Source organism: Miscanthus floridulus, chromosome 5 (assembly GCF_019320115.1).
Source record: "Miscanthus floridulus cultivar M001 chromosome 5, ASM1932011v1, whole genome shotgun sequence".
NCBI lineage: Eukaryota > Viridiplantae > Streptophyta > Magnoliopsida > Poales > Poaceae > Miscanthus > Miscanthus floridulus.
In genome coordinates, this window is record NC_089584.1 from 31,557,845 (window position 1) to 31,629,933 (window position 72,089).

Here is a 72,089-nt window from a genome sequence, read left to right on the forward strand (position 1 = left end):
ACCCATAGCTCGCCCTTCACCTGCTCCGCTATGTTGGTGAATCTCCTGCGATCACGATCAGGGACGTCGGGGGCAGCGACGTAGTGGTCCCACGTGTAGGCCGGCTCCTGTTGTCCGGCGTACACCACCAAGCCAGGGAAGTGTTCCCTGCACAAAAGGCCAAGGATGCCGTTGACCTTGCGGTTGTGATCACCCCCACTGAGCTTAATCCAACTCCTGCACAAGTGATTAATATAAATTATTAGTTTCTTTTATAATTTTCAACATATCAAAATTATTGCGAATATTTAAAGTTACTTACCTGGCCCCTGTCGGTTTAATCAGCGGGCGTCTATGCTCAGGTATCGGACGCCTCGGGAGGGACGAGGGACCTCGCAACCAGATCTTGGACTGGGCATCCCCTGCCTCCTCCCCGTCTCTCCCCCCCTCCTGCTCATGCTCCTGCTCCTACTCCTGCTCCTCCTCCTCCTCCTCCTCACCAGAGGCGTGTGCGGAAGGTACATCCTCCTCCTCAGACGTCGGGGGGTTAGGTTCAGGCGACGGGGTCCTCACCCTACCCTTCCGTCGACCCCTCTGCCTCTGCCTCTGCCTCTGCCTCTGTCTCTGCTCCTGCTCCTGGTCCTGCTCCTCCTCCTCACCCCTGCCTCGAGGCCTACCTCGATGCCTCCCAGAACCTGACCCTGACCCAGAACCTGAACCTAAACCCCTCCCTACAGCGGCGATTCTCTCGCAAATCGCCGCGAGCTTCCTCGTAGCGCCCACCATTGCTCAATTACCTGCAAATAAAAAGAGTAAACCAATCAGCATAGATAAACAAAACATACTTAGAAAGATATGATAAATAATAAATAAATTAGTATGACTCATACATGTATTAGAAATAATCGTCATGATCGGGATTAGCTGGATCATAAGTCTCATCATCACTATCACGCATGTCGATATAATCATGCCCGTGCTCCGAAGGAGGAATGTCGTGATCACTGTCATTGCCTAATTGTAATCGCTGAAGTAGTTCTAAGTCCTTCTCATTCTGAACCTCGTCTCCAGCGTCCTCGTTAGCAACCCCTTCATTGTCTACTTCCATTCCGATCGCTTCGGTTAAATCTATCACAAAACTCCCTTCGAGCCCATCTTCTTGGAAGAACTCTCCGTCATATGTGTTGGGGTCTATATTGTAATCTTCATTGTTTGGTATAGGTAGTTTACCGTGTGGCGATACCTTGTACACAACATCCCAACCCTTAAGACGGTTGTCGGTTTGGCACGGGTATGACAAATAATAAACTTGTGTGGCCTGTTGAGCCACAATATAGACGTCATCTCCTGGTAAGACGGATGATTATCGAATTTCAACTAGCCCAAGATTAGGGGTGCATCTCACGACATCTGGATCAAACCAATGACATTTGAATATGACTGGATTAAGAGGTTTGCAACCATGAAAAGTTAGTTCATATATTTCTTCAATTATTCCGTAGTACTCGACCCCATCAAAGCCTAGCGTAAAAACTCCGGTATTTGTGGTTCTTCGATTGGGCCGACTCTGCTCGTGCCTTGTTGTGTGAAAGCGATATCCATTGACGTCATAACCGGTAAACGACTTGACCTTATAGGAACAACCATCGGCAACCTGTCTCAACTCGACATTCATAGACGCTTCGGTTTGGCCCTACAAGTTCAAGCAGGGTGGTGCGTTTTATTAGTTGCATGTACAAGCAACTTGTAATATCAAACTAAGTACGAGCTAAATTGGACTGTACCTTCTGCTTGAACCAAGAAATGAAATCGGGTTTTCCATTTCCCGCGCCCTCTTTGAGAAGGGTATCACTTTCGTGCGGGGTAGGTTTCCTTGATTTACGCCAGAATTGACGATGAAATTCCCTGTACCAATAAGAAACATGAGAGTTGGACATAGAAAAGCGACTACTTGAGAACAAGTTTGTTGAGAACATACATCATGTATGGCTCCACCTCGGATAGGTTGGTCAACACATACAGCATGATAATGCGCCATTCTTCATGTTTCAAGGTCTTGTGGGTCGCACCACTTGCACTTCCGAGTTGCCCTCGGAAAATGCTAAGGCTCGATTCATCTCCGTCGGCATTGTAACGAGATGCTGGATTATGCACACTAGGAAGGTTGTCGGCATAGTATTTTGTTGTGAAGTTTGACACCTCCTCCAGAATGTATGCCTCTGCAATGGATGCTTCAATTTTGCATTTATTTTTACATTTAGTTCGAAGAACCTTTTGACATCTCTCAATCGAATAGCACCAACGGCCCTGCACAGGCCCCCCCATTCCTGCTTCATACAGGAGGTGTAGAATCATATGCTGCATCGGATTGAAGAAGCCGGGTGGAAAGATCTTCTCCAACTTACAGAGCAACACAGGCGCCATTTTTTCCATTTCTGCAACCACGGTACGAGATAACTCCTTAGCACAAAGCTGGCGAAAGAAATTGCTCAACTCCGCTAGCACCTGCCAGACATGATCAGGGACATAGCCTCGAACCATCACCGGAAGTAGACGCTCAAGCCATATGTAGTAATCATGACTCTTGAGCCCGTTGACTCGCATAGTAGCTAAGTTCACTCCCCTCTTCAGATTCGCTGCATACCCATCAGGGAACATTAACGTTTGGAACCATTCTAGTACCTCCCTCCTTTGGGCCCTCGTCAGGATGAAATCGGCCTTAGGCTTTCTCCACGACTTGCCGGCTCTAGGAGGCGCCATGTCCAACTTTGGTCTGTCGCATAACCTCGCTTGATCCATTCTAGCCTTAACGTTATCCTTTGTCTTATCAGGAATGTCCATGATTGTACCAAAAATTGCCTCAGCGATATTCTTTTCAGTGTGCATTACATCAATGTTATGTGGAAGAAGAAGATCATCAAAATAGGGGAGGTTCCACAAGCATGACTTCCGAGTCCAAGCATGTTGCTCACCATATCCGACAAAACCACCTTCTTGTTTATTGACCTCGAGAGCATCTAACTGAGCACGAACCGCGGCTCCTGTCATCATCTGCGGTGCAGGGTCTATAACTACGACATCTTTCGTAAAGTTCTTGATGTCTAGTCTAAATGGATGGTCAGGAGGGAGGAATTGTCGATGTTTGTCGAATGAAGAATACTTTCCACCCTTCGTCAACCAAATGAACATCAGAGAAGCCTTGCATACTGGGCATGGGAACCTCCCGTGAACACACCAGCAGCAGAAAATCCCATATGCCGGCAAGTCATGCAGGGAGTACTGGTACCAAACATGCATTTTGAAGTTTGTCTTTGTAGCTCGGTCGTATGTCCATACCCCTTCCTCCCAAGCACGTATCAAATCATCAATCAGAGGCTCCATGTACACACTCATATTATTCCCCGGGTGTTCTGGAATTATCAACGATAAGAATATGTTCTGTCGTTGAAAGATGACGCCAGAGGGGAGATTGAGGGGGATAACGAACATGGGCCAATAGGTGTACGGGGCAGCCGCCATTCCGTAAGGATTGAACCCATCTGTTGCCAGCGCAACACGTACATTACGAGCCTCTAAAGCTTTCTCAGGATAAATCTCATCAAACCTTGTCCAGGCTTCACCATCGGATGGGTGTACCATCTTCTCAGGATTGTATCGACGTCCGTTTTTGTGCCATGTCATCTGTTTCGCAGATTCCTCAGTCATGTAAAGCCGTTGGATCCTCGGTATGAAAGGAAGGTACCGTAGGATCTTCACGGGGATTGCGAGCTGCCTCTTCTGACCATCACCAGAGTCTACCTCTAGGAACCTAGACGATTCGCACTTCACACAGTACTTTTCTTCCGCATACTCTTTCCTAAATAAGATGCATCCCTTCGGACAAGCATGTATCTGCTCGTATGGCATCTTAAGTGCACGAAGGAGTTTCTGTGCCTCATACATGCTCTTTGGCAAGATGTGACCATCCGGGAGCAGGCTACCAAAAACTGCCAGCATAATATCAAAGGCGTCTCGACTCAAGGTAAACTGAGACTTCACGGCCATTAGGCGTGCAATGGCATCCAGTTGAGAAACCTTGGTATGCCCGTGAAGGGGTTGCTGTGCCGCAGACAACATGTCATAATATGCCTTTGCGGTAGCCTCTGGCTCCTCCTCCCTACTTGCTTCATCGAAGTGTGCTTCATGGTAGTCATTTAACATGTCTCCCACTCCGGCATCATCATCATATTCCTCGATGCGTTGTCTCAAGACCTCGTCTCTCCAACGATCGGCTTCACCATGGTAGGTCCACCTGGTGTAGTCTGACGTAAATCCATTCTTCACAAGATGTTTGCCCATGTCTAGCTTGGTTTGCCGACGCATGTTTCCACATTTGCTACATGGACACCAAGTCGATCTAGCTCCTTTGACAATTGCAAATGCCCGTTCCAAGAAAGCATCCGTCTTGTCAATCCATTCATTGGTCAACGAATTCTAACTAGAGCGGCCCGTGTACATCCACTCACGGTCATCCATCCTCTAGCATATCAGCGAGTAATATATAAAATCACGTTGCATCTACACGTTCCTATAATGTCTACTAGGTAAAGATAGGTCCTAATCCCACCCGAGGATATGTAGTGGGTTTAGTTTCCAAGCTCTACTCCGATCTAAGATAGAATTTCGGCATCACCTCCCCGCTGTTCTCCAAATACACGTCCCAGAAGGGAGATTGTGTATTTGGAGAACAACAGGGAGGTGCTGCCGAAACTCTATCTCGGATTAGAGTAGACCATGGAAACTAAACCCGCTACACATCCTCGGGCTGTCCAAAAAATGTGGACAATTCGAAACAGATACGGTTATAGATATGCAAAAATTTGCATATTTCCAACCGTATCTCTTTCAAACGGGAGACGCCTAACTAGGTTACGTGATATATGAACTTCAAATGAAAAGAGAGGTGTATGATGCCTCACCTTGCTATCCGGCAAAGTGACGAGTCAAGGACGGTCCTTGTGAGTCTCTCCTGCAACAAAATGAACATATAGTAGTGTCAAGTCGAAATTTTGGCAGCACCTCCCCTGCACGGGGAGGTTTCCAAAACCTGCATCAAATATAACGGCACGATGGCCGACAACCACATCCACACCAACAGAACGGCACGATGGCCGACAACCACATATAGCTCACAAGAAAGCAAATAATTCATGGTTTATCCTTTTCTAATTTCTAAAAAAAAGTCATATCACCTCTATAGACATCCTACTACCTCTCAATCTTCTCTAAAAAAAGTCCATTTCTATCACTTTCTAATTTCTTTTCTAATTTCTAATTCATCCTACCTTTTTATAATTTCTAAAAACGACACTGATAGTGGCCATACTAGGCTACTTTCGAAAGATGTTTCAGGTTTAACCTACAACATTTTAGTGCTCCAACCTACGAAACAGCAAAAGGGCCTAAACAACAATCCTGGACATACAAGACTGCAGTATAACGATATTTCAGGTTTTCCCCACATAATATTGCACAAACCAAATTGCAGGAAAGGTTTAAGGGAAGTGTGTGGAAGTGTATGTGGAAGGGAAGAAGGTGTAGAGAGGATGCATTAGTTTGATGATTTGTTAAAACTGAGGCTGGGAACTTGGCCTCTGATTGAATAAATCTTATATAATTATTATATATATAAGCAAGTTGTTTCTACTTTTAGTAACAAAAACCTAATCTGTGTAGAACTAAAGAAATTTGCTAATACTGAACTCTCGCTGTTTTACAAACACTAGTAGAGAACAGACCTTTGATCCTCGACCAAAATGGGCTCTAGTCCCGGAATTTTTTGCCCCCGGGACTAGAAATACCTTTAGTCCCGGTTGGAGGCTCCAACCAGGACTAAAGGTCCCTGCCCAACGGCTACTGCGCCAGACAGAGGTGGCAGGGACCTTTAGTCCCGGTTGGAGCCACCAACCGGGACTAAAGGTATACTTTTACTCCCGGTTGGTGGCTCCAACCGAGAGTAAAGGTCTACTCCCGGGCCGTGGCTGCGCCCGGGGTTGGAAAGTTACCTTTAGTCCCGGTTGGATCCATCAACCGGGACTAAATGTTCTCCCTTTATAAATCGGCCGTCTCCTCCTTCCTCCCGGCCCCGAGCCCGAGCTCAGCACATTTTGAAGCTCACTGCAGTAGTGTTCTTGCTTCCTCCCTCCCTCCATTGTTCCTCCATCCATTCTTCGATTCCTCCGTCGATTTCTTCGATTTCTCCATCGATTCTTCAGTTGTGTGGTATGCTCCGAAGGTTATGTGGTATGCTCCTATAATACCACGCTTGAAATGTCTGTTCAGAAACAAAGAACATGCAAAATTGTTACGATGGCACAAAGAAGACCGTAAGGTAGACAATATGTTGAGACACCCTGCTGATGGGTCCCAGTGGAGAGCAATCGACAGAGAATTCCCGAAGTTTGCAAATGACGCAAGAAACTTAAGGTTTGCTTTAAGTACAGATGGTATCAATCCTTTTGGAGAGCAGAACAGTAGTCATAGCACTTGGCCTATTACTCTAAGTATCTACAACATTCCTCCTTGGTTATGCATGAAGCGGAAGTTCATTATGATGCCTGTGCTCATCCAAGGCCCGAAGCAACCTGGCAATGACATCGATGTGTACCTGAGACCACTTATTGACGAACTTCTCATTTTGTGGAATAAAGAAGGTGTACGTGTGTGGGATGAGTACAAACAGGAACACTTTGATCTGCGAGCATTGTTGTTCGTAACAATCAATGATTGGCCTGCTCTAAGTAATCTTTCAGGACAGTCAAACAAGGGATATAATGCATGCACACACTGCTTCGGTGATATTAGAGGTGTATTCTTGAAAAAATGTCGAAAGGTCGTGTACCTTGGCCATCGTCGATTTCTTCCTGCAAATCACCCCGTAAGAAAGAAAGGTAAGCATTTTAAAGGGAAGGCAGACCACCTGACCAAGCCTCGCAACCGAACCGGTGAGGATGTACTCGATATGGTCAATGATGTGAAAGTCGTCTTTGGAAAAGGACATGGAAGCCAACCTATTCCAAAAGACGCTAACGGTCACGCACCCATGTGGAAGAAAAAGTCCATATTTTGGGACCTACCCTATTAGCAAGTCCTGGAGGTCCATAGCTCGATCGACGTGATGCACCTGACGAAGAATCTTTGTGTGAACCTGCTAGGCTTTATGGGTGTGTATGGAAAGCCTAAGGACACATTTGAAGCACGACAGGACCTACGTTGTTTGAGAGAAAGAGACAACCTGCATCCAGAGAAGACAGATGATGGACGCCATTACTTACGTCCTGCTAGCTACACTCTAAGCAAAGAGGAGAAGGAAATCATGTTTGAATGCTTAAACAACATCAAGGTACCATCTGGATTCTCCTCGAATATAAAGGGTATTATAAATGTGCCAGAGAAGAAATTCTGTAACTTAAAGTCCCATGACTGTCACGTTCTCATGACGCAATTACTTCCAGTTGCATTAAGAGAAATTCTACCTCCAAATGTACGTCTAGCCACCATAAAGCTATGTGCATTCCTCAATGCAATTTCTCAGAAGGTAATTGATCCAACTGATCTAGCTAAACTACAGAATGATGTGGTTCAATGTCTCGTCAGCTTTGAGTTAGTGTTCCCTCCTTCCTTCTTTGATATTATGACACACCTCCTAGTTCACCTAGTCAAGGAGATTTTCACTCTCGGTCCTGTGTTCCTACACAACATGTTCCCCTTAGAGAGATTCATGGGAGTCCTGAAGAAATATGTTCACAACCGTGCTCGCCCAGAAGGAAGCATCGCCAAGGGCTATGGAACAGAAGAGGTCATTAAGTTCTGTGTTGACTTTATTCCCGACCTTGACTCGATTGGTGTTCCTGAATCGAGACATGAGGGGAGACTAAGCGGAAAGGGGACACTAGGGAGGAAAACATATATTGGTATGGATGATGATTATTTCAATAAAGCGCACTACACAGTTCTACAGAACTCCTCTTTGGTAGATCCGTATATTGAGACACACAAGGATCTCTTACGATCCGAGTTTCCAGGGAAGACTGAAGCTTGGATTACGCATAAGCACATGGAAACTTTCGGCGGTTGGTTGCGAAAAAAATGTCAAGGTGATGAGAGCATCCATGAGCAACTGTATTTATTGGCTATGCAACCATCATGGCATATCGTCACATACAAAGGGTACGAGATAAATGAGAACATATTCTACACAGTAGCCCAAGATAAAAGGAGTACCAACCAAAACAGTGGTGTCCGCATAGATGCCACAGACCCGAATGGGAATAAGCAGACATATTATGGACGCATAGATGAAATATGGGAACTAGAATATGCACCTACTTTGAAGATCCCATTGTTCAAGTGCCAATGGGTCAAGGTGACCGGAGGCGGGGGTAACAGTAGACAATGAGTATGGAATGACAACAGTAGACCTTAGTAATATTGGGTACAAAGACGAACCATTCGTCCTTGCCAAGGATGTGAATCAGGTGTTCTATGTCAATGATATGTCTACCAAACCAAAAAGAGGGAAAAACGATAATGACTCAACCAAAGAGCCAAAGTGCCACATAGTTCTTTCAGGGAAAAGAGTCATCATGGGAATTGAGGACAAGTCGGACATGTCAGAAGAATATGAAAAGGATGACCGAATTCCGCCCTTCAAAGTGAACAAAGACCCTAGCATCTTGGTAAATGATGAGGACACTCCATGGTTACGAAGCGATCATAACCAAGGGACATACGTAAAGAAGAAGTTCACTGCTGTGCCCACTTGATGATATAGTGATTTAATATAGTGTGTGTTTGAGATATTATGTAATAATTGTGAATTCAGATGTTTATTATGTCATGTTTCAAATTAAATCAATGTTTGATTTGGCGGGATTTCTCTCTCAAAAAGGTAAATTAGGATACTGAGTGATGAAAAATTAAAATATTAACGTTAAAATGATGTGAAAACAAATTTCCTGTCCAAAACCAATAATTTTAATAATTTTAATTAAACACTACATTTTTGCATTAACGAAATAATAAATATTAGTTACATTATGTTTTATAATTCTAACAAAAAATAAAAAAAAGTTAGGTTATCGATTTTTCCTATGTGCAATAAACAAAAAGAAAATTCATATTTTTAACAAAATAATTTTATGCCTTTTATTTAATTTACTATGTATTTAATAAAAACTATTGCATTTCTATTGTATTTAACAAGACTATTGCTTAAAACAGGCGGGAAACGAAACTGCAGGCCACCTTTACTCCCGGGTGGGAAGCCCACCCGGGAGTAAAGGTGGGCTGCAGTTTCGTGGCCCGCCAAAAAAAAGCCTTTACTCCCGGTGCATGTTACCAACCGGGAGTAAAGGTAACACGCACCGGGAGTAAAGGCACCTTTACTCCCGGTTGGTAATACGCACCGGGAGTAAAGGGTTTTTACTCCCGGTTGGTGGCTGGCACCGGGAGTAATTCTCTCTGCTATATAACCTCCAGCGCCTGGCGTAGATCGATCCGCTCGTCTTCTTCCTCGTCGAACACCGCCGCCCTCTTCTTCCTCGCGCCGCGTCCGTTCGCCTTCCGTGACACCGGCGCCGCCGTCTTCTTCCTCGTGCGGCCTCCACCGCGCGCGCCCGTGCCCCTCCTCCGCGCTTGCCCGTGGCCCTCCACCGCGCCCTCCTCCGCGCCCGAGGCCCTCCACCGCGCGTTGCCCCACCGCGCCGGCCCGAGGCCCTCCAGTACACTGCCGAGCTTGATCGAGGTGATATATTCGTCGATCTCTTTGTACATTCGTCCAAGCCCTCCACTACCGAGTTATAGATCACGTCGAAAACTACAACTTTGGTGTAAGCCATGTCAACGGTCGAGGTCGATTGAAAATTCCAAATTTTGAATCACAAAATCTAGAAACTAAAAATGAATATTTGGAACTCTAAATGATTTTAAATAAAAACATATCTTAAGGCAAGTTTTGAATATTTGGATATTATATGGATAAATTAGCAAGTTTAATTAGAGTGTCAAAAACTGCATTTTATGGTACACAAATACATTTTAAGATCACTGGGACCTGAACTCATGACAAGTATAATTAAGGACCACCAATGAAATTACTTTAGAAATTAATTAGATCGATGTAAATCCATGGCTTGTATAATAAACACGCTATATATTATTTGGAAACAACGCTACGAACCATCCGCTAATGAACTTTCATTACAAACTCCTCAGGATGGCAACCATTGTCGTTGTCACTAAAGCTGAAAATGATCCAGCCCATCAACCGCCATATATTCATCACTATATGATATGCCATTATTTCAAGATGCAGTTTCAATAGAAGAATTTTTTCTATCTTCATAGATCAATGTTTGTTAACGAAATTTTATCCAAATATATATTCATGTAGGGTCTTTTTTTGAAGGATTTGTTGTAGGATATATAATGGTCAAATAGGAACTCAATTTTGATACCCAGTTTGTAAACTAAGCGTTTTTTAGTTTATCAAAAATATCACATGTGATGATGTTAGCAGTTTTTGTTGGACTTGCATGCATGGCTACAGACAAATGAAGGAAAACTTCAATGTTATAGATTTTCTCATAATGACTTATACTTACATTATTAACATAGAATTTTCTCATATGATGAATGACTACATGGTTCACATGGTACATAGGATCACAACATCACGCACCGACACCGCCCCGGCCCGCCTCACGTCGTCATCGTCGTCAGCACGCTGGCCCGCCTCACGTCATCGTCGTCAGCACACCGGCCACCGCGCCGACACGTATATATACGTCATTTGTATTCATATGTATTTCGTCCATGCGTTTCTATGTATACGGCGGAGCACCGCCGCCCTCGTTCACCCATGTGTACAGACATATATACGGCGGAGTGGAGCACCACCACTCTTGTCACACCGCCCTTTCTCGTGCCCTAATTCGCCCTAGTACCGACGTAGTTCGTCCTAGTGTGGCGAATTGCGTCCGTGATCGAGGGGCAAGATTTAATAATGCATATTGTTTGTAGATTTTACGCATGTAATAAGCAAAGATTTGGCGTACTATATATTGGTTTTGTTTTTTGAAGCTAGATGGCCGACCCGAGAAATATGGATGAGGAGGAGTTGATGATGAATTTGATCAACACTGGCACTCAAGTTGCCGGCGATGATGGTGCTAAAAATAACGTGCAAGAGGATGTAGATGACGGGAGTCAGTACTTAGCTCTTGAACAAAATGAGCAACAACATATTGGCCAAGTATATATTTTTTATTATTAGCTATATATATTATCATATGTCTTATGTGTGCTCATGACATTAAAAATAATGTTTATGTTTTGTAGCCCTCTGGATCGACATCAACAACTACAACGAAGAGTAAAAATGTTCGAGGTCCCAAAAAGCCATTGGAGGGTCGCTTCATCATCTCGGAGTTCAATGTGGATACAGGAGAACCGGGGGGGGCGAATAAAATGAAATTTGTGCACCACTGTGGTTACCTTGTACGGGATCGGCTCCCGATTAGTACCCGTGAATGGAAGAAGAAGACCAATGCTCCTCATATCAGTTTTGTCTCCGATCGTGACAAGGCGTTAATTTGGAATGATGTCTTGGTACATTTCATGCTCCAAACAGATGGTTATGATGATATAATAGATGGTGATGAATTGAAGGAGCGAGTTAGGGATTGGGCAATGAAGAAGATGGCCACCCAGTTTCAGACTTGGAAGAAACACCTATACACGACGTATGTCAAGAAGAACATAGCACCAGATTTTACTGTCCCAGGCCCGATCTCAAAGCAGAGGCCCTATTGGGATGAGTTTGTACAGTACAAGACTTCGGAAGAGGGTGTGAGTCGGGTGATAAAGAACCAACGTAATGCCCAACAGAAGACATACCACCATACCTTGGGATCAGGTGGCTACCCGACTGCCATTAAGAAGTGGAACAAAATGGAAGCAGACCTTCTTGCCAAGGGTATCAGACCAGAATCACTCGAGTGGGGAGAACGTGCAAAGAATTAGTTTTTCGATCATGGGGGAACACTAGACCAGGAGACAGGGAAGTGCGTTTATGGCGCAAGACTGCAAGAAGCAGCAGAAAGATTGTTTTATGCTCAGAGAGCTACTGCTAGTGGTGCGTTCAGGCCCAATAGAGATAAGGATGAGCTGACATATGCCATCGGGACTATTGAACATGGTGGCCGAACTAGAGGCAAAGGAAGTGTCTCGTGGAAGCATGGATTCCCTCAGGACAGACCTTCCTACAGAAGTCGCCAGAGAAAGAAGGAAGAAGAGGCACAGCGGCTCTAGAGGTTGGAGGAAGCGGTGCGTGAAGCACAGGAGCGGGAAAAAAACCTTGAAGCGAGAATGCAGGAGGAAATCAAAAGGCAAGTGCAAATAGCAGTGAGTGCAAGCAAGCAGGCATCAGAGCCAGGAATCAACATTAGCCAATCTGTTCAGTTGAAAAGCAGCTGCACTTCCACGGAGATACCAAATCAAGGGGACATAGGACTACGCTTCCCTGTGGATGACGTCACTGAACCTTGTACATCATGTGAGCTACACATTCCAAAGGAGAATTCCACAATCAAGGTGGCTATCGGTCTTGTTAATCCTATCGACCGAACCAAGACACCAAGGATTCATGGGAATATAATCCAAGAAGGATATGCTACCATCTCGGTAGATAAAGCTGAAAAAGGTTTTAGTGATTTGCCTCTTGACATTCCTGGAGGTGATGGCGAGAAGACTCTAGGAGAAGCGGAGAAGACATTCATTCTATGGCGCAAGCGCTACATCATCATTCCAGGGATGTCGGCTCCACCTCCTCCTGAACTACCTCACCATAGGTACGTGCGGATGAAAACACTACATCATTAATTTGTATTGGCTTAAATAATTAACAATCTGCTCATAATAATATGTCATTCCTTTTTTTGTAGCAGATCCTCCCCCAACCTAAATCCAATTGTTCAATCGCCAGATCATCATAGTGCTCTGTACGATGACATTGTGTTGGAAGACGAGGCTGCATCCACACCCTCTCCAAGGAGGTCTCCAACGCCGCAGCCGCCACCTCCAAGGAGGTCTCCAACGCCGCTGCCAACACCTCCAAGGAGGTCTCCAACGCCTCCCCCGCCCCCGCCTACCAAGAAGCCTAGCAAGAGGCCAGCCCCTCAAACGAAGAACCAGTCCCCGCCTGTAAAGAAAGCCACCGTGAAACCAAGGGCTATTCCCAAAATAATATCTGAAGAGAAGGAAGAAGGAACTGATGCATATAAAAAAGACATGTCTAGATTCTATGACAAACTTAAAATGAATCAAGAAGCAAGGAGAAACCCGGAGAAACTGTACTTCTTCGTAGCTCCGGATATTTTAAGAAAAAAGGTGACTTCTTACCAGCAACAACAGCGGGAATCTCGTAAGCCGTCCAAATCAACGTTATCAGACTATGACCGCACTCTCACCAAGTCAATTGAGGCGGCACAGAAAAAGAAGCGGGCAGGGAAAGGAGTTGCCCAACTCGGACAACAAGCGCACCAATCAATCCCCCCGCTAGTTGTTGGTAATGAATATGGTTCGAATTTAGGATTAATGCATCAGGCAAACATACCTCCGGATGTCGATTTGGATCACCTTGGTGAATTTCTTGATGAGACTGGTCTCGACCTTTACCAGATGTTTGGTGATGGAAACATTGAGAGTGCGGCAGAGGTTGATATTTGGAAGAAAAAATTTGTACTAGGCCAGAGTCTATACAACCCTCAAGCCTTATCTGATCTGGGGACGCAAATGTACCTGCTAAACAAGTGGTACATGCAGGCATCTACCAGTGGAGACTTCTGCGTTGGTGTCAGAATTAGAGACGAACATTGGTTCCGTGGCGATGATGTTATGTATGTTGACTTTGCAGAATTTCATCAACTATGCCACCTGACCTCTCTGGACAAAGTTATCATTAGCTGCTATTGCCTGTAAGTAATAATTCTTTCGATCTATTATTAAACTCATCATATGTGTGTATATGCATATAAATTATCCTAACAAGTACTATATATATGCAGATTTACAATGACAGAGCTCAGAAAGGAAGGCTGCAATGAAATTGGTTTTGTTGATCCCCATATAGTATTCAAAGACCCAATTACTCCAAAGACTAATTGGAAGTCTGAGTCAGAGAGTAACCTCATGAACTTCTTAGTGAACCAACGCCACAAGAAGGATATACTCTTTCCCTATAACTTCAAGTGAGTGTTAATCATGTCGATCATAGCCTTAATGGCTCATATGTTGATTCTAGTTAATTAATGAGTGTTATGCGTTATATCCTATAAACACATGCAGTAATCACTGGATATTGATGGACATCGATCTGGTGAAAAGTCACTTGATAATCTATGACTCGATGAGAAAACCACAACAAGACTACCAAGATATGATAGATATTATCCAGAGGTAATTTCGGGATCTCTAGCAACTATATATACACACAAACATGATGATTAACTATATCTGATGACGTTGCAAATTTTTTATTGGGTAGTGTTTGGAAAACCTTTATTGAGAAGCAACACATGGAAAAATGCAAAGCGCCACTGAATGTAATCTCATTGAAAGTAAGTCCCCTGAATCGCATCATCTTTATTAATTAAACATATAGCTTTCACCGGATCACCAGATTGGATGACAAATCTTTTTCTCGTAAAGTGGTGTCTGAGGCAGGAACAGGGGGAACAACTACTGTGGTTACTATGTTTGCAAGTTTATCAAGGTGCTCTCCCAAAGAACTCCTACAGAGAGACTCAAAGTACGTTAAAAATACACTATATATTCATTTAATTATTATTATTGATTGTGTTACTATGTCTTTATATATATATATGTACATATATTAATTTATTTTCCTTTAATTCAAACCTGTAGACTCGATGGTTGGAGGAAAAGGTCATACGGCAAGACCAAATCAAAGCAATTCAAGAGTCTATAGCCGGATTTTTTAATGAGCAGGTCATCAATTCCAAGGGCGAGTTCTACTTCGACCCAACACTGCCATTGAAGCCAAGCTAGAGGATGAGAAGAAACTTGTTATGTCACAACAACTATAATGCAATCTTTTGTAATATATGCACATGAAATAATATAATGTAAAATACACATATGCATGCATGCATGTAAATATATATATGATGCATGCATGCATATATATATATATATATATATATATATATTTCTATGCTTGAATTGTGTGATTTAATACGTTCATTGTGCTTGAACCAAAACATACTATATGCGCGTATAAATGTATAATTAGCAGCGTACAATACGACTTCGAAAACCTATTTTGAAAAGAAAACAAAAAAATGAAAAGAAAAGAAAAAAGAAAAAAACCTTTAGTCCCGGTTCGTATTACCAACCGGGACTAAAGGTGCCGGCCATCGTGGCATGTCAGGAGGCACCTTTAGTCCCGGTTGGTGTTACCCACCGGGACTAAAGGTCCTCCTTTAGTCCCGGTTCCTGACCCGGGACTAAAGGACCCCCCCCTTTAGTCCCGGATGCTTGCTCCCGGGTGGGGAACCGGGACTAGAGGGGGTTCCCCACCGGGAGTAAAGCTCGGTTCTCTACCAGTGAAACTAGTAAAACCCTTCTGGACTCAGAAAAGGTACACATTCAACCTAATGTCAATATTTTATAAGTTTCTCAGAACTTTAAACAGACAAATCAACTTTTGAGTAAAACTTTCCACTTTTTAACCAGACTTTTGGAGTCAGAAAGGGATACATTCAACTTTATTTAATTTTTTTTATAAGTTTCTCAGAATTTCAAACATTAAGTTAGACAAATCAGACTTTTGACTTTGAATTTTAAGCTTTCCACTTTGTAACCCAACTAGTGAAACTTCTAAGTACTGTACATTATCTCCAGTCATCATTCAAAATTGATGGCCACATAGTCATCATTCAAAATTGATGACCACAGTAGATGTGGTTTAAAATGGATCGGCACAGTAGATGTGAATTGTCTTCTTTCTTTCCTTCCTTTTTTTTTGCTAGTTCTTTCTCACTTAAAAAGCCCCAAACCATAAGAGAAGAAATCTTCACAGTTTTCCATAAGAGGAGAAATCTTCACAGTTTTGTCTGCATTCACGTGTCTATCAGTCTATGTATCAGGTACAGAAAACAAGTGTGTGTTCTTAGAAACAAGAGAAAAAAAATGAAGCATCTCTAAAAGTAAGCCCTTTAACTGGCCAAACAGTGTCCTAGTTCTTTAATCACTTTCACATCAAATATTCAACCCTGGAAAGGGTTCAGCAAACAGAAAGCCAGAAACGGCTGCTCTCACGAGTCTAACCACCAAACAAGAATGCAGTGTAGCTATCGGCCTATCGATCGGCAGAAATTCATGTATTGAAAATCAAGAACCAATCCAGCAGCTAGTGGGGCTCGATGGGTCAGATAACCCATCCCGACAAGGAATTATAGGAATTTCTGGTTGGATTGCTCGAATCTACTGAAAATTCAAGGGCGGAACCGCAGAAGCCTTAGTAGAACAGGGAATATAATTTCAATCCGAGCAAGCAACGTTAGGGCTTCCTTACCAGCAACGACGAGAAGGTGAGGACGAATTCGACTCGATTCTGTTCCGATTCCCGCTCCGCTCGGTGGCCTCGCCGCCGCGGGCGCCGTCGGTGTGGGGGGGTGGCGCCGCCGGGTGGAGCCGCTGCGGGCATGGCGCGCCGGGGCCCGGAGGGCGATGCCTAGGGGCGCGGCCGCGCCGCCGGTGTGGGGGGGGCGGTGGCGCCGCCGGGTGGAGCCGCCGCGGGCGTGGCGCGCCGGGGCTGGGAGGGCGACGCCGAGGACCGGGAGGGCACCGCCGGGGGAGGCGGCGGGCACACCGGCGGGGGCGCCGGCGGGACGGGGTCGGGTGGTCGCGGCGTGTGTCTGTGGCGTGTGTGCGTTGTGTGCGTGTGTGTGGCATGCGGGGTCGCGCCGGGTTAACCGTTAGGGGGTATGCCGAGTGCCCGCGATCTGCCACTCGGCATAGCTCCTTTTTATTCTTTTTATTTTCTCAAAAGGGCTACTCGCGCGGCAGTGGGCCTGCACCAAGACTTTGCCGAGTGTTTTCTATAAGACACTCGGCAAAGAGATACTTTACCGAGTGTTATATAGAAACACTCGGCAAATTACGCTAATATTTTATGCAATAGCTTCTTTTAGTAACTTTTTTCCTATATATTTTGAAAAAAAAACTTGTCAAATTCACTCAAAATGCATATTTGTTTTTTCTACTAATATTATTTCATTATTTCATGCAGTTATAGCTCAAAATTAATTTATATCAACTAAAATTCTATAATTGCAATTAATAAATAAAAAATATCAAACGGATCCGAAAAATTGTCAAAATTTGACATGAACTAATCTATGTTGTGTATTGCCTATACAAAAAAATTTGAACTCAAACCCAATTAACATGTCACTTGGACTCTAAATCTTATCGGATCCTTCTAAGTTCTACGAATTTTCTCCGGAGATGCTTCCGTTTGTAAGCATCATACGTCACAAATTATGCGAAACATTCTCAATTTTTTACCACAGCCTCCACATATGATATCATGACATCTTGACAAATCTCGTGATTTTCAGACTTCGTTTGGTTTTGGTAGAATTTTAAAATCATTCGGACACACGTTCGTGGTCGTGTTTCCTGAACAAAATGTTCGAAATTTCTTTTCATTTCCTGTATGAGACATCAATCCGGATTCAATGACATGAATATGATTTTTCCACTCATTTTATTCTATTATTTCAATCACTTGCAGTTCAAATTTCGTTTAAATCAATAAATTACTCAAAATGAAATTAATTCACTAAATATAGCAAACAGACCAAGAAATAGACCAACTTTTAACATGCAGTACCAAATGTCGTATGTGGGGAGTAGAAAAATTGTGGAGGGCCGAGGAGGGAAAAATTATTTTTCAGTCGCCGAGTGTCTCCATAAACACTCGGCAAACCCATACACTTCGCCGAGTGCCGGAATAAAACACTCGGCAAATCAATACTTCGCCGAGTGTCTCTAACGGACACTCGGCGAAGTACTAACGGCCGGCACGCCGTCCGGTAGAACGGCGCACGCGTGGGTCACGTGTTGGTTAGTGCCGAGTGTCCCCTAGAAGCCGAGTGTTGACACTCGGTAAATGTTAGATATGCCGAGTGTAATAGTATGCCGAGTGTCTTGGAGTAAACACTCGGCAAATGTTCTGTTTACCGAGTGCCCGATATAATGCACTCGGCAAACAGAAAGCACTCGGCATTGTCACCGTTTCCCGTAGTGAACCATGCATTATGCATATGTTCGTTAATGCTGAATGCTGTGGTGGATCGATGAAATGCATAGTGATAGGTGCATGTGTGTACTGTGGTGACTGGTGAGCCAATCGACCTATTCTCACAGAGTCATTGCAACACTGGTGACTCCAACTAGCCAGCTAGCTTCTATTGGTATTTGGTACGTTTACTGTATACAGCAAATTAGAGATGACATGCACGAACATGTTGCATTCATCATGTCCAACAGTGGAGTAATGCAGAATACGTACTGAGATGACTAGGAGGCCGTGTAGTTTGTACGTACAACAAAAGCTACTAGCCCCCTCTGCTTTAATTATTTGCGCATGTCAAACTAGTGGTCAAAGATGATGCTAGCGTTTCTCGCTACAAGTTCCTCGTTTGTCTCCCTACTAGGTACTAGGTAGTTTTTTACTCCAATGAACTGAGGCTCCGATGACGAGAATAACATATCGTGTATCTCATATTTTGGTTAGACCTTAAAAACTACAAATACCAAAAAACTTTTAATTATTAGTTTGAAAACTACTTGCATGTTTTGTTGTTTGTATATAGTGGACGAATTACCTCGTAGGGCATTGCCGCTATGATATTGCCAATTATTGTTATTGTAGCTAGAAACACTTTAGCTCCACTAACCACTCCTATCTATTTGGCTTAGCCAACGCCGCCAATCCTGACCAACTCACGAATATTCATTCTTTACTCTAAATGCGTATAACCTATGCCTCACAGATGTGTTCTTTACATATTATTAAATGATGTAATGGGCCATTTCATAATTGCTAAGTAGTTTGTTATCGAATGATAAATAATATGAATGTTATGAGTATGCTGATTGAACTAATACACATATAAATATGTTCTCTTAGAACCCTGTGGCCTGTGCATGCATTTTAGTATTTATGTTTATAAAAACAGAAGTGCTATACAACACATATGTGTTTTAGCGAAAAAAACACGTGAATTTTTCTCTCTCCTTTTCCCTTGGTATCTGCGGCGATTGCCCTCGTGCGTGGCCACGTGCACGTTATCCCGTCACGTAGACACGTACGGCATGCAGAAATAAACGGGCGGGCTCTCCATCGGAGGTTTTCAGGTGGGTACGGTGGTGCTGTGCCTGTGTGTGGTGATGCTCCAGTAGCCTCTCCTCTTCTGCTGTGATTTGTCCTTCTATAGAAAAAATTTATTTCTTGTGATCTGTGGATCTGTGATCTTGTGATTTGTGATTGTCTGGAGATAGAAGAAGGCTGGAGGCTAGAGGTAGAAAGATGGTGGAGGCTGTTGGATCTTAATTCTATGGTGCAAAAAAATCATGTGTTGAAACTACATAAAACACATAGTTGTTGGGTAGACAGACTCTTATAAAAATCATTTAGTTTCATGTTTTTGTGCGTAATTAGTTAGGAACTTTCATGTTTTTTTTAGTAAACTGCTAAATAAAATAACTTACATTGTATTTCATTATTATAGCTTTTCATAGCTCCAGAACAAGGCTATCGCTAAATATAATAGTTTAGGCCACTATTATTATATTTAGAACCAGGTATGAATTATCTGCAACAGTGTATTTATGATGCTGTTCCAATTACTATTGTTTTTCCTTGAAACTGAACTAGCCAACGTCGCTATTTGAGGACCAGTGCGACAGATTACTAACCATACATTGAAATTGAAAACCTCGAGCTCGCAATAAATGGTTTATTTTTATGTAATATAATATAAAAACATTTTTTTTGCACGAGGGAAGAACAAGAAACGGAGAGGTATGACACGTCCCGTGCATCAACATTCAACCAGAACCAAGAACGAATTAAGAATTGTTGCTTTCCTCTGACGCCCTCAATTTAATCAGCTGCGTATTTGCCACTTGAGTCCGACTCCGACTCCGACTTATACCCGTCCCCAACCGCCCCCATTGAATCCACCGGTGATCCCTCCGCCACAGCTAGCCGGGCAGTCAGTGATCCCTCCGACGGCATCATGTGTCCGAGTCTGTATACCTGTCAGCCACGCTACCGCCGTGACCGATCGTGTCAGAGTTCCTTCTTCTCTAGTCCCCAGTCTCTATATAACTCGTGCGCCTTGCCTTGCTTGGACCTAATCATTGTTCGTTTTCCTCCCAGATCTCTCTCTCGTCAGATCCTGAAGGCTAGCTATGGCGACTGTGTCGGTGGCCATGGAGGAGCCGGGCGTCAACGGCCGCAACGTGGTGAGCTGGGTGGCGTCCGGGGTTGTGCTGTGGTCGACCGCGTTCTTGCTGGTGCGGGCGCTGTTCCCCAAGCGCTCCTACGACTTCTGCAACCGCGCCATCTCCACCATGCACGCCGTCACCGCCGTGTGCCTCGCCTGCCTCTCCGTCGACGAATGGTCGTGCCCCGTCTGCCCGCTCGCCGCCGCGTCCTCCCCGCGCCAGGTACCTTTTTTGTTCATACATACACACCGCCGCGACCCGGCACGCGTCAACGGCTACAACCACCACCGGCGATCTTTAACTCTTATAATAAGCTGATGACGGTGGCGTCACAACAAATACTGGCAGATGAAGGCGCTGGCAGTTACGCTTGCGTACATGGTGTACGACGCGGCGTGCTGCCACCTCAACGGCGACATGCGGCTGGACAACACCGTGCACCACCTCGTCAGCATCGTCGGCATCGGCGCCGGGCTCGCCTACCAGAGGGTGAGCGATCGAGAGGCGACAAGTCACATGCATTTCGTCGGTAGGCCGCCGGCCGTTAGTTGGCGGTCTGTTGAGCTAACTAACTAACTTAACGAGCTGCGTGCCGTGCAGTGCGGGACGGAGATGGTGGCCTGCCTGTTCATCACGGAGATCTCCAGCCCGCTGCTGCACCTCCGTGAGATGCTCAAGGAGTTCGGCGTCCGGGACACGGACCTCAACCTCCTCGTCGACGTGCTCTTCGCCGTCACCTTCTCCGTCGCCCGGATGGGCGTCGGGCCCTACCTCACCTACGTCACCGTGACGGCCGACTACCCCATCCTCATCAAGGTACGTACGTACGCATGCGCTCAGCGAATCCGTTCGCCAGCCAAACCAACTCGATCGGAGCAACCTACTTTTCAAACAAAAGAAAAAAAGATCGCAACAACAGTCCTCGCATCTTTGACGACACGCTCTGTTCTTTTGCTTCCGCTTTGCCAGGCGATGGCGACGGGGCTGCAGCTGGTGAGCGCCTAGTGGTTCCTGCGGATCCTCAGGATGGTCAGGTACAAGCTCGGCAAGAAGAAGCCGCTGCCAACACCTCCGGGCAAGCTCGCCGCCTCCAACTGATGTAGGTGACCGCGCCGACGAGCTTCACGACCTACGTATGTATATTATATTCAAAGCCCAATCTGACAATGGAAAGGAGTTGAATTCGATCGAGACCGTGCTGTACATATAAATATATACCCGGGTTTGCGCTGTTCTTTAACTATTTGATGAAGCATGTACTCTAGCAACTGTATTCATAGCGTACAAATTGTTCAATGAATTCTGTTGAATCTGGCAGCTGCACTTAAGCCTGCTAATGAATCGGGTAATAATTAGAATTTTTGGGTTAGGTTGTGCTATGGAACTGTTTGGATGATGGTAATACACTACTATCTAAAACCTTAACCGAGGCGGGTAGAAATGATTAACCGAGGCGGGCATCACAACCGCCTCAGCACAAAGGTCACAGTAAATAAAATCTTTTTCGAGACGGTACAAATGTCTGCCACGATAAATCAAATAAAAAAATAAAACCCGTGGCAAAGGCCCGTCGAGCCCACCCACGGGCCTACCAAGCCCATCCATGCACCGCCGCTGCCGCTGCTCGCTGGATCCGCCGCCGGGGCGCGTCCTCCACCGTCGAGCCGGTTCCGGCCTCCCCGCCGGCAGATCCAGCCTCCCCGACACTGGATGAGGAGGAGCGCCGCCGCCTTGCCGGTGCCCGCCCTCATTTGCCACCGGAAGGCGGGCCCGCTAGCGAGCTCGTCGGATCTGTGAGCCCTGGGCCCGGATCTGCTGCGGGCCCGTCACCGCGTGGGGGAGAGGGAGGGGTGTAACACCCTCGGTGTTACGCCATAAACCAACTACTAAATCATGTCATGACCATCATACTTAAGTGATATTGCATGTGGTGTGATGGATAGGTAAAGCATTGTAACTTAAACGAGTCGTAAAAACGTAAAACGAAAAGTTAATTCACGATTTATAAAGTTAGCAAGTAGAGATGTTAACTAATTTTTATTGAACAAAAATCACTACTACAGGATGACCTTGTTGTCCCGGGTGGTAACGGCCTTTAGTCCTGGTTACCGCGCCGGGACAACGATCCTGGAACTAAAAGTGGAACCTTCAGTCCCGGGTCATCGAGCCAGGACTAAAGAGGGACCTTTAGTCCCGGTTGGTGTTACCAACCGGGACTAAAGGCCCTCCAGCCGAGCAAACGTGGCCGCACCCTTTAGTCCCGGTTGGTAACCCCAACCGGGACTAAAGGTTCATTTTCTTTTTCTTTTTCTTTTGTTTAATTTATTTTCAGTTCAGTTACACATATTTGTTTAATATATAATATGTTTTTATGTACGTATTCTACGCTGCTAATATAAATACACGCACGCATATAATTACATCTAATTCTCATCTCGAGCATTATTATATTCGAATAAAGTATGAAACTATATATATTATAGATATATATATGTATATATACAACACTTTCATAATCTTGTTCTCGAAAATAACAATATCAATAAATATTTAATTTACATCATTTATTCCTTAGGATCAAAGTAGAACTCGCCGTTGGGATTTAGCACTTTTTCTAGAAGAAATCCTGCTATTGACTCTTGAACTGCTTTCAGATGGTCTTTTTGCATGACTCTTTGTTTCAACCATTCAGTCTTGCATTTGAAATAAAAGGAAAAGTATTAATACATATATATATATATATATATATATATATATATATTCATTTAAAAATAAATAAAAAATTGATATATACGTACTCTGAGGACATCTTCAGGAGTTCTTCTTATGTGTATAGTGATAAATTTACAAACGTAGTATCCACACAAGTTATTACCTGGTTGTTGCCGCAAACACCACTGTACGAGAAGAAGATTATTCTCATCATCTCACACGTAAATTGAAGTACGATATAGTAATTAAACACGTGGGGAAGTATATATAGTACAACTTACTGGTATTTCAACTACATTAAGTGGTGCCTTACAATCCTTGCTGTGTTGCCGAATAAACTCTTTTCAAACCCTGTGCGACCAATAATGTACGATCGTTAATAAATTATGGCAAAGTCTATTCAATAATAGTTGTGCGCGAGAGATCGAAATTACCCCTGGATAATGTCTATCATATCTTGGTATAGTGCCCGCTCTTTTCTCAACGAGTCCAAGATTACTAACCGACTTGAGTTTAACTCAATGACAATGAGTATCCAGTGAAACCTACATTGGTTTATACACACACGTACATGCATATAAGTTGTATTGATATTACATAAAATGTGTAGACTACATTATTATTAACACTTACTCAAAGTTGTACGGGAAAAGTATTGTTGTCTTGTCGTGCTGCTTCACGAAGAACCTCATAATATTCTTTTGTGCTTCAGATACCCACTGCTCCTTGGCAATAATATCGGTTTTGAATACGATATAAGGATCAATGAAGCCAACACTAGTGTCTTGTATTCTTGGAGCTCTGACTTCTAGAATCTATATATAAATATAAGTTACATGTGAGGATAATTATATACACGTACGCATGGAAGTGAGTTTATTAAATAAAAGTACGAATCACTTTCAAACAAAAGGAGCTAATGATTGATTTGTCCAGAGCGTCCATGTGGTATAGTTGATGCAATTCTTCGAAACTAATATATAAGATGTCATCGCCACGGAAGTAATGATGGTCTCTAAATCTGACAAAGATCCACTCCTCACCCCTGCCACATGCCTGCATGTACCACTTGTTGAGCAAGTACACTTGCGTACCCAATTCATTTAGAGCCACAGGATTGTACAGACTTTTGTCAAATTTATAAGTCTTCTGTGGCAGAACCTCCTAAGAAATCAGGCCCATGTGCACCTATCGTTGTCTTACCAGACCTCGGATAGCGTTCACGAGTTCCCAACAACTCAACAGGTCTATCGGGTGTCCTCGGGAAACCCGAATCATCCACGATTCTCTTTTCAAACGGGATCCCAATCACAGACATTGCAGATTACAACAGTTTATTCAAATATATACATCAGAGTAAAGATAGCGGAAGTCTTAAGATAACATAGTTTACAAACCAGTTGTTTTCAAACTTACAATACCATAAGTGTCATACAACTATAGTAGCGGGATAATATTACATTAACTTTATTTATCATACAAACTAGTGCCTTGTCCAAAGGCCATTCATCACTCCTCATCGTCATTGACTTCAAACACAGACATGCAGTAGGGACCAAAACGAGCCAGCGCATGCGACTCACCTGCAACAAGGGTTAACAAACCCTGAGTACGAACATACTCAACAAGACTGACCCGACGTAAAAAGGGGTGAAGGACTTTAGAGATGCAGGTGTTGGGTCAAGGTAAGGATGTAGCAAGATTCAAAAGTTCTATGCCTAAAGCTTACTATTCTTCATCCTATTTTCAAGTTTTTACCCCTATGTCCTTTTAATTCATTATCTCAAACTAAATGTACATTTCCCATATTCCAATCCTTCTCATTCCATTCTTTTTCTCATGTTTTAGTAATTCACCAGTCCTGCATTGCTTCTGTAATTAATCGAGTCTCCATATCCGCGGAGCACCGGCAATTCGAATTGATTCAAGTCCTAGCTGGGGATTCCTTATCACACGACATATGTAGAACTTAATCTTGCATATATCAACCTTGCTACTGGATCCTCCTATACTAAGCCGTCTCCACGCCACCCGAGAGCACAACACACCACAAATCCGGCCACATTCCAGCCACGAGGGTACACGCTACTCCCGCCATCTCTCCACTCCCAGTGCATGGGCATTCGTCTTAGTATCGGATTAGCCAAAGTAGGCTTACCGGAGTATGTGACCAGTACTACAAAGTGTCTCGTTCAGATGATCCACAACGAGTGGCCTTTAAGCAACATAGTCGGCAACATTACCCAACATTCAAGATAAGTCACCTGACTAGTCTCTAGTTCATTCTACCTTCTTTCTTTCTTTGGCCAGTATGCCATCTTTGATTGTATCGAAACTTTTACTTTGAAAGCCTACCATAAAGCATACTAAGCATTCTACGCCTTTGTAAATGAAATCATCTTCAAGGATGGTAAACAATTAACAAGGTAGGCAATGCATCAAGTAGGTAACATTTGAAATAATCAACTTAATGCAATAAGTAACATAGGTGATAAACTTTTCAAAGTAAATAAGGTAATGGTTTAATGCATAAACCGGGGCTTGCCTTCGTTGACAATCTCAGGTTCCGGATCAGTACCACAATTATCGAATCCCGTGACAACCGGGGATTCTTCCAGAACTTGCTCAACTAGAATCATTTCACTCTCGGGTTCTACATGAAATGATAACATATGCTTTAACATGATGATAATGTAAACATGATGCTTTCATGGTACATGAAATGTAAAAACACCTCGAATACGACTCTCCTTCACGGTACAGTTACAAGCCAACAAAACCAACTTGCAATTCTACCGTTAAGAACCACACATGTGACTTGATCAAACTCATCTTGAAAACCTACTAGTCACAAAACATGATCAAAACAAGATCAAACACGAATCAAACACTTAGGGTTTGCTTTGTTTATTTTTGAATTAATTTGGAAATAAGCCCAAAAATAAACTTGTTCCAAATGACCTCAAAATTTTATATAAGCTTCCTCATGACAAATTAGTGTACCAAAACAAATTTCATAATTTTTGGAATTATACAGTGGCCTACAAAAATCATGGAAATTGCATTTATTAATTAATGGACTGAATATTTGAACATTAAAAATTTATTCAAATTTCAAGTTTCAAATTTTTGAACCATACTATATCATGTACAGAAACTACACAAAAATTTTCAAAATTTTTGGAGCTATGATTATTTTCCTACAAATTTCCAAAGATTCAGCACTATTCAAAATCAGAAAATACCAAAATACACTATTCTCTCTCTCACTGACAGCCGGCCCCCACATGTCATCCCCAACCTCGGGCATTGACCGTGGCTTCGACGGCGCTGACCGGCGCTAACTCGCCGACGGTGAGCCTAACAGCGACGGCCAAAGTACTAACATGTTCACCAGAGCTAGGCGCATCGATTAGTGGTACTTTGGAGGTTGATTACGACATGGAACAAGGCTGACACCGGCCATGGCGGACGCGGTGGCACGGCAGCGTTACGCCGGCGAAACAAGGCCGGTAACGGTGAAACAGAGAGTTCAAGAAGCATCAGTGGCTCACCCCGATCATGTTGAAGCAACAAGTGAGACCGGAGAAGCTATGGTGACGCGTTTCGATGGTGACCGGGATCACGGTGGAGCGGACCTCGTCGATGACAGCGTTCCGGCGACTACAGTGGGCAAAACGAGCAGGCAAGAGTGGAATAAGCACTACAGCATCAAGACAAAGCCGTAGAGTCAACAAGCAAGGGCAACGGCTCACCGGATGATGCTGGCCACGGTGAATCGGAGTTTCCGTTGAGGTCGCCGGCCGTGAGGAAGATGAACGTGGACAGCGAGCTCTCGGCGAAATCAAGCGGTAGCAACAGCTCGGTCAGATGCGCAAGGAGAAGGTAGAACTAGAACATGGCTTTTCCAAGGCTAACTTGCGCTGAGGAGACGAGAGAAGCTCGCCGAAGTTGAGACAGCGGCGTCGGGAAAACAGAGGGAAGGAAAGAAAATCCAACGACATCGTCTGGGTCTTATAGCTCGGCCAGGAGCACGCGGACTCGACACGCAGCGTGCTCCCTACGCCAGTGCAAAGCCAAGGGTAGTCGTAGGTGCGCCTGGAAGGCCGGAGAAAGGACGCCGGTGGTGAGGCGATGGCGTCCTGTGGTTATCTTGATTTTTGAAGTATTTACAAATTTGCCACTGCGTCTATTTTTCAAATTACTCACAAATTTTCTAAAGAAGTTGAAAATCTCCAAAAATGAAAGTTGCTCAACTTTTCAAACTCTACAACTTTGCTTCAAGGAACATTTTCAAATTCTGCCTCCATTTTGAAATTTGAATTTGGGGTGCATTTGAGCATTTGAATCATTTCAAAATTACTCCAAATTTTATATGTAAACTTGAAAAACTTTGAATACCAAAGTTGATCCTTATAAAATAATCTTCAACTTTGCTTTTTGCCTCAGACCCAAATTCCACATGGATTTTGAATTAGATAAAAGGGGCAAAAAGGACCTTTATGATTTGAATTTGAATTCAAATTTGATTTGTTTACCTTTTTACTTTAACTTTGATTTTTGACCACTAACATGGCTCATTAGGGATATTTGAGTCAAATGACACATGGCCTCACATGATCACATGAAATTTGACCCTTGTGATCATGATCTTTATTTAGGGTTTTGAATCACATCACATAAAATAACAACATTATGAAATAAAGCTTATTTAGTGAATGCATTCAAAATTTTCTACTTTATGAATGCTTTGCAATGCATATGATGACATGTCAGGTTTTAGTGCTAGGTCAAAACACTAAAGGTGTTACAACCCTTCCCTCTTAAAAAAATCTCGTCCCAAGATTTAAAACCTAAGGCTAAGTAATGGAAAAGGAAATGTGTCAAGCTAACACATCATAACTTTATTCAAAAGGCTAGTGAGGGGGTTTTTCCATTTTGTTGACAAACGAGACAAGTTACAATATAGACAAGGTATTGCAACTAGATAGAAACGACGAAGTCAGGAAAGTTTTCTTCTAAGTAATCCTCGGACTCCCAAGTAGCTTCATCTTCAGTGTGTTGATTCCATTGTACTGTGTAGAACTTGATTATACGTCTTCGAGTGACTCGATCTTTCTGATCTAAGACTCTAATGGGGTACTCGGCATAAGTCAAGTCAGGTTCTAGTTCTACATCACCAAAGTCGATCACTTGGTCAGGTACTTGAAGACACTTCTTTAACTGAGATACATGGAAGATATCATGCACAGCTGACATGTGATCTGGTAGCTTGATGCGATAGGCGACCGGTCCACATCGTTGTTGGATCTAAAAAGGACTGACATAACGGGGCGCCAACTTTCCCCGAATCCCAAAACGATGAACTCCTTTCATTGGTGATACCTTGAGGTAGACATGATCTCCCACTTTGAATTCTAGCGGTCGTCTCCTCTTATCAGCATAGCTTTTCTGTCGGGATTGAGCTATCTTTATATTAGCTTGTATGAGTTTAACCTTCTCTTCAGCTTCCTTGACCACATCCGGTCCAAAGAACCAACGTTCTCCAGCTTCTGACCAATTTAAAGGTGTCTGGCATCTACGACCATACAATGCTTCAAATGGTGCCATTTTAATGCTCTCTTGATGGCTATTGTTATATGAGAATTTAGCTAAAGGAAGGCATTCATCCCATTTAGCACCATAGGAAAGGACACATGCTCTTAGCATATCTTCAAGAATTTGATTTACCCTCTCAGTCTGTCCATCTGTTTGCGGATGATAAGCAGAACTACGGATAAGTTTAGTTCCCAAAGACTCATGTAGACTTTTCCAAAACTTGGATATGAACAATGACCCTCTGTCAGAGACAATGGTCTTGGGTGCTCCATGTAAACTGAAGATTCTATCAAGATAAAGCTTTGCATACTGTTCCGCTCGATATTTATCTCTGACTGGTAGGAAATGAGCTATCTTGGTTAGGCGATCAACAATAACCCATATTGAATTGTAGCCTGCAGATGTCCTAGGCAATCCCACGATGAAGTCCATACAAATATCTTCCCACTTCCAGGATGGAACTAGCAATGAATGTAATGGACCTGCAGTCTTCATATGAACCGCTTTAACTCTCTGACAAATATCACACTTGACTACATATTGAGCTATTTCTATTTTCATTTTGATCCACCAATCTCTTTCTCAGATCATGATACATTTTGTTGCTACCTGGATGAATGGAGTATCTTGTAGAATGAGCTTCATCAAGAATCTGTTTTCACAGCTCCGAATTTTTGGGTACTACCAATCTATCTTTGAACCATACAACATCTGATTCATCAATCTTGAAACATGTTGGTTTTCCAGATCTGACTTTATCCTTGATATGGGCTATGCCCTTACTTTTCTATTGAGCAGCAATGATCTGATCTTTGATAGTGGACTCAATTGCAATATTGGACAGGGAACCTTGTTCTATGATTTGTAAATTCAGATGTTCTATCTCTTGACACAATGTTCGTTGCATAGGTTCTACAATCAGACAATGACAATGACTCTTGCGACTCAGGGCATCGGCAACCACATTAGCTTTGCTCGGATGATAATGCACTTCTAAGTCATAATCTTTGATAAGTTCCAACCATCTTCTTTGCCTCATATTCAACTCTGACTGAGTGAAGATGTATTTCAAACTTTTGTGATCCGTATAGATATGACAGATATTGCCCAATAAATAATGTCGCCAAATCTTGAGTGCATGAACAACGGCGGCTAATTCAAGATCATGAGTAGGATAATGTTCTTCATGCTTCTTGAGTTGTCTAGAAGCGTACGCTATGACTCTGCCTTCTTGCATAAGAACACAGCCAATACCAATTCTAGATGCATCACAATAGATATCAAACGTCCTCTCGATATTAGGTTGTGCTAAAACTAGTGCAGTTGTCAGCAACTTCTTCAATGTCTGAAAGGCCTTCTCACATTCTATTGACCATACAAACTTAGTTTGATTTTTCAGCAGTCCAGTAATTGGCTTCACAATTCTGGAGAAGTCAGGGATGAACCGACGATAATACCCTACCAACCCCAGAAAACTATGAACTTGATGAACAGTTGTAGGTGCTTTCTAGTTAAGGACTTCTTCTACCTTGCTCGGATCAACAGCTATACCTTCAGCAGATAATACATGACCCAGAAATTGTACTTCCTCCAACCAAAATGCACATTTACTGAATTTGGCATATAGCTGGTGATCTCTTAATCTTTGTAGAACAATACGGAGATGTTCCGCATGTTCCTCTTTGCTTTTAGAATAGATAAGAATGTCATCGATGAACACCACTACAAACTTATCCAACTTGGGCATGAAAACTAAGTTCATCAGGTACATGAAATGAGTCAGGGCATTGGTCAGCCCAAAAGACATAACTACATACTCATAAAGACCATATCGGGTAGTAAATGCTGTCTTTGGCACATCTTCTCGTCTGATCTTAATCTGGTGATAGCCCGATCTCAAGTCTATCTTCGAGAATACCTTAGCTCCTGCAAGTTGATCAAAAAGCAAATCAATTCGAGGTAAGGGGTATTTGTTCTTTATGGTGACTTCATTTAATGGCCGATGGTCAACACATAACCTTAAGGTTTGGTCCTTCTTCTTCACGAAGATAGCAGGGCATCCCTAAGGTGATGAACTAGGTTGAATGAAACCCTTGTCTAACAACTCTTGTAGTTGCATTTTTAATTCTGCTAGTTCTTTCGGTGGCATCCTATATGCTCTTCTAGACACAGGTGTTGTTCCTGGTTTTAGATCAATTCTAAACTCTACATCTCGGTCTGGTGGCAGACCAAGCAGATCATCAAGAAAGACATCCGTAAATTCACATACCCCTAGAATTTTCTTGGCTTCTTCAACAATAGTTGCACAGACTATTTCCACTGTACTCTTAGGAAAGGGAAGTTGGATGAGAAGTTGGGTTTTGCTGTCAGGTGCATTTACCCTTATGGTTCTACGCAGGACATCTATGATAGCCCCGTGTTGAGTTAATCAGTTCATACTAAGGATCACATCTATATCTTGATCCTTTAATATCGGCATATTGGTAGGGAACTTATAACCTCCCAAATCAATAGGTACATACTGAACTACCTCCCTTGTACAGATTCGTCCCCCGGGCGACTGTATATGATATGGTTCTTTTGTTTCGCCAATAGCTATCCCATGCTTCATAACAAATGTATGATTGATGAATGTATGGGATGCACCAGAATCAAATAAGGTAATTGCAGGATGCTTAGCAATGGGAAACATACCCATCATTATTGGTTCTCCTTCTGGAATAGATTCCACCTAAGTATAGAATACCCTTCTAGTTTTCTTTTCAGCCTGACCCTTCTGACTATTCTGAGCATTGCCCTTGTACTGATTCTAAGCTGGAGTAATAGGGGCTTTGGGTGCATCAGGATTATTCTTCCTGGGATATGGACATTCTCGGGAAAAGTGTCTGGGTTTACCACAATTATAGCATGGATAATTGTGATTCTGGGGAGTAGCATTGTAGTTTGCATTATTTGTATTATTTTGCTGCTGCGGTGCTTGATGAGGGTAAGGCGTATTAGTTGTAGGGTGAATAAAGATTTGCTGCCTGCCTTGGCCTTGTTGTGGGTGGAATGGTGCACGACCATGATTCTGAGGATGGTAGACTATCTTTTGACGCTTTCCACACGATGATCCGAAAGCAGATATTTTCTTTTTCTTCGCCTCCTTGTGTCGGTGGTAATTCTCCTCTGAAGCGATAGCAATGTTGATTGTCTCATGATAAGTTGCGTTACCACAAGTTGCCATCATGGTCTGAAGTTTAGTGTTTAGGCCTCTAAGAAAATGATTCTTCTTCTTCCTGTCAGTATTCACATACTCAATAGCATACTGTGACAGGTGATTGAAGCGCCCAACATAATGCATCACCGGGTGCTCCCCTTGCTTAAGAGCCAAGAACTCTTCTAACTTTATGGTCATCACACTGTCTGGAATATAGTGTGCCCTGAAGGCATCCTTAAACTCCCTCCAGGTGATTTGGTGACCAGCGGGCTGTACCGCTACCAAATTTGCCCACCAGGCACCAGTAGCTCCTCAGAGTTGCTGTGTCGCAAACTTTGGTTTCTGAATCTCGGTACAGTGAATCAGCTCAAACTTTTGCTCTATTGTCCTAAGCCAATCGTTTCTGCTTCTAAAGGTTCTTCTGCCTTAGAGAACACAGGCGGACGTGTGTCAGTGAAATCAACATAGGTTGACTCGTCATTTCCATTATTATGGCGGCCACGATTAGGGTAAGGTGCTTGTTGGTTCTACGCCAATTCCCTTAACAACCTAGCATTCTCTACCGTTGCATTGACGAGTGTGGCTATGGCATCTGCCATAGTCGAAGGCATTGGTGGAGGATTTGGGCACTCATCATCGTCATGCGAGCCACTAGCACTAGTTCGGGTGATAGGACGAGGCATCTGTTAGAGAAACACATTTACTTACATTATTCTTTATTAAAAGCATTTAAACGGTTTCATGCTAAAAATGGTTACTTATTTAAATTACATGTCTTGTATCCCACAAGACAACCCTGGTTTACTAGGAAAGCAGTAAAGGAACTATTACTACTCCGAGCTCTCAGTCTTCGATGTCTGTGCCCATACCGGATGAAACCTCATCTTCATCTAAGAAGTACACTAACTCCTCAGGATCCTCCTCCTCTTCTTTATTCTTGACTTCACCTGGATCTACAATCATTTCTTCATCTGTAACTTCACCATCCCCATGAGGTGGATGAAGTTGAGCGTACAGCAGGTGGACATTCTCATGAAGAATGGCATTGTCCATCTCTAGGTCTTCTACATAGAATTCCAACTCATGGACGCGTTCATTGGCCGCATCCTCTGGTGTCCAGTCTTCATTCCGTAGCTCCATGGTCATGGTGATGCCCATTTGCATTTCCGCCAGCTCTTCTTGATCTTTGGCATGAGCTCGATGAAGAGTGTTGAGCTCCTTGGTAAGGTTCTCGATGTTGGCGAGATTGCTTGAAGATCCTTCATCTCCTAGGTTCTTGGCACTTCCTTCACCAAGCTCATGGTTTCGCGGTGCCATCTGGTGACGAGGGACTCCGTGAGGTCCGGTGGACTTGCGTGCGGTTACCTTGGTCTTTGCCATAGCCTGTAGAATTTAGGGTAGGACTATAAGAATAGCTTGAGGAAAATGGAGGTTAGCAAGAATGGGATTGACATTACTTACCCAACCACTATTAAGGGGAATTATTATGCAAGGTGCTCAAGCATGATGCATAAATCGATCTTATGAATCTAGGCACAAAAGATTTATATAATCATAAGTACTAGATTTTTAGTACATAGGACAAACCTAATCATATTATCCACCACAAACTTTCAAATAAGACAGGATTGAGGCTAGATCATATGTAAGAAGAAAGAAATTTGAACTTTAAAATATCAAGTTTACTTTCTTTGATCCAAATCAATTTGAAGGTTTTCCAAAGTAACCTACAATGATCTTAGATGGGAACTGCTCTGATACCAGCTGTGGCAGAACCTCCTAAGAAATCAGGCCCACGTGCACCTATCGTTGTCTTACCAGACCTCGAATAGCGTTCACGAGTTCCCAACAACTCAACAGGTCTGTCGGGTGTCCTCGGGAAACCTGAATCATCCATGATTCTCTTTTCAAATAGGATCACAATCACAGACATTGCAGATTACAACAGTTTATTCAAAAATATACATCAGAGTAAAGATAGTGGAAGTCTTAAGATAACATAGTTTATAAACCAGTTGTTTTCAAACTTACAATACCATAAGTGTCATACAACCATAGCAGCGAGATAATATTACATTAACTTTATTTATCATATAAACTAGTGCCTTGTCCAAAGGCCATTCATCACTTCTCATCATCATTGACTTTAAACACAGATATGCAGCAGGGACCAAAACGAGCCTGCGCATGCGACTCACCTGCAACAAGGGTTAACAAACCCTGAGTACGAACGTACTCAACAAGACTGACCCGACGTAAAATGGGGTGAAGGACTTTAGAGATGCAGGTGTTGGGTCAAGGTAAGGATGTAGCAAGATTCAAAAGTTCTTTGCCTAAAGCTTACTATTCTTCATCATATTTTCAACACTACAAGAAATATGGGGATCTATGACAATTTTTTGTGACGATGAGTCAATTCGTCAATAAGTCATTCTGTTTTATGACGACTTTTAGGAGGAGAACAACTTTCTGACGAAAATTATGTGTTCGTCATTAAGACGCAATAAAAATCGTCATAACCTAGAGAAGTAGTTTGTTTATGATGATTTATGTTCCGGCATAACATGCTACCTTGCAGTTGTCATAAATTATTACAATATTAGTTTGCCAAAAAAATTATTTACATATAAATTAGATACTTGGTCCCATTGTCATTTAAATTTTAATGGGCTCTATATGTAATGCTATTTTAGGAAAATAAAAACAAAAAAATCATCTTCATCTCATCGTCATATGAATAAGATATAATTTTGCTAAGGTAGAGTTAAAAGATCCAAAAAATAAAAAAAAATCAAGGAAACGGCAAGATAAAAAAACATTCATATGATGCACTCGAACCTGGGCCTTTTTTTTGAAAAAAAAAAAGCGGCCAACATGCATGTGATGCACTGCTTTGGAGAATATAAGATTTGTTAACATGTTTTTGTGGTGCTTGTCTTGAGTTTAAAAATCAAAACTATGTTTTAATTTGAGTTGGCATTGGCTTTGAAATAAAAAATAAAAGACTCTTTTTATCACCTTTTCCTTCTTGCCCGGAAATCTCCTCCCTCTCTTTCTTTTGGCCTGGCCCAACCGGCCTTTCCCTTTTCCTCGCCCCACCCGATCACCAGCAGCCTGGTAGTTGCTCTGGCCCAGCCCAATCTGACAGCACACCTCCCTACTTCCCCTTGCGCAGGCCCGTACGCAGAACATATAACTGTATAAGGACCCCTTGCGCAGGCTCGTACACAGAACATATAACTGTATAATAACTAAACTAACAAAAATCTCTCAGTTGCACTGTTACAGGCGCTAAGCTGCAGCACTTGAGATCCTGTGTTCCATCCCAAGGTGCTCAGTTTATGCAATTTTTGCTGTGCGTTTTAAAAAAAAAGTCAAAATTCGAATAGAATGAAAATAGAGCTTTGAACTCACAACCTATTAAGTTGCCTGCACATAGGCTCGAACCATGGACCAATAGGTTCACAAGTTGATGCTCTACCATTGAGCTAACGACCTGATTTGTGTTAGTGATTGTATATTTTGTTATATCATAAATTCGACTAGGCCAAGTCTTCAGCTTTGGCCGCTGACAGACCACCTTCCCACGTCGGCCCAACTCTGCAGGAGAGCACAGCTTTTTGGCATCCATATAAATTAAACTATTTTTCAGCATCCAAATAAATTTTAAGGGCTGAAAAATAATAAAAGATAAAAAAAAACGCCTAACACAACACCAGGAATCGAGCTAGGGCTTTAAAGAGAACAGGAAGTGAACCAAACCACTACGCTGGTAAGGTAATGTTGTTAGACAACGGAACAAAACACTATAAGTACGCTAATGTTGTCGGACATAGGAGAACAGCGAGTGAACCAAATCTACAAACTTGCATGAATAACATGGACACATCTCACATATATAGTTAGCATGTGTTTAGTTTGGGGACAACATGAAGTGGGTTGGACCCATCCTAGTTTTAAAGGTTGGGTTGAACCCATGGGGTCTGTTTGATTTGAGGGATAGAGCGGATTGAGTGATGGGATCATTCTAACACCGTTAGCTCCGTGCGGCCCCGCTCCTCCATGGTCGGGGCTTGACTCCGCGCGTCGTGGTTGGGCTACAGCTTGCCCGCACTGCCATGGCTGGGGCTCGAGCTCGTCCCCACCCCACCATGGCTGGGCTCAAGCTCGCCCCGTGCCGTCGTGGCCGGCGCTCTAGCTCACCCCGTGCCGCCGTGGCCTGGCGCAACCCGCTCCAACCCACTTGAACCCTCCATCCAAACACATGCTTATATCACTAGGTGAGAGATGTTTCTATTTGTGAATGATGTACAGTCCCTTTATTAAAATTTCTTGAATTTTTAATTGAATGCTTATGAACCCAAAATATGTTGTTGTGTCAATTTGCTGAATTATCGGACCATGTTTAGTTATTATTGCAATTATTTTGTTGTATTACCATAGCATAAATGTAATAATATCTATACTTGGTCAGAAAATTCTACAAACTTGCATGACAACATTATTTTGGTGTATAATCATTGCATAAAAATTTCAAATGATTTTAACAAAGCAGTACTTCACATTATTCACAGATGGACACATCTCTCACATAGTTATAAGTAACTATGTGAGAGATGTATCAATTTGTGAACAATGTATAGTCCTAGTTTATTAAAATGATTTGATATTTTTATAGCAAACTTATACACCCATAATATGCCCACATGCCAATCTTTAGGATTTTCGGACCACTTTACGGTATCAATACTTTTTTCCACTTAAGCCACCAAAATACAAGTTCGAGTAATCCCTAACGGAACACTTTATTTTCCATCAACTTTCAGGATGTGAGCTCAAATATAACATGTCTTATTATATATTTTTTTGTCCAAATTTTGGATATTTGTTGGCATCACATGTAGTTCAAGTTGGAGTTATTTTTCAAGACTGTGTAGAAAATCACTTAAACATTAGAAAACAGCAAATGGCTTCGAAAATTCTTGAAAATCTTAAACAACATGACTTATGTAGTGTATTCTATGTTAAAATGTTTTATGTATTTGAAATAATTTTATTAGAACATTACTACACAAATGTATCTTTTTAACTTTAAAATGTGTTTGTATGTATTTATAATAGTTCAGCCCATTACTATACAGCCCAACAACATCAGTCTATTTAGCCCACTGTCTCATGCCGTTTGATCTGCGAGCTGATGGTCGAGATTCATCCTGTGAGCAATATAAGCCTCTCCGACTCCCTGTACCCCTAACCCTAGCCATTTCCCTCCCTAGCTTCCCACTGGCAGCCGCAGCCGCACGCCGCCTCCGCTGCCACTGCACTCCCCGTGCCTCCCTCTGGCCATGGCAGCCAAGATAGGGTGCAGAGGCTAGCGCTTGCGTCTCTCTCGGCGCGTGGCATGGAGAAGCGCCGCGCCGTGCCCTTGCACGGGGGCTCACCGCCATGGTGGCCGGCCCGGTGTGGGGTGGCCTGGCCCCAACGTAGGGAGTGCGGTGCTCGAGCTACAGCCTCCACGGCCACGCCTCCACCTAGGCTCGTCCCCTTCGGGTAGTCCCTGTGCGCGCCGCCCAGATCCACTCATCCAGCGGTAGCCAGCAACACAGTGGGTGTTGCGCCGACGCCCGGCGCTCCTCCTCCCCTTCTTCACCAAGAACAAGCAGCCCCTTCTCCAGCAGGCAGCAGCGCTGCAGTAGGCAGCAACACGTCAAGGTCAAGCAGTTCCTCCCACTTCTCCCTCACGACAACAGTACCAATTTGCGCCTGTATTGGTTTGGTTGAGTTAGTCGCCAGCGATAGGGATGTCCTATTCTGGGTTCCATGATGGTTTCGGTAGGCAACTGCATTTTCTTTTGTTTGTGTAGAAAAATAATCCTAACGGTTTGATCTTGTCATGAGGAGGCTTACTGTTCCTACGACACTAGACTACTGCTTTGGATATAAGAGGTTTTACGTTAGGAACTTAGTTACTAAGATCTAGACAGTATTCCTGAAACCATGTGAACATAATGTTGTGTCCTGAAACTGTTCCATGAAGTTTCTAATTAAACTGTTTTAGTTATGGTACTAAACCCAAACACTTGCCTTATTATGATGGTTCAGTAGAGACCCTAATATAATTTAAGAAAATAGCTCAACATTATGCTCACCTACTTGTTGGCAAACATTATGCTCAACATTTTAGTTTGAAAACAATTTATATCTCTACCCCTATAATATTTTGACATGCAATATTACTGTTAGGAGTCTAATATTTTGACATGCTGGTTTAACTATTCAAACTCTAATTCCTTTTATTTTATGATTTTGACGGTTCTTGGGAATGTGCACTGCATTTGTACCTGTGATGATGGGCAGTAACCAACCTGTATAAAAAGGAAAGCAATTGGTCACTTTTCATCATTTTATTCTATGACCAATATCAGGCCTTAGGAATAACAAATCTTACGTTGCCAGGCTCTGTTTCTGAATTTTTTACTCAAGGTTATGAGATGGATATAGATTAAAAGCTTTTAAAAAGGAAGGCAACCACAACAACCACTAAGAATCAAGTGGTCAGCAGGTGAGGGCTACTCCTACTCAGAAGTCTGTTTATCGTTACACTTTTGGCACCACACAGAAGTCAGTTTCTCTTTTTTACTCTCCACACAAGATGTCTGACTTTCATTCCTTTGTTTTTGTCCATAAATCTGTCACTTTTTTCCCTTCTGTATGAACAGGTCAAGCTTTCTTTATTTGGACCTGCTAAAGTTTCTGAAACTGAAGTGCTAAGTTATCTTTACTTGACCTGCTAAAGTCGTGCTTCTGGAAGTGAAGTTCCGTGTCTATGACCTGAGTATTATGTGTTTGTGAATTTGTATTATATATGGTGAATATGGTTGTATATGTGTTGTAATGGATCAATTTTGGTTTCTCATTTGGGCTGTAATAGATAAATTCTTGTTTAAGATTTGGGCTATAATGGTGATTAATGGATGTATTTTGTTATGAAATGGCGTTGTTTATGTGATAAAATGAGTGGTTTTTTATTATGGCCCCAAAATGTGTGGCCTGTGTTGGCCCAACAAAAATGTGGCGTGGGCTTAGCAAAAAGTATGGGTTGGGTTGTATTCAATAAACAAATGGGTCAAAATTTAAAAAATAAATAATGGGCTAGGAAGAAAAAATCAGCCCAGATAATGTTGGCCCAGAATTGATGTCAAATTTTCTTATATAATGGGCTTGGCATATTATAGATTTGGTCCACAATTATATTTGGTCCATTAAAAGCATGCTTAGTACATGGGCCTAGCCAGGCCTTAAGATATTTAGTCACGACCTTTTAATCGGATCGTCACAAAAGACTGATGAAAAAACATGTAATCGTCATAAAACAAGATTTACCACGCATGATTTGTGACGGATGGTATTTCATCATGTGGTCATCATAAATACAATTGCTATGACAAAAATACTAGAATTTATGATGATAACAAGTCGTCATAGATCCTAAGATTTCTTGTAGTGCAAGTTTTTACCCCTATGTCCTTTTAGTTCATTATCTCAAACTAAATGTACATTTCCCATATTTCAATCCTTCTCATTCCATTCTTTTTCTCATGTTTTAGTAATTCACTAGTCCTACATTGCTTCTGTAATGAATCGAGTCTCCATATCCGTGGAGCACCGGCAATTCGAATTGATTCAAGTCCCAGCTGGGGATTCCTTATCACACGACATATGTAGAACTTAATCTTGCATATATCAACCTTGCTATCGGATCCTCCTATACTAAGCCGTCTCCACACCACCCGAGAGCACAGCACACCTCAAATTCGGCCACATTCCAGCCACGAGGGTACACGCTACTCCCGCCATCTCTCCACTCCCAGTGCGTGGGCATTCGTCTTAGTATCGGATTAGCCGAAGTAGGCTTACCGGAGTATGTGACCAGTACTACAAAGTGTCTCGTTTAGAAGATCCACAACGAGTGGCCTTTAAGCGACATAGTCGGCAATATTACCCAACATTCAAGATAAGTCACCCGACTAGTCTCTAGTTCATTCTACCTTCTTTCTTTCTTTGGCCAGTATGCCATCTTTGATTGTATCGAAACTTTTACTTTGAAAGCCTACCATAAAGCATACTAAGCATTCTACACCTTTGTAAATGAAATCATCTTCAAGGATGGTAAACAATTAACAAGGTAGGCAATGCATCAAGTAGGTAACATTTGAAATAATCAACTTAATGCAATAAGTAACATAGGTGATAAACTTTTCAAAGTAAACAAGGTAATGGTTTAATGCATAAACCGAGGCTTGCCTTCGTTGACGATCTCAGGTTTCGGATCAGTACCACAATTATCGAATCCCGTGACAACCAGGGATTCTTCCAGAACTTGCTCAACTAGAATCGTTTCACTCTTGGGTTCTACATGAAATGATAACATATGCTTTAACATGATGATAATGTAAACATGATGCTTTCATGGTACATGAAATGTAAAAACACCTCGAATATGACTCTCCTTCACGGTACAGTTGCAAGCCAACAAAACCAACTTGCAATTCTACCGTCAAGAACCACACATATGACTTGATCAAACTGATCTTGAAATCCTACTAGTCACAAAACATGATCAAAACAAGATCAAACACTAATAAAACACTTAGGGTTTGCTTTGTTTATTTTTGAATTAATTTAGAAATAAGCCCAAAAATAAACTTGTTTCAAATGACCTCAAAATTTTATGTAAGATTCCTCATGACAAATTAGTGTACCAAAACAAATTTCATAATTTTTGGAATTATACAGTGTCCTACAAAAATCATGGAAATTGCATTTATTAATTAATGGACTGAATATTTGAACATTAAAAATTTATTCAAATTTCAAGTTTCAAATTTTTGAACCATACTAGATCATGTACAGAAGCTACACAAAAATTTTCAGAATTTTTGGAGCTATGATTATTTTCCTACAAATTTCCAAAGATTTAGCACTATTCAAAATCAAAAAATACCAAAATACACTATTCTCTCTCTCACTGACAGCCGGCCCCCACATGTCATCCCCAACCTCGGGCATTGATCGTGGCTTCGACGGCGTTGACCGACGCTAACTCGCCGACGGTGAGCCCAACAGCGACGGCCAAAGTACTAACATGTTCACCAGAGCTAAGCGCATCGATTAGTGGTACTTTGGAGGTTGATTATGACATGGAACAAGGCTGACACCGGCCATGGCGGACGCGGTGGCACGACAGCGTTACGCCGGCGAAACAAGGCCGGTAACGGTGAAACAAAGAGTTCAGGAAGCATCAGTGGCTCACCCCGATCGTGTTGAAGCAACAAGCGAGACCGAAGAAGCTATGGTGACGCATTTCGACGGTGACCGGGATCACGGCGGAGCGGACCTCGTTGACGACAGCGTTCTGATGACTACAGTGGGCAAAACGAGTAGGCAAGAGTGGAATAAGCACTACAGCATCGAGACAAAGCCGTAGAGTCAACAAGCAAGGGCAACGGCTTACCGGATGATGCTGGCCACAGTGAATCGGAGTTTCCATTGAGGTCGTCGGCCGCGAGGAAGATGAACGTGGACAGCGAGCTCTCGGTGAAATCAAGCGGTAGCAACAGCTCGGTCAGATGCGTAAGGAGCAGGCAGAACTAGAACACAGCTTTTTCGGGGCTAACTTGCGCTGAGGAGACGAGAGAAGCTCGTCGAAGTTGAGACGGCGGCGTCGGGAAAACAGAGGGAAGGAAAGAAAATCCAACGACGTCGTCTAGGTCTTATAGCTCGGCCAGGAGCGCGCAGACTCGACACGCAACGTGCTCGCCACGCTAGCGCGAAGCCAAGGGCAGTCACAGGCGTGCCTGGAAGGCCGAAGAAAGGACACCGGCGGTGAGGCGGTGGCGTCCTGTGGTTATCTTGATTTTTGAAGTATTTACAGATTTGCCACTGCGTCTATTTTTCAAATTACTCACAAATTTTCTAAAGAAGTTGAAAATCTCCAAAAATGAAAGTTGCTCAACTTTTCAAACTCTACAACTTTGCTTCAAGGAACATTTTCAAATTCTGCCTCCATTTTGAAATTTGAATTTGGGGTGCATTTGAATCATTTCAAAATTACTCCAAATTTTATATGTAAACTTGAAAAACTTTGAATACCAAAGTTGATCCTTATAAAATAATCTTCAACTTTTCTTTTTGCCACAACCCCAAATTCCACATGGATTTTGAATTAGACAAAAGGGGCAAAAATGACCTTTATGATTTGAATTTGAATTTAAATTTGATTTGTTTACCTTTTACTTTAACTTTGATTTTTGACCAGTAACATGGCCCATTAGGGTTATTTGAGTCAAATGACACATGGCTTCACATGATCACATGAAATTTGACCCTTGTGGCCATGATCTTTATTTAGAGTTTTGAATCACATCACATAAAATAACAACATTATGAAATAAAGCTTATTTAGTGAATGCATTCAAAATTTTCTACTTTATGAATGCTTTGTAATGCATATGATGACATGTCAAGTTTTAGTGCTAGGTCAAAACACCAGAGGTGTTACATCTTCTAGGTATCAACTTCCCGGTTCTAGATTGAAGCTCTGCCCATCAATTGATCCAAGGTTAAACCAGTTAGTTCAAAACAAGCATTAAGGTCTTGAACCGATACTTCTCCAGAGTTGTCTGATCGATAGACTTCTATGTTGGAACCATATTCATTAGCAACAATAAGATTTTGCATTGGTTGCTTCTATTGTCCGAGCTGTGGGACATCCTTCCCTGATGCTCTTTTCCTTTTCTTATCTGCATCATGTGACTTCACGAGGGAGCGGTCATAGTCTGATAGTGGCGGAGGCTTACGAACTTTAAGCATCTTTTTCTTGTGAGCTTTGACCTTTTGCCTCAGCAGATCTCATGGTATGTAAAAGTACGGCTTCTCCTTAAGCTTTGCTTGTCTCTGCTTTTGGATATCTATAAAAATTCTTTTACTTTTTTGTCTTCTTCAGCTGCTATTTGCTCATCAGTCTTTTTAGGAAGTATTTCTTTAGAAGTAACTCTTTTTTTGGGGTCTTCTTTGCCGTTGAGACCTTAGACATCTCTATAGTGCGTCGCTGTAGAGGGGGTGGGGGCGGTGTTGGAGACCAGCGTGGAGGCGATGAGGCCGGTGTTGGAGACCGGCGTGGAGGCGTTGGAGATCGTTGTGGAGGCGGTGGGGCCGGTGTAGGAGTTGGAGATCGTTGTGGAGGTGATGGGGCGAGTGTAGGAGTTGGAGATCACCGTGGGGATGAAGTCATCTTGCCCCCCCGCGATGCTGTGATGAGATGGGGAATGAATGATTGGGCTAGGCTAGGGGGAGACCCTGCTACAAAAATAAGTTGTGAGTCAATTATTTTTGAAGGTAATATAAAATTAATGGAAAATAATATTTCATTCACTTTCATTCGTACCTAGGGTGAGGTAGGGGAAGCGGTGGCGTCCCAGGAATGATGATGAAGCGTTTGTGTCATTGAATAAATGTCTTCTCTGCTTCTCCTAGTGTCTTCTCCCCATCACCGCCTCCAATGTCAAGAGGAACATTGCTGTAACCTTTGAGCACTCTATCGACCGAGATGCTAGCATATCCAGGTTGAATAACTGACCCATAGATTCTTGGTGTCTTCGTTCGGTCTATTGGAGATACAACCCCGACAGCCACCATGATTGATGCATTATTACTATCTAGAATGTGCAGCTCACATGTTGTTAGAGGCTCGGTAATGTCATCAACAGGGAAGCGCAACCCAGCGTCATCTTGAATAACTGGCAGCTCCGTGGAAGCACAACTGCTTTTCATCTGACCAATGGGCCTAATGGTGACTCTCGGCATTGATTGCGATTGCATTTGATTCATTGCTAGCTGCACTTGCCTCTTGATCTCCTCCTGCATTCTTGCCTCAAGAGATTTTTCTCGTTCATGTGATTTAAGCAATGCTTGTCGTGACTCATTAACAAATTGCTTCAATACACGGATTCGGTCTGCCTCGTCATCCTTCTTTCTTTGGCGGCTTCTATAGGTATCCTTGTCTGCTGGGAATGCTTGTAGCCACGGAACCGCCCCATAGCCTCTTGTTCGACCATCGTGTTCGAGATTCTCTAGGGCATATGTCAATTCATCCTTCTCTCTGTTGGGCTTGAAAACACCACTATCAGCTTCTTCCCTAGCACGAGCTAGTCTCTGTGTTGCTCTCTCAATTTTTGGCCGAAAATTAGCTTGCCAGTGTCTGGGTCTAGGCTCCCCCCATGAGCGTAGAACCAATTCTTCGCACGTTGAGGCCAGTTCTTCTCTATTGTTTCAGGTATGATTCCCTTGGCAGTAATCTCTGCTTCTAGGTTCTGCCACTTGGGAATAGCACTCCTATAACCACCTGATCCCATGCGATGATGGTATTGCTTCTGTCGGGCATTCTGCTGATTCCTCATCACACGTTCCTCACTCTCTTGAGATGTCTTGTATTGTATGAAGTCATCCCAATGGGACTCCAACTTAACAAACGCCTTAGCATTGAAATCCGGCGTATCATTCTTCAAGATAAACTTTTTATACAATATCTTCTTCCAACTCTAGAACAATGTTGCCATCTTCTTCATTGTCCAATCCCTCACTAGCTCCTTCAAAGCATCATCTGCTTGTAATGTGAAATGTTGAGTGATATCTCTCCAAGCTAGGTTCTTGTCACGATCAGATACAAAACTAACATTAGGAGCGGATATCTTCTGCTTCTATTCACGAGCACTAACTGGGATCCTATCCCTTACAATGAACCCACATTGATTGATATATGTCTGAGCATGTGGTCCCAATGGTTTACTGGTGTCGGTGTCGAATTCTGATATTATGAAACGACCCTCTAATGGCTTTTTTGGCCCTCGGACTTTCCTACTCTTGCCGGTGGTTGATGTAGATCTAGAGACCGGCTACATGAGTAGAAACACAACGATTAACAACAAATATACATACGCATGCATCTATAAGAGATGATAGCTAATCGAATATACCTTGCCAGTATTTTCTTGCGCGACAATTTGTTGATCTTCAACCACCGGGATATTCAGGATATCCTCATAATCAGTAAAGTATTGACTCGTGTCATCTACATCCGCATTGGTGTCGGTGTTGATAATATCCGCCATTATGTCATCATTCAAGTTATCATCCGGAGCAGCCATTTGTATCTTCAAGATAATACATAGATAGAATTACTATGGCACATAACATAAGTACATGTGATAACACATATAGAATTACTAAATCCAATTAAATATAATAACACATAATATTTCATAAGGATAAACAATAATAAGGTATAGGCTTTGGAATCGAATAAAAAACACTTTCGATCCAAAAACATGGAAATAAGTACATGTATATATACACATAGAATGATATAATTTTCTCTCTCTCTCTCAACACATAGAAATAAGTGCATATGTATATATCTCTAGATATGCATGTGATAACACATAGAATGTCTCTCTAAATACAATTTTCTCTCTCTCTCAACACATGGAAATAATTAAGTACATGTATATATACACATAGAAATAATTAAGTACATATATATGTATACATATAGAATCTCTATCTAGATATGCATGTGATATAGATAGAATTACTAATAAAATATCCAAGTGATATATAGATAGAATTACTAAAATAAAATATGCATGTGATATAGAGATAGAATTACTAATAAAATATGCATGTGTCAATTACTAAAACAAAATTAAATCTAACATATATATAGAGAGATAGAATATAATTACTAAATCCAATTAAATAAAATAACACACATGTATTTAGATAGAATTAATTACTAAATCTAATTAAACCTAACATATATACATAGATAGAATTACTAAATCAAAATTAAATCTAACACATATATAGAGAGAGATAGAATAATAATTACTAAATATATCAAAAACTATAATAAAAAACTATCTAAAAAACTATCTAAATAAAGTACTAATTAAATTTTAATACATTTAAATATAATTAACATATATCAAAAACTATCTAAAAACTAACTAAAAACTAAGAATAAACTACTAATTAAATTTTAATACATTTTAATCTAACATATATATAAAAAACTATCTAAATAACTATCTAAATAACTATCTAAAAACTATCTAAAAAATATGGCCGAGATCGAGCAGCTAGCTAGCAGGCTAGCTAGGGTGGATGGCGGGCATGCTGGCCGACCACAGGGCCGAGCTGAGCACCTCACGCGAGGACGACGTACGGCAGAGATGAGCTCGACGGCCGTCGGGCGGGGCTCGACGACGAGGCTAGGCGGGGGTAGACGACAACGGCGGCGCGGCAGAGACGAGCTCGACGGCCGGGCGCGGCAGAGACGAAATCGATGTGTAGATCGAAAAGTAGAAGATGAACAGAACAGGAACCGTTCGATATATATAGGCCGGGACTAAACGCCATTTAGTCCCGGTTCGTAAGCCCAACCGGGACTAAAGGTCCAACCCTTTAGTCCCGCCTCGGCTTACCAGCCGGGACTAAAGGAGCTTTAGTTCCGGTTGGTGTTACCAGCCGGGACTAAAGGTATTTTTGGGCGGGTAATTCCGCCCACCCTTTAGTCCCGATTCCTGGCCTGGGCCAGGACTGAAGGCCTGAAAATTTTGGCAGCCCGCCAGAGTAATTGGAAAGGCCTGGGATTTTGATTTTGTTCTCTTTGTTTAATACTATGTTAATCAATTAATTCTATAGCAACTTCAATACTTTGCAATATTTATTTTAAAAATACTATTGATTAACTAATTATTTATTGTAAATAGGAAAATTTTGTAACCTAAAGTTTTTAATTTCTTTTATGAATATAGAATATAAATATTACTAATACTAAGTATTTTGTTAATGCAAAAATATATTTGTAACTTAAAATTAATAAAACTAATATTATTCGATAGGAAATTTATCATCACATTATTGTAACGTTAATGTTTTAATTTTTTCTCGGTTTTTGACCAAAATAATAGGAAATTTTTACCTATAAAAATAAAGAAAATATAGTATTTTTTTCTACAACTTTTTCAAATGAAAAAATGGTCTATATAAGGATTGTAGATCTTGATGAGTTGAACAAACTTAATATTCAAAACTTTTCAATTTGAGACAATCTAGGGTTCTGAAAACTAGTTTGTAGGCATCGACATTTAAAAATTACAAATTTTAACCATCTAAACTTTCTCAAATGGAAAGTTGACAAAAACAACAATTGTATATCTTGATGAGCTGAACAAACTTGGTATTCAAAACTTTTCAATTTGAGACAATCTAGGGTTCCGAAAACTAGTTTGTAGGTGTTGAAATTTAAAAATCATAAATTTGAACCATCCAAACTATCTCAAATGGAAAGTTTACCAAAACAACAATTGTATATATTAATGAGTTTAACAAACTTGGTATTCAAAACTTTTCAATTTAAAGTCATTTAGAGTTCATAATACTAGAGTCAAAGTGTTGTTTTTTCATTTAACCAAATTTGACTTGGTCAAACTTGCTCAAATGAGACATTAAATGACCTCAGATGAAAAAACTCTAAATACCAAGTTTGATCATCTCAGCAAGATTTACAATTGTTACATAGCTCATTTTCCTATTTGAGAAAGTTTTATCAAACACTAGTCACAAATTCTTGAATCTCATATAGACTTTCTAAAACTATGTCACACACTTGTGAAATTTGAAACATATATTAAACATATTACAATGTGAAGTCATAACATATTACATAATATCCGTCTCTAAAACATAATATATTAAACATGCATCGTTGTATCCTGCAGACACAACAGTGAATTTCTTCTTGACGTATGACCCTTGGTTATGATCTTGTCGTAACCATGGAGTGTCTTCATCATTTAACATGATGCTTGGATCTTTCTTCACTATAAAGGGTGGAATTCTGACATTTCTTTCATAATCTTCTTACATGTCTGACTTGTCTTCAATTCTCACTATATTTATTTTCTCAGAAAGAACTATGTGGTGCTTTGGCTCATTGATCATTGAGTTGATGTCTTCGTTTTTTCCTCTCTTTGATTTTGTAGACATGTCTTTCACATAGAACACCTGACTCACATCAGCAACAAGGACGAATGGTTCGTCTTTGTACCCAATATTGTTGAGGTCCACTATTGTCATTCCATACTCTTTGTCGACTATTACCCCTCCTCCGGTCAGCTTCACCCATTGACACCGAAACAAAGGGACTTTAAAATTAGGTGCGTAGTCTAGTTCCCATATCTCTTCTATGCGGCCATAATATGTTTGTATATTTCCATTTGGATCTATGCCATCTATGCGAACACCACTATTTTGATTGGTGCTCCTTTTATCTTGGGCAACTGTGTAAAATGTATTCCCATTTATCTCGTACCCTTGGTACGTGAGGATATGCCACGATGGCATGTTTTAGGGTACCCAGCTAGGATACATTAGTTCACGAATCGTCGTGTGATACAGTATGATTTGGCTATGATCTAGCACCGTAGTAAGAACTGGAATATGAAAGAAGGTAAAATAGTTCTGATCGCTTACCACCTGCTTGAAAGTAGCACAGGTGATTACATAGAATGGTTAGTTAATGAACTAATGATGACTGCTAATGAAATCGAATATAAGGATGCACGTTTAGTAATGCTTCTATAGATGCAATAACCCACAAGTCAGATAGCCTTGCATATCCTTAGAGTCTTATTTTTCTCCTATCGGGTAAGTCTTGTTGAGTACAATCGAGTACTCAGGATTTTATTTTACCCCTGTTGCAGGTGATCGGAGGATGCTTAAAAGCTAACTCTTGTGTGTGGAAACCTCCTGATAGGCTCAGATAGGATTCCTTTTGGCTACGACCGTAGTGTTTATTTATAACCCTTACTAAAGGTTTTTATAAGAAAAGATGTAAAATCTGTTAGCATCTCTTGTATATAAATGTCCGCTATGTTAATGCTCCACCATGTCCTTAAATTAATTATGCTTCCTCTGTAACTCTGATAATATTGTTATATTCCGTTGTTATAATAAATTGAGGTAATATTATGATACTGTAATAAAGTGATGTAAGAAATGACTTAAGAATGATGTAAGCTTTATTCTCTTATTTATGATCCTGATGGAAAAATTGTGGATTTTTGAGTTCTCCCTTGGGGTGTGCTCGACGGAACTACGTAATTTAGTGTCCTCTTTTGAGTACTTAGTGTCTATTGGAAGACAAGTACTCCTGAGAGATATTGGATTAGGCGGTTCTGCCACAAGGGGCGGCGCGGGGGAGAGAGGGAGGAGGCCGGGCTTGGAGGAGAGGGAGAGGGCGACACGGGAGAGAGAGGGAGGAGAGGGTCAGGAGGGAGGGAGGGAGGTGCGGCGACCCGTTACGTGCTCGCTCGGGAGGAGGGAAACGGAGGGAGCGAGGGCTTGAGCCGATTAGAGAGATAGAAACCCTAAGTTTTGTTTTTATACATGGTCGCGTCTATCGGGCCTCGTCTGGGCCATCTGGGCCTCGGCCTTTTTTCTGAGGCGAGCCATTTAGGAGGTCCTCCTCCAAAAATAGAGGCATTTTTAGATAAGGCCCGCCTCGATTAATTGGTTTTAGGTGTAAATACATTTTGCAAGGTGGTAAATTGTGATCGCCTTGGTTAATAAAATCGACCGTCCATTAACCGAGGCGATTGAATTTTGTAAATGGCTTGGTTAATAAAAGGGCACTGCCTTGCAAAATCATTTATGTAGTAATGATGGATTTAGAGGTCAAACGGGTTGGGATGGGTTGGGTTTGATAGGAAATCGGATTGGAATGGACTTGGATGGGTTGGTTTTTTCGGGTTCATGTGGGTTCAACTCGTGGGTGGGTTTACTCTTTCCCCAATCCTCCAACACTCGCGGACTCACCCAGTCACACAACGGCCGCCATCAGCAGCACCGCCGTTGTCCTCTCCTAGCTCTAGTCTAGGTACGGCCACTCTCCTTCCCCTCCCTTCGCTTGCCCCGATCCGGCGCCTACGGGAGGTGCAGCCAGGTGCTCATGGTTGGCTATGCTCCGGCCGACACATTCTTGCCTTGACTAATCGTCGCTCGTCTCTAGCTATAAAAGTTCTCTTTTTTTCATTCTATTTACTCGCTCCGTTCCAAATTATAAGACGTTAAGTTTTGACTTTTCTAGATACGTTGTATTTGCTATACACATAAATATGCAGTATGTCTTGATACATAGTAAAAACAATGTATATAGAAAAGTCAAAACGTCTTATAATTTGTGACGGATTTAGTACTGATTTTGGGGGTCATATGACTGACCGTGTGCTACTTGGACAGTCTGACGGCAATGAATGGCCCTGTTGGGTCATTGATTGGGTCAATGACAACTTCATTGGTTCTTAGTGATAATCGAAGTTCAGTGACACCTGAACCTTGAAGCCCTTGTTTGTGTTAAGGATTGGTTGTACAACTTCCTAGACAATGAAGACCGCTCTCTGATGGGGTACTTACCAATAGATCAGCTACCTGCATGTAGATAGTAGCTCACTAGCGGTCACATTAACAAGGTAGACTTGATCCATATTTACTTAGCTAATTCATTGGATTATAGTATTATACTTAGCTAATTCATTGGAATATAGTATTATACTTAGCTAATTCATTGGATTATACTTAGCTAATTCATTGCTTATCCACATTTTTTGGTGTCCTCATATTATGACTTTAATCTAAATATAAGTTCAGACCAACTATGACCAGATCTCAATTTAACCTGTTGGTGAGCTGCTTTTGTTGTCTATGTTGTCTTCACTATTTTTTAAGATTGTTCAGGGTCTGATGTGTTTAGTTGCCAATAAGAAAAAGTGTGCATCTCCTAATGTTTTCAAAGGATTCTTTCTGATTTTTATTTGGCTTCTGATCTGAAAACTTTGCCTAACTAGGAATGATTTTGCGTTTAGGAATATATGAACATCTTCTATGGAGTTGAAAGTTTACTGAATAATTAAAGTTATGTATTGCAGATGACGGTGAATCTGAAGTCAAGGCTACGAGTAAGAAGGGTGCCGGCCATGACATGGCTGTTTTGTATATGCGGTGTTTGGTCTTTTGTACATACAAGTTGCATTCAGTAAGATTATGTTTGGTTGCTTTCATTATTATATATGTTAAATGTGGTCACCGCTATGTTTTGTTGTTGTTTATATATAGCTCGTAGGGCATCTGGGCATGGCCGCTATGATACTGCCAATTATTGCTATTGTAGCTAGAAACACTTTAGCTCTACTAAACACTGCTATCTATTTGGCTTAAGCCAAACGCCGCTAATCCTGACCAACTCACAAATATTCATTGTTTATTCTAGATGTGTATAACCTAAGCTTCACCGATGTGTTCTTTACATAATAATTAAATGATGTAATGGACCATTTCATAATTGTTAAGTAGTTTGTTATTGAATGACAAATAAATATGAATGTTGATTTTGCCATGAGTATGCTGATTGAAATAATAAACATATAAATATGTTCTCTTAGAACCTGTGCATGTATTTTAGTATTTCTGTTTATAAAATTCACTTAGTTTCATGTTTTTGTGCATAATTAATTAGGAACTTTCATGTTTTATTTTTGTAAAATTGAATAAAATAACTTACATTATATTTCGTTATTATAGCTTTTGATAGCTCCAGAACAAGACTACTGCTAAATATAATAGTTTAGCCCACTATTATATCTAGAACCAGGTATATATGAATTATCTGCAACAGTGCATTTATGATGTTGTTCCAATTATTATTGTTTTTTCGTTGAAACTGAACTAGCCACGTCGCTTTCTGGGACCAGTCTAACAGATTACTAACCATATACTAAAAAGGAAAACCTCCAGCTCGCAATAAATAGTTTTTAATTTTTTGATAAAGGATATAAAATCTAGCCTCTATATCCGCTTGGGATATACAAAGCCAAAAGTTACACGAGCCCTTAGGCTCAAAGCCTAAAATAGAGAAGCAAAAAACAACAACAAAAAAGAGAGCTTAAGGACTAAAAAAAGCTACAAAGACTAAGCTTAAGACATTCTTCATTGTCCTTGCTTTCAACCTATCTTGACCTTGCGTAGAAGCAACTCTCCACCTTATACGTCTTCAAGCATGGGTGCAACTCTCAACCATCTGAGGTGTCCGCTAGCGTCTAGCTAAGACCTCTTGGACCTCATGCACGTCTAGCAGGTAGCGATGCAGGAGAAGCCACCACGTCAAGTCTCATCGGCGGAGTGCAGAACGCAATGCGCTGATGGAGGTGGAGAATGGCAGGGAACATGACGACGCCTCTAACGAGGAAATGACACCCGTAGGTGTCACTGTCGTTTGGCGTCGATAGCCTGCCACGACATTCTCAGCGAAGGAGATGCAATGGGCTGATGTAGAAGATGCAAAATGATGCCTCCAGCGAGGGATTAGCGCCCGCAGGCATCACCATCGTCCACCACTAATGGCGAGCAACCTACCATGGCTTTCTCAACCGATATCTGGCCACCGGCCAAGCCGATCCGGCCGTCACCTCGCAGATCTGACTCCTGTTCGCTTGACCGTTTCTGTGCCTTATAAGCCGTCTGATGCTGTTTTATTATGAGAGAAAACACTGTATCATAGCTGATAAGCGTGGCTGATACGAAGCGAATAGGGTGCAGCACCTTGTTCGCTTGATAAGCGTGGCTGATACAATCAAGCGAATAGGGCGCAGCACCCTGGCTGCCGGGCACGCTGTTCTGGTCATCCCCCTGCTGATCTAGCCGCCAGCCACACAACTGTTGGCCCACAGGATCACCGGTCAGGTGAGTCGACCACTCACCAGTCTTGCCGAGCACCCGCTAGTGTACCGAGCACCCACTAGCTAAGCCGACCACGAACAAGCATTGTCCGTCCCCACACACTATGGCTAGAGGTTGAAGAAGAGGAAAAACAGAGCATACACACACAGTACAGGCACCAGCGTTGGCCGGAGCCCTATATAGGAGATGGCAAATCTAAACTCTCTTTACTGAGTTGCCATGGTAGTCTATTTATACAACTCTATCCATCTAGTCCTAGTACAGCGCACATGCTGCAACAGTAACTAGATAACACAGTAGGACTGACTTCTGCGCCTGTCCCTGCATGTGGCTACAGTCAGTAGGTGAACCATTCGGCGCCTGCCTCTGTAGCGGCTACAGTACCACAGCAGGGGGCCTTTTCAGCGCCACCTTCTCTTGCTATGTGTTCACACAAGGAAGCAGGAGATTATCTAATAATTCTTTCCCTAATCCTATTGCTATCCCTTGTACCCCCTCCATGCCGATCATCTCCTTCAGCTCCATGAGTCAAAGACGTCCGAGCGGTTTGGTGAGGACGTCCACGAGTTGCCGACCAGTTTCGATGAACTCGATGACGATCCGCCGTCCATCGACATAGTCCCTAAGGAAGTGAAACTTTACGTCGATGTGTTTGCTCCAGTCATGCAGAACCAGATTCTTCGCGAGGGCAATGGCGGGCTGGTTGTCCACCATCAGTGCTGGTGGATGAGCTTCCGCACCTGTCAGCTCGCCCAGCAGCCGGCGCAGCCACACAACTTGGCATGCCGCTGTGGCCGCCGCTATGTACTCTGCCTCACACGTAGATAGCGCCACCACCTTCTATTTCAGCGATAGCCATGAAATTGGGGCCGATCTGAGGAAGATGAGTACGCCAGAGGTGCTCCGTCGTCCGTCGATGTCCCCCACCATGTCTGCATCGCTGAACACAGTAAGCTACAACCTACTCCCACCGGTTTTGGGAAAGATGATCCCTGGATCCACCGTCCCCTTGACGTAGCATAGTAGCCGCTTCACCGTAACCCAGTGATCCTCTCTAGGATCCTCCATGAAGCGACTGATGTGGCCCATGGCAAACGCAATGTTCGGCCTCGTGTGGACTAGGTAGCGCAGACCGTCGACGATGCTCCGGTAGAGTGTTGCATCCACCTTCGCCGCAGTGCTAGCCTTCGTCAGCTTTAGCTGCTCCTCCATCGGAGTCACGCATGGCTTGCACTCAGCCATGCCGCTCTGCTCCAACAGCTTGGAGGCATACGTGCTCTGACCGAGCGTGAGTTCCTCCTTCCCCTATCTCACCTCGATGCTGAGCTAGTAGGAGAGTGCGCTGAGATCGCTCATTCAAAAACAAGCCACCACCTCGCGCTTGAAGCTGTTGATGTCCTCCGTGCGCACGCCGATGATGATTAAGTCATCCACATACACACCGACAACGATCTCCTCCTTCCCCCGTCGTCGCATGTAGAGCGCGTGCTCGGTTGCGCACCGTTGGAACCCAAGCTCGCCCAGTGTGGCGTTAAGCTTGGTGTTCCATGCTCGTGGGACCTACCGCAGCCCGTAGAGTGCCTTGCACAGTCGGAGCACCCTGTGCTCCTCTCCCTTGATGACGAAACCTGGAGGTTGCCTGACAAAGACCGTCTCCGCCAGCTCGCCATTGAGGAAAGCCGATTTAACGTCCAAATGATGGACACGTTAGTCCTTTGTTGCTGCCAAGGCTAGTAGCAAACGGATCGACTCCATGCGCGCTACTGGCGCAAAGACCTCCTCGAAGTCTATGCCCTCACGCTGAACAAAGCCTCGGATGATGAGGCGTGCCTTGTGCTTGACAATGGCGCTGAGCTCATCCCGCTTGACCTTATACACCCACTTTAGGCTGATCGGATGACATCCTAGAGGTGGATCGACGAGCTGCCATGTCTCGTTTTCCTCGATCGCCTTCATCTCCTCCAGCATCGCCCGTCACCAGTTTCCGTCGTGCTCGGCCAACGCGAACGTGGGTGGTTCCTCTGCGCTGACAAGCAGCAGCTCTTGGTCATTGAGCAGCTGACCAGCCAGGCCTGAGGGCCCTGTGTCGCTGATGATGTCATCTAGCCTACGGAACCGCACCTCCTCACCTTCGTGGAAGGCATCCACAAACTCAGTGATGTCACTTGGAGGTGAGGCAAACTCAATCAGTATTGATGGAGTTCCCCGTTCCGCTGGAGTGCTCGGCACAGCACATGGAGTGCTCAACACCCTGGTTGCAGTGCTTGGCACTACCTCTAGACAACTCGTCACTACTCCTGTAGTGCTCGGCACCACTATAGGAGTGCTCAACCTCAGTCTAGGAGTGGTCGGCACCACTACAAGACCTCTTAGCTCCGCCACAGGAGTGCTCGGCACCCGTCCTGGAGTGCTCGCCACCACTGCAGAACCTCCTGGCACCACTTCTGGAGTGCTCGGCATCCCTCCCGAAGTGCTCCATACTGCCCCATGAGTGCTTGGCTCTACCGCTAGAGTGCTCGGCACTCCTCCTGGAGTGCTCGGCACCTCTTCCCCAGCATCTCCACCACCGTGGATGACTAGGTGCTCGATGACGAAGGTGCTGGTAAAGCCGCCAGCTTCCCCCATGCTTGAACTGTTCCAGTCCCAAGCCGCCTTCTCGTCAAACACGACATCGCGCGAGACAAGCACCTTGTCTCCGCATGGGTCATAGAGCCGATACGCCTTGGTACCCTCCGCGTAGCTCAAGAACACCATCGGTGTGCTCCTATCCTCTAGCTTGGTGAGGATCGATTTCGTCTTCCTGACATGGCCGATGTAGCCGAATGTCTGGAGGAAGGACATGCTTGGCTTGCGCCCATACCAAGCTTCGAACGACATCTTGCCCATCAGGGCCTTGGTTAGAGAGTGGTTGAGGATGAACACTGTCGTGGTCACCACCTCACCCCAAAACCTTGCCAGCATGCCTTTGGCCTTCATCATGGATTGGGCCATGCCGACCACCGTCTGGTTTCATCGCTCCACCATGCCAATCTATTGTGGCGAGTACAGCGTGGTGTGGTGTCGCACCACACCCTAATCCGTGTAGTACGCAATGAACTCCAACGAAGTGAATTCACCGCCGTGATCAGTCCTCAGCACACGGAGCTTCTTGCCGCTCTCAGCCTCCGCGCGCATCTTGAACTTCTTGATCGCCGTCGCCACTTCGTCCTTGCTCATCAGGAGTTGTAGCCACATGTAGCGACTACAATCATCCATGAGTAGGAGGAAGTACCACCGACCACCGTTTGTAACTGGCATGATCGGCCCACAGAGGTCGCCATGGACGAGCTCAAGAGCGTCCTTCACGCAATACTTGGCTACCTTTGGGAACGATAACCTCCTCTGCTTCCTGACTAGGAAGCTGTCACACAGCTCGCCTTCATGCTTGATGTGGGGTAGCCCTCAGACCATCTTCTCCAGCCGACTAAGCGTGTCGAAGCTGAGATGTCTGAATCGGGCATGCCACAGCCACGGCTCCTCGATGTGCCTTGCCGCTAGGCACAACGGCTGCTCTACCTTCAGGTCGAGCAGGTACAACTGGTTCTAGGACCTCTTCACCTTGGCAAGAAGTCGCTGCTCCCAGTCCCTGATCCTAAGGACTCCATCCTTGATTAGTACCTCGCTACCGTGCTCATCTAGCTGACCAATACTGATGATGCTGGAATGTAGCTATGGGATGTAATATACATCCGTTAGCGCGCGGTGCTCTCCATTCTAGCACCTGAAGATGATGGTGTCGCATCCTTGGATTGCCACTCGTGAGCCGTCACCAAACTTCACCGTGAAAGCATCTAGGCCCCTAGTTGGGTTTCGGTGATTAATGACAATACAAGATTACTATGACTAACGTGTATTTTGCAGATGCAATTAAGTTAGGTCATGGTAATGGAGATCAATCGGGCAATCAAAGTTGTCATGCCCCTACGATGGAAATCATTTTGGTTTTCAAAGGATGGACGACAAGGTTAAGGATGACTAGTTCTAAGTGTCGATTGGAGTTGGAGTGACACTTAGAGTAGTTTAGGACTTTGTTTTTCCTTTGGCCATACTATTAAGGGGGGTATGGATGGGTAGCTTGACCTAGTTGAGTCTAGTGAGTTAGGTGTGGTGCACACTTGTTAAAACTAGCTCTAGGTAGCTCCTATGAATGCCTAAGATCCTTTGGAGCAAACTTCATTCACATATGATTGAGAGTTGGAAGTGAATGGAGGGTCAAATGCTGACCGGACGCTGGCCTCGGTGCGACTGGACGCTGGCCGCAGGGTCCGGTCAGTTCATTTGATCAGCTATCTGCGTTCGGTGCGACCGGATGCTGGAGAGGTCAAGTGACCGGACGCTAAAAGGCAGCGTTCGGTCGACTCCAGTAAGGTTCCAGAGAAGGGAATCTGCGACCGGACATGTCCGGTCAGTGCTGACCGGACCCTGAGGGTTCAGCGTCCGGTCGAGTCCAGTAAGGGCCCAGTAAGGGTTTCATGCGACCGGACCCTGCCAGCATCTGGTCAATACATTTTTACTGGTTCACGGGTTGAACTGACCGGAGCATCCGATCAACACGACCGGAGCGTCCGGTCACCCCGCAGAAGCTCATAACGGTTCGTTTTTCAGGCTGCCTTATAAATAGAAGCTCCACTCGTGTGTGGAGTTACTTTTGCTCATTCTAATAGCTAAGAAACATGTTTGTGAGTGCCAAGAAGAGCAAGGTCCTAGTGAGGTGTTTATGATTTGAGAATCCAAGAGTGAAACCTCATTAGTGAATCAAGAGTAGACAAGTGTGCATCCATCTTCTCATTAGGCTTCGCGTGGTCAAGTGAGAGTTCGTGCTTGTTACTCTTGGTGATCGCCATCACCTAGACGGCTTGGTGGTGATTGGGAGCTTGGTGTTCACCCGACGGAGCTTGTGGGTGACCCAACTCAAGTTGTGAGCGGTTTTGGGTGATTCGCCGCGACGGAGTGTCGAAGAATCAACCCGTAGAGAGCACTTGATCCTTGCGCGGATCAAGGGGGAGCTACACCCTTGCGCGGGTGCTCCAACGAGGACTAGTGGAGAGTGGCGACTCTCCGATACCTCGGCAAAACATCGCCGTGTTCCTCTCTCCATTTACTTTGAGCATTTACTTTAAGTATTTACTTTGAGAAATTCAATACTTGTCTTTACATTTATAGAATTGCCATGCTAGAGTAAGTTTGGAACATAGGTTGTAAGTCTTTTGTGCGTTAATTTGATAGAAACACTTTTCTAGGCACAAGGGGTTAATTGGGCTATCCATAGGATTTGATTATTGCAAGAAAATTTAGAATTAGCCCAATTCACCCCTCTCTCTTGGGCATCTTGATCCTTTTAATTGGTATCGGAGTCTCATGCTCATGTTTTTAAGCTTAACCGCTTAGAGTAAGATGTCTCATGGGGATGGACCTCCTCCTATCTTTGAGGGGGATGATTTTCCATATTGGAAAATTTGCATGGAGGCATACCTAGAAGCTCTAGACGTTGGAATACTTAGAGCCGCCTCTCAAGGGTTCCCAACACCTAAGAATCCCGCACAACTTCAAGGCAATGAAGTGAACTATGAAAAATGGAATGCAAAGGCTCGCAACACCATCTTTAGAGGCCTTTGCAAAGATGTGTTCAACTGCGTAAGGAACCACAAAGACGCCCATGCACTATGGTCAGACGTTTGTGCGCTCCATGAGGGAACTAAGAGTGAGCGTGAGGAATGCTATCATCTTGTGATTAAAAAGCTAAATTCATTTGAGATGCTTCCCAAAGAATGTGCTAATGAGATGTATTCACGTTTGAATGTTCTTGCAGAGGAAGTCAATAGGCTTGGACTTACTCAAATGTCACCATCCGACGTTGTGAGAGAGATCTTGAGTGTCCTCCCCATTGACAAATATGGCCATATTGTGACCGTGCTACACCAAGGTGATCTTTCCACCGCTACACCAACACAAATCTTAGGAAAGATCAATGCTCATGAGATGTACATGCACATCACCCCACAAGATGGCTCATCCTCTACAAAGAAGAAGGAGAAGGACTTAGCATTCAACGCAAGTCAAGATAAGGGCAAAGCAAGACTTGAGTATGAGAGCTCAAGTGATGAAGAAGATGATGAAGAAAGTCTTGCTCTCATGGTGAAGAAGACTGCCAAGATGCTAAACAAGAGTGGCATCAAGTTTGATGGCAAGAAGAAGAAGTTCTTCACTAGCTCAAGAAGAAAGCCAATCTCCGAGATGAATTGCTACAATTGTGGCGAACTTGGCCATCTTGCTCATCAATGCACAAAGCCCAAGAAAGACAAGTTCAAGAACAAGAACAAGGGCAAGAAAGATGACTCAAGCAATGAAGATGAAGATGAGAAGAAAAAGAACAAGCCATACAAGAAGAGAGATGGAAAAAAGAGAGACTTCCACAAGAAAAAGAAGAGTGGAAAGGCCTACATCGTCGGTGATTGGCTCACGGACATTGATTCATCAAGTGGATCATCCGATGATGATAGTGACAATGAGAAGGTGGCCGCCATTGCTATTGATCTTGCATCTTCACCACCACCATCGCCATCATCTTCTACACACCTATGCCTTATGTCCAAGGGTGAACGCAAGGTAACTAAGAGTGATGATAGTAGTGCTGATGAGCATGCTAGTGATGATGATAGCGATAGCGATGATGATGATTCACCTACATATGATGATCTTGTCAAAATACTAAGAAAATACACTAAGATCATTAGAAAGAGTAGAGCTACAAATAAAAAGCTTGATGCTAAAAATGATTCACTTTTAGCTAAGTGTGATACATTGGAAAAGACTAATGATGAGCTTAGAGAAACTAATGATGCTATATCATCCAAACTCAAGGAGCTCAAATCTTCCAAGAAAGAGCTTAAAGATAAACATGATAAACTTGAGTGGGTGCACAATGAACTCATCACTAGCCACAACAAGCTAAAAGATGAATACACTACTCTTAAGATTAATCATGATACTCTTGTTATTGCTCAAGAATTTCTACCAAATGAGCCACATGATGCTACTAACCATGTTGTCAAGATTGATATAGCTACTTCATGTGATGATTTAATTGATGAGAACATTGAGCATGGATCTAGTAGCAAAGGCAAGCAAGTGGTTGAGTGCAATGACTATGATGAGTATGTCAAGCTCAAGAGTGATCATGAGAAGCTCATGAATGATCTTGAAGAGATGAAAAGCCACAACATCATTGTGATAGAAACTCTTGATCATGACAAAGAGTTGATTCTTGAGAATGAGAAGCTCAAAGAAGAAAACAAGAAGCTCAAGGAAGAAAAGAAAGATGATGCTCTAAAAGAAGAAAATAAGAAGCTCAAGTTGGAGAAAGAGCATCTCAAGATTGGATTGAGCAAGTTTGCTAGAGGCAAGCATCTCCAAAGTGAGCTACTCATGAACACCATCATGAAGATGGATAGAAGTGGCATTGGATATGTGGCAAGTGTAGAAAAGAAGAAGGCTCAAGCTCAACAACAACAATCAAAGCCAAAGCCAAAGCCAAAGAGATGTTTTGAGTGTGGACAAGAAGGCCACTTTGCTCATGAGTGTCAAACTCCACCGCCACAACCCTTGCCCAAGCATGCTAGACCCTTTGCTTTCAATGCTCACTACATGCTTAGAAAAGATTCAAGTGGAAAGATGAAAGTCATGTTCTTAGGACCCCCTAACAAGAGTAGACCTAAGAAGATTTGGGTGGCTAAGTCACTTGTTGAGAAGGTGAAGGGTTCTCAACAAGTTTGGATTCCTAAAGTTTGAATCTCATGTGTGTAGGTGAATTACAAGACCGGTGGAAGTCATTGGGTTATTGATAGTGGTTGCACTCAACATATGACCGGTGATCCTCGTATGTTCACCTCATTAGATGAAGAGGTAGATGGGCAAGAGAAAATAACATTTGGAGATAACTCAAAGGGCAAGGTTAAAGGATTGGGCAAAGTGGCAATATCAAATGATCATTCCATCTCCAATGTGCTATATGTTGCTTCATTGAGCTTCAACTTGCTATCCGTTGGGCAATTGTGTAATCTTGGCTTCCAATGCTTGTTCACCGAGAAGGAGGTTGTTGTATCCAAGGTAGATGATAATCAAGTGATATTCAATGGATTTAGATACAACAACTTATATCTAGTTGACTTCACCTCCGAAGATGTAAATTTGAAGACTTGCCTATTCACCAAAACAACTCTTAGGTGGCTATGGCATAGAAGGCTTGCTCATGTTGGGATGAGCTCACTCAAGAAGCTTATGAAGAATGATTTGGTGAGAGGGTTGAAGGATGTGAAGTTTGAAAATGACAAGCTTTGTAGTGCATGTCAAGCCGGCAAGCAAGTTGCAAACACTCATCCAACCAAAGCTTTCATGTCAACCACAAGAGTGCTAGAACTCCTACACATGGATTTATTTGGACCAACAACATACAAGAGTTTGGGAGGAAATCTCTATTGTCTTGTGATTGTGGATGACTATTCAAGGTACACATGGGTGTTCTTCCTTCATGACAAATCCGAAGTTGCCTCGTGCTTCAAGAAGTTTGCCAAGAGAGCTCAAAATGAATTTGAAGTGAAGCTCAAGAAGATAAGAAGTGACAATGGCAAAGAGTTTGACAACACAAACATAGAAGCTTATTGTGATGAAGTTGGAATTAAACATGAAGTCTCTGCAACTTATACTCCTCAACAAAATGGTGTAGTTGAGAGGAAAAACCGAACTTTGATCACTCTTGCAAGGACAATGCTAGCTAAGTACAACACCCCTGAAGCTCTATGGGCGGAAGCAATCAACACCGCATGTTATGCATCCAACCGCTTATTGCTTCAAAAGTTTCTTGGCAAGACACCTTATGAGTTGCTCAATAGGAAGAAGCCAGACGTCTCATTCTTTAGGGTGTTTGGTTGCAAATGCTACATCTACAAGAAGCGGCAACACCTAGGGAAGTTTCAAAGACGTTGTGATATAGGTTTTCTTGTTGGTTACTCATTGAAGTCCAAAGCATATAGAGTATTTAATCATGCCACCGGCTTGGTTGAAGAAACATATGATGTGAAATTTGATGAATCTAACGGCTCCCAAGGAGCACATGAGAATCTTGATGATGTATATGATGAACCATTGAGAGAGGCTATGAAGAATATTTCGGTGGGAGACATCAAGCCAAAAGATGATGAAGATGATGTACAAGTTATTAACCAACCTTCTTCATCAAGTGTACCATAAGATGGTGAAAAAGATGGGAGAGTAGAGAATGAAGATACTCATATCTCCCATGAGCAAATGGTGGTACAAGCACAAGATGTTGATGCTCCACAACCTCCTCCTCAAGTGGTCAATAGAAGAAATACACCTCTCCTACAAGATCATCCACAAGATCTCATCATAGGGAGTCCATCAAAGGGTGTAATGACTCGATCTCAAAAACTTACTCCATTTATTGCTCATCACTCTTTTGTCTCTTGCTATGAGCCTACCAAAGTAGAAGAAGCTCTTAAAGATCTGGATTGGATCAATGCCATGCATGAAGAGTTGAACAACTTCACTCGCAATGAAGTTTGGACTCTTGAAGAGCGACCAAAAGGTGCAAGAGTCATTGGAACAAAGTGGGTGTTCCGCAACAAGCAAGATGATCAAGGTGTTATTGTGAGGAACAAGGCTAGACTAGTAGCAAAGAGGTTCTCTCAAGTTGAAGGTTTGGATTTTGGAGAGACCTTTGCACCGGTTGCAAGATTAGAAGCCATCCGTATCCTTCTTGCATATGCATCACATCATGAAATGAAACTATATCAAATGGATGTAAAAAGTGCATTTTTAAATGGCTTTATTAATGAACTAGTCTATGTTGATCAACCTCCTGGGTTTGAAGACCCTAGATATCCTAATCATGTTTATAGGTTGTCCAAGGCACTATATGGGCTTAAACAAGCCCCAAGAGCTTGGTATGAGCGCCTTCGGGACCTCCTCATTGAAAAGGGCTTCACCATTGGGAAGGTCGACACCACACTATTCACCAAGAAGCTTGATGGGCATATCTTCATTTGTCAAGTATATGTTGATGATATCATCTTTGGATCATCAAATGAAGACTCATGCAAAGAATTTGGTGAATTGATGTCAAAGGAGTTCGAGATGTCAATAATTGGTGAGCTTACATTCTTTCTTGGTTTTCAAGTCAAGCAAATGAAAGAAGGCATCTTCATCTCTCAAGAGAAATATATAAAATATCTTCTCAAGAGATTCAAGATGGATGAATGTAAGCCAATCAAGACACCAATGCCTACAAATGGACATCTCGACCTAGATGAGGGAGGTAACCTGGTTGATCAAACTCTCTACCGTTCTATGATTGGTAGCTTGTTATATTTAACCGCATCTAGGCCCGACATCATGTTTAGTGTGTGTATGTGTGCTAGATTTCAAGCTAGTCCTAAGGAAACACATTTAATTGCCGTAAAAAGAATCCTTAGGTATCTTAAGCACACACCAAGCATTGGCCTTTGGTATCCCAAAGGAGCTTTATTTGAATTAATTGGCTATTCCGATTCAGATTACGCCGGATGCAAAGTTGATAGAAAGAGCACATCCGGAGGGTGCCATTTGCTTGGTAGATCACTTGTGTCTTGGTCCTCCAAGAAACAAAATAGTGTGGCTTTGTCCACCGCCGAAGCGGAATACATTGCCGCCGGTGCTTGTTGTGCACAAATATTATACATGAAACAAACTTTGCTAGACTATGGAGTAGTTCTAGAGAAGGTACCTCTCTTGTGCGATAATGAAAGTGCCATAAAACTTGCAAATAATCCGGTTCAACACTCTCGCACCAAGCACATAGATATCCACCATCACTTTCTAAGAGATCATGTTGCTAAAAATGATATATCACTAGAAGGTGTAAGATCCGAAGATCAATTAGCGGATATCTTCACTAAACCGCTAGATGAGGCTACTTTTTGTAGATTGCGGAATGAGCTCAATGTACTTGATTTTAGTAACTTCACTAAAAACTGAGCTTGTGTTGTCCCTTGCATTCATTGTAATATACAACATGCTTAATTTGTGGCAATGCATATAGGGCTTGTCTAACATGGTTAAGATAATCGCTGAAAAGCGTGTGAAGAAGCTTAACCTTGGATCAAACTTGACAAGCAACTAGATTTACTTACAAGTATTGCATATACATGAATGTTGTTTTTGTCGTTTTGTTCCATTTGCCCTCTTGTTGCCTATTTTCTTAAAAAGAATTATAGCCTAAGGCAAAATATTTTGAAAAATATGAGGGTTTGAGAGAGGTCACTTACATCAGTCCCAATTAGTGTTTATTTGGATCTTATTCGAGTTGGGACTTGATTGGGAACAGGCAGCGCGAAGGAAGTTTGAAGATTTGCTAGAAAAGATGCACCGGACGCTGCACCGGACGCTGCTGTAACACCTCGGGTGTTAGCCTTGCATAACTTGACTTGCATAACATGAACATGAGCATCAAGCATTCATAAATCATCATTTACAATTGAAACATCTGATCGAAACATATGAAACATTGCTTGTTATTTCGTGTTTCTTGTAACCTATGCATATGATCCTGTGCAAATAAATGCTAGTGTGTAATGTTGGTCACTATAACACCTTAGCTACACTTAGGTTAACAAAAGGAACCTTGTTCATGAAGGCCACATTTCTTGATCTAGCACTTAAGTGATATTTCATGTGTTGACCTGGATAGCTATATGAGTGACTACTACATGAAAAGCTTAAATAACCTTGCAAATTGTTTTAACATGCTTAGAGTATCATCATGAACAACTTTGGTATTAAGTGCTAAGGCTAGTTTGGTCATTTAGCCATGGTTTGTGTATGTAGCATGTTTTCAAAGTGACATGTTTGACTAAAGTTGAACTAGGTGTTAGAGACCTTGCATGGAGGAGTTCACTAAAGCAAAGTTGTAGTGTTTGACATAAGGAACAACTTTTATTTTTATGACATGGACTGATTTAGCTTCTAACATGCTTGAATGGGTCCCACAAAAACCAGCAAAATCCAGTTTTCAACACTTAACAAATTTTCCTAAGTAGTTGATCGACTGACCGACTGATAGCCAAGGTTGGGCACGAGATTACTCCGTATCTATTGCGAATTAGAACTCGATCTTTGAACAACAATTGTAACTGGTACTTAGAGCTACAACTTTGGTGTAGATTGTGTGCACTAATACGTCACGGATTAGAAGATCAAGCTCCACGAAAGTACGTCGTCAGGCTCGGCCATCACGTTCTGACGAAACTGAACGACGCGTTCAGTGGCCGACCGACGGCAGAACCAGCGCGCCGCATGTCCACGGCGACGGCCGCGTGTCGCCGTTGCCCTGACCGCGCAGGCCACGTCGCGCCCAAGCGCGCCTTCATCATGCCAGCGCCCGCCCGAGCCATCCCGCGCTCCCCATTTCGCTCCCGGTGCCTTTTCCTCCTCGCAGCAGCAGCCGCCGAGCTCTCGGAGCCCCACCGTCGCCATAGCCGCGCGCAGCCGCGCCTAGCCACTCCAGCACCACCACCATAGCTCCTCCGCCTCCCCAGCGAACCACTGCTCCCTCCCGTGCTCGTTGACCAAGCTCGGTAAGCCCTAGTGCCGTGCAAAGGCTCACAGGAGCTTCGCCGCCGTGGTCCGTCGTCGTGGCCACGCCGCCACAGTCCTCCTCCCGCTCCGTTAGCTAACGCGCTAGGTCCGCCATAGTACCCTAGTGCTCGTCCGAGCCTTAGATCGAGCCACCGAGGTCATCACCGGCATTTTGCCGTGGTCTAGCTCCGCCATTCCGCCATGGCCGCCGCCGTAGCCGCTAGCTCCGATGAGAAGGCCACCCAAGTAGCTCAATCGATGCGCGAAGTCGAGTAGATCATAGTGTGATGATGTCACCGCCGGCGAACTCACCATCGTCGAGTTCTCGCCGCGCCGTGACGAAGCAGCGCCGCTGCTCTGCTCTGTGTCACTGACGCGTGGGGTCCCCTGACCAGCGGGTCCCACCTGTCAGCGACAGCAGTAGTGTAGGCTAACTCATTTTGAATCCAGTTTTTGATTTGTTTTGTTATTTTTGTATCTTTAGTTTGGTAGCTCCTAAAATGGTGAAATAAATATGATAGTGTTGCTTAGGAAGTGTAGTATTTAGGAAAAATATGTTCTTGGTTTCAACAGTAGAAATTTCTGGAGATTTAAATAGGGATTTCAAATGTGCTTTTGAATGCATTCAAATTTGTTTATTTTATATCTAGAGTTCCTGTGCTCCAAAAATTATGAAATTTTTGTGGTAGGCTATTCTTGTTATACATGAGCTTGGATAAAAATTTGAGGACCAGTGCATGTGTAGATCTATAGTTATAGATTTTTCTTTTATAAATAGTTAATCCTTGTATGAATTTTTATAAATTAATTATGAGTCCAAAATTCATGAAATTTGTTGGAGGTGATACTAGTACCATATGGATGTTAAGAAAAATAAGAAATCTGTTGCTTGACACTTTTCAATAGGATTTTCCATTTATGATATTTCAAGCCTTGCTTCCTTATCATTTTTGTATAGGATGTTCTACTTAGCAAAATGACATGAAATTTTTATAGTAGTCCTTTGATAGCATTATTAAGGCTCTGTAAATTTTTGAGAATTTATTCAGCACATCTGATATATATTTATTATTTAACCTAGATATCTAAATAAAATAATAAAGGCAATTTAATAAATAGTTTGGGCTTTGCCATTATATTATCTTAACTATGTTTGGTATGCTTAAACTGTTGGTAGGTTCTAGGTTGTCAATTTGTGGATGATTACATAAAGTAGAGGTGCTATTACTTTATATTGCATGTTAAATCATTTCCGGACTGATTCTAGAGTATGAGGAGTTACATGTTGAAACTGATGTAGACTGTAAAAATGGTTAATAACAAAGTTGTAGAAAATTTGATAAGCTTTCCAGAAAGTCCAGGATCACTAGATTTGGAATTGTAGAACTCCAGTTATGAGTGAAACAAGTAGATACTGTTTATGGCATAGTCGATGCTTTGTAGAAGTAGTTAAGTAGTAAGCGAGAAGAGATATGCACCTACTCAAACAACGTGATGCACTTGTTAACATATATGCATTCGTAATACTTATACCATACTCATGCATCTAGGATCGGAGGAAGAGATCACGTTGCTGGAATTCGAAGAAGCAGAGGAAGGGAACCCGCAGGAGGATCCGCAAGCCGCAGCTCCCAAAGGCGTGGAGCAGAACCCTGAAGAGCTTCCGGAGTGCCCTGACCATCGCCCTACTTCCTTTCTGTGAGGCAAGCCCCAGAGCATTATAAGTCTCCCAGTAATTTACAACTGTTTACTTACGTATTTATGATTGATGCATTAGGTTATAAGAGTTGAATGAAACCACTTGATGCATGTACATTCCTTGTCCAGAAATTACACCTTTAACCGATATAGGTCCAGGATCGAATATATGCTTAGCCATGCTTAGACCGGTAGAAGTCGGGTGATTTCCTGTCACCTGCGAGATATAGGTGGATACCGGAGCACGTTTGGTTATAATGGTTATCGTGGAAAAGAACCATGGTTAATGTAAATGGAGACCGGGCGGGATATCGATAGAAAAGCAACAAGGCATGGAGGTCTTGGGTGTGGATCTATCCCCGTCTGTGTCGATCAAGGACCGTACCGTTGTTGGAACTTCTGACAAGATTGAACGCATGCCTCTCACTTAGCTGGCCAGATAATTCGTTCCGACCGCGAAGCCGAGTAATTCAACTCAGGCCGGGAATCGTTCTGTTGTGCGCTCCTTCCGGGGAACGATCAGACTGAGCCCAAGGGTAGGCTTGGCCTGAGCATCCTGGCATCTGGTGTTCCAGATTGTGCGACGCAGTATGAACCCGCGAAATGTGTACCGGAGTTGTACCAAAGGTGACCTAAGACTATCGTGGCTGATAGATCTGGGTTTGTGTTAGGAATAAATTCCCAGCTGGTAGAAATCGATTCGAATCGCCGTCTCTCCCAGATAGTGAGAAACTTGGCTAGCTCCAACATCGTAGTAACTGTGTTATGAAACATGATGGTTCGGATGAATATGGAATTACAATACCTGCTATGGTTACTATTGTATGATTCTAAATAATATACCACATGTTTGGCACAGGGTAGTTGCTAATCTAGAAATGGATAGTTATAATTAACTTGATAAAGGAATCACAAGTGTACAAAGATTAATTGCCTTTTTTGCAAAAAAAAATGTTGTCAAGTTACGTCCACTTATACAGCCTTGCATAATCCTTGGAGTCATTTCATTTCTGGTTCATGACGGGTAAGTCTAGCTGAGTACCTTCTCGTACTCAGGGTTTATTTTCCCATTATTGCAGATGGCACTGTGTATCATGGTTATTGCAAGAGTTGCTTCTATCCCGCTGTGGATGAGGAGTAAGCCTTGGGCAGGCTTCCTTAGTAATTCCTATCTTTGCTTTTGTGGATCGTGATCTGGCATGGCACTGTATCAAACTACGTTGGAAACTTATCTTCGAACTTATTTGCTTCCGCTTTAATTATCAAACTTGGTTTGTAATAACTTTCTATTCGTATTCTAATGATGAAAAGTATCTATGAACTTTATGTAATATGTGGCATGTATGTTGAATCCTGTACGATCTTGGTTGTTGTAAATTGTTTATCGAGACCCGTCGTGGTACTCGACGGACTACCGGGTTTATATGGGTTCAAGTATGACAGTGCAACCGCTTGCGGATTGCCATTATACTTGTATTCTTATAAATTGGTCAGTTCTGCGACAGCTGCTGTCCAGCGTCCGGTCAGTTCACAGGAGGTGAACTGCTGGTGAAGGAGTGACCGGACGCTACGTTTGTGCGTCCGGTCAGAAGGGGTTCCAGCATCCGGTCGTTTGGTGAAGAAACAGGCTGTACTGACCGGACCCTGCCTGCGTCCGGTCATGGACCACCGGACGCGTCCGGTCCCGATTCCAGAGGAATTGGACCTCTCTGGAATCGACCGGACGCTGGGTGGTAGCGACCGGTCGCTACCACCGGAGCGTCCGGTCAGTGGATTTCGCGCGGCTTCAGGACTCTTTTCTCCGTTTCCTTATCTATCGTGTTTGGGGGATCTATTTAACCACTGTCGTACCCTTGTTGCCCCTCATCTCATTTTGCCCTAGCCCATGCCACCGCTAGGTCACCGCCGCTGCTCTCCCGCGCCAACGCCGCCGTCCAGCACACCGTGCCGCCGTAGTCGAGCCCGCAGCCGAGCTCCGTGCCCTAGCCATGCACGCCACCACGCCTTCCCCTGCCTCGCTCGCCTCCGCGCCACCGCAGCCCACTGCCGAGCCTTGCCGCGTGCCTCTCGCGGGTGAAGGGTCGAGATGGCAGACTAGAGGGGGGGGTGAATAGTCTTTTCTAAAATTAATCACGTTGGCTAACCGAAATAAGTGCGGAATTAAAACTATTGGTCTAGCCAAGACAACACCCCTCTATATATGTTCTCTAGCACCTTCCAAAGATACTAATTATGCAACTAAGGTGCCGGGCTAGCTAGAGCTCTCCTAAACAATTCTAGGAGCAAGGTTACATAAACCTATGCCGCTAGTACTTTAAGCAACAAGAGAGCTCCTACACATGCTAGTAAGCAAAAGCACAAAGCTAACTAAGCTCACTAGCAATGCTCAATAACAAGGCAACCAATGCCTAATTAGTGAGCGCAAATACTTAGCTACACAAACTAAGCAATGTGACTAACAAGGTTACTAAAACCAAATTAGCCACACAAGGGAGCTACTTCTATGCTACACAAGCAAGAAGGTAATTAGCAAGCTACACAAGCTATCTAATTACAAGAGCAACTACACAAGCTTAATATGTATAAAAGTAATTGCAAGCTTGTGTAATGGGGATGCAAACCAACGGGAAGAACAAGGTTGACACGATGATTTTTCTCCCGAGGTTCACATGTTTGCCAACACGCTAGTCCCCATTGTGTCGACCGCTCACTTGGTGGTTCGGCGGCTAATTAGCATCACCCGCTAAGCCCGCACGTTGGGTGCCGTAAGAACCTACCTCGGAAGTGAGGGTAGCTCAATGACATGCTTTACTAGAGTTGCTCTTCGCGGCTCCCGCGGGGCGAGCACAATGCCCCTTACAAGCACTTCTCCGGAGCGCCGCACAAGCTTCTTGCGCGCTTCGACGGAGACCACCACCAAGCCATCTAGGAGGTGGCAACCTCCAAGAGTAACAAGCACCACCGGCTTGCAACTCGATCACCTAGTGCCACTCGATGCAACCTCACGATGCAATCGCACTAGAATCGCTCACTCACACAATCAAATGATCACTATCATGTATATGTGTGATGGAGGGCTCCCAAGCACTCTCAAGCATGGACACAAAGTCCCCCAAGGTGCTCCACACCAGCCATGGCCGAAGGCCACTTCTATTTATAGCCCCAAGGGCTAAACTAGCCGTTACCCCTTCACTGGGCAAAAATCGGGCCGACCGGACGCTCCGGTCGTGTTGACCGGACGCTGGACCTCAGTGTCCGGTCGCCCACAGACAGCCACGTGTCCCGGTTCCAACGGTCACTTGACTTGACCAGACGCAGCAGCTTTCAACTGACCGGACGCTGAACCCCCAGCGTCCGGTCATTTCCAGTAAGGTATCGACCTCGACCGGACACGTCCGGTCACACTTGATCGGACGCAGCCCAGCGTCCGGTCACACTCCAGCTTCTATGTCATCGTACGTCAGCTTGACCGGACGCAGCCTGCCAGCATCCGGTGCTTTTAGACCCAGCGTCCGGTCAGTTGACCGACGCCAGCGTCTTAGCGACCAACTCGTTTTCACTTCTAACTTCATCACCCTTGCTCCAATGTGCCAACCACAAGAATTTGCATCCGGCGCAATAGAAAACAGGCATTCCATTTTCCCAAAAGCGCCGAATCCCGCTGAGCTTGCGAACACCACCAAGTGTACACCACCATGTGTATGTGTGTTAGCATTTTCACAATCATTTCCCAAAGGATGTTAGCCACTCAAACCCATCTCACCCCTGCAAACACCACCTCCATTGTAAATGTGCCAACACCACCAAGTGTACACCACCATGTGTATGTGTGTTAGCATTTTCACAATCATTTCCCAAAGGATGTTAGCCACTCAACTTGCCACGCCACTCGATCCTAGCGATAATGCAAAGTTAGATTACTCAAGTGGCACTAGATGACCGATATGCAAACAAGTTTGCCCCTCTTGATAGTACGACCATCTATCCTAAACCCGGTCATAAACTTCTCTACACACCTATGACCGGTGAAATGAAATGCCCTAGGTTATACCTTTTCCTTGCGCATTCCATTCCATCTCCTTCAATGTCGATGCAACACATGCACCAACACGATCAACAATGATATGATCCACTTCATATCATCACATGATCATATTGGTTCATTGATCTTGACTCTACTTGCTCTTCACCGTTGCCATCGTCCATCGGCGCCAAGTCTTGCTCAAGCTTCACCGCTACATGGTCCATCACTCCAAAGCCTTCGACTTGCCCTTCACGCTTGCAACCGGCCCATCAAGCCAAGTCTTGTCTTGATCTTCTCCACCTTGATCACATGACTCAATGTCATGTCTCATGTGCATTTAAGCTCCTTCATCATCACATGTGTGAGCTTTGCAACATCTCCAAGCCATTTTCACCTTCATGGCATATGTTGCTCACACACATGTACCTGTGGACTAATCACCTGTGTATCTCTCATAAACACAATTAGTCCGCCTAGGTTGTCACTCAATTACCAAAACCAAACAAGGACCTTTCAGTGGGTCAGCCACGCTGATGTCAAGCTTGTGGATCCAGCGCCTCCAGTCTTCCTGCTGCTCAAGCAAGCGCCCTAGCTCTGTTTCCTCCTTGGTAAGGCCAGATCATTGCTCCAACTTTGTTTTGCCTGTGAATCTAGATCAACTGCATTGTATTGATTCCCAATCGCATTCAGGGCTTTCGACCTAACCCTAGCTGGTTCCGAGGTTCCCCCGCGCGACGTCTTTCCTTTTCCTAGTTCGCCATTTCTTTAGGT

At 43.2% G+C, this 72,089-nt stretch overlaps 2 protein-coding genes across 3 annotated transcripts; one reads left to right on the forward strand and one right to left on the reverse strand.

Annotated features, from left to right (window-relative positions):
- Positions 1–768: 768 nt before the first annotated feature.
- Positions 769–4,317, reverse strand: LOC136454485 (uncharacterized). Its single transcript, XM_066454896.1, has 4 exons — positions 1,958–4,317; positions 1,764–1,884; positions 1,540–1,672; positions 769–776 (listed from the first exon to the last, which is right to left on the reverse strand). Exons 1-4 carry the CDS (start codon positions 4,315–4,317, stop codon positions 769–771), a joined length of 2,622 nt encoding a protein of 873 aa, XP_066310993.1.
- A 16,082-nt stretch (positions 4,318–20,399) lies between these two features.
- On the forward strand, positions 20,400–51,316 carry LOC136451902 (uncharacterized). 2 transcript variants are annotated; one of them, XR_010758674.1, is made up of 5 exons: positions 20,400–20,784; positions 20,911–21,051; positions 21,163–21,378; positions 21,532–21,695; positions 51,121–51,316. XR_010758674.1 is itself a non-coding variant. In XM_066452582.1 (4 exons), the coding sequence occupies exons 1-4, from the start codon at positions 20,527–20,529 to the stop codon at positions 21,565–21,567; spliced, it is 651 nt and encodes a 216-aa protein (XP_066308679.1). In that variant the 5' UTR covers positions 20,400–20,526; the 3' UTR covers positions 21,568–21,908. The 2 variants fall into 2 exon arrangements, 1 of the variants encoding a protein (XP_066308679.1); XM_066452582.1 differs by lacking the exon at positions 51,121–51,316 and having other exon boundaries at positions 21,532–21,908.
- The last annotated feature ends 20,773 nt before the right edge of the window (positions 51,317–72,089 follow it).

What these genes read in the sequence shown, in the direction of transcription:
- LOC136454485 (XM_066454896.1), bottom strand. Translation starts at nt 4,317, where the DNA reads ATGGGCAAACATCTTGTGAAGAATGGATTTACGTCAGACTACACCAGG. An exon ending in GAGGTGGAGCCATACATGAT is followed by an intron (nt 1,885 to 1,957) that starts GTATGTTCTCAA and finishes TTATTGGTACAG; the next exon opens with GGAATTTCATCGTCAATTCT. An exon ending in TTTCTTGGTTCAAGCAGAAG is followed by an intron (nt 1,673 to 1,763) that starts GTACAGTCCAAT and finishes TTGAACTTGTAG; the next exon opens with GGCCAAACCGAAGCGTCTAT.
- LOC136451902 (XM_066452582.1), top strand. Translation starts at nt 20,527, where the DNA reads ATGGCGACTGTGTCGGTGGCCATGGAGGAGCCGGGCGTCAACGGCCGC. An exon ending in CCGCGTCCTCCCCGCGCCAG is followed by an intron (nt 20,785 to 20,910) that starts GTACCTTTTTTG and finishes AAATACTGGCAG; the next exon opens with ATGAAGGCGCTGGCAGTTAC. An exon ending in CCGGGCTCGCCTACCAGAGG is followed by an intron (nt 21,052 to 21,162) that starts GTGAGCGATCGA and finishes CGTGCCGTGCAG; the next exon opens with TGCGGGACGGAGATGGTGGC.